This window comes from Chenopodium quinoa, unplaced genomic scaffold (assembly GCF_001683475.1).
Source record: "Chenopodium quinoa cultivar QQ74 unplaced genomic scaffold, ASM168347v1, whole genome shotgun sequence".
Taxonomy (NCBI): Eukaryota; Viridiplantae; Streptophyta; class Magnoliopsida; order Caryophyllales; family Amaranthaceae; genus Chenopodium; species Chenopodium quinoa.
Genome location: NW_018742733.1, coordinates 86088 through 147035, shown reverse-complemented (window position 1 = coordinate 147035; position 60948 = coordinate 86088). Strand labels below are relative to the sequence as shown.

At 31.8% G+C, this 60948-nt stretch overlaps 5 protein-coding genes, 1 non-coding gene and 1 pseudogene across 8 annotated transcripts; 4 read left to right on the top strand and 3 right to left on the bottom strand.

Annotated features, from left to right (window-relative positions):
- Nucleotides 1-1229: 1229 nt before the first annotated feature.
- On the top strand, nt 1230-11118 carry LOC110723543 (annotated as a pseudogene).
- A 4064-nt stretch (nt 11119-15182) lies between these two features.
- On the top strand, nt 15183-23391 carry LOC110723678 (cationic amino acid transporter 5). 2 transcript variants are annotated; one of them, XM_021903022.1, is made up of 3 exons: nt 15183-15386; nt 15914-16079; nt 21516-23391. In XM_021903022.1, the coding sequence occupies exon 3, from the start codon at nt 21590-21592 to the stop codon at nt 23189-23191; it is 1602 nt and encodes a 533-aa protein (XP_021758714.1). In that variant the 5' UTR covers nt 15183-15386; nt 15914-16079; nt 21516-21589; the 3' UTR covers nt 23192-23391. The 2 variants fall into 2 exon arrangements, with proteins under 2 accessions (XP_021758714.1, XP_021758713.1); XM_021903021.1 differs by lacking the exons at nt 15183-15386; nt 15914-16079 and having other exon boundaries at nt 20891-23391.
- Nucleotides 23392-25291: 1900 nt separating this feature from the next.
- On the bottom strand, nt 25292-33124 carry LOC110723679 (dynein light chain 2, cytoplasmic). 2 transcript variants are annotated; one of them, XR_002511745.1, is made up of 2 exons: nt 32677-32772; nt 25292-25588 (listed from the first exon to the last, which is right to left on the bottom strand). XR_002511745.1 is itself a non-coding variant. In XM_021903023.1 (2 exons), the coding sequence occupies exons 1-2, from the start codon at nt 32812-32814 to the stop codon at nt 25523-25525; spliced, it is 333 nt and encodes a 110-aa protein (XP_021758715.1). In that variant the 5' UTR covers nt 32815-33124; the 3' UTR covers nt 25292-25522. The 2 variants fall into 2 exon arrangements, 1 of the variants encoding a protein (XP_021758715.1); XM_021903023.1 differs by having other exon boundaries at nt 25292-25717; nt 32677-33124.
- A 1992-nt stretch (nt 33125-35116) lies between these two features.
- TRNAL-CAA lies at nt 35117-35200 on the bottom strand. The gene has a single exon. It is a non-coding gene; the product is annotated as a tRNA-Leu (tRNA).
- A 236-nt stretch (nt 35201-35436) lies between these two features.
- On the top strand, nt 35437-38990 carry LOC110723677. The gene is made up of 2 exons (XM_021903020.1): nt 35437-36530; nt 38293-38990. The coding sequence occupies exons 1-2, from the start codon at nt 36072-36074 to the stop codon at nt 38653-38655; spliced, it is 822 nt and encodes a 273-aa protein (XP_021758712.1). The 5' UTR covers nt 35437-36071; the 3' UTR covers nt 38656-38990.
- A 614-nt stretch (nt 38991-39604) lies between these two features.
- On the bottom strand, nt 39605-44288 carry LOC110723676 (vesicle-associated protein 4-1-like). Its single transcript, XM_021903019.1, has 7 exons — nt 43755-44288; nt 42595-42665; nt 42324-42405; nt 41601-41719; nt 40332-40409; nt 40109-40228; nt 39605-39951 (listed from the first exon to the last, which is right to left on the bottom strand). Exons 1-7 carry the CDS (start codon nt 44071-44073, stop codon nt 39889-39891), a joined length of 852 nt encoding a protein of 283 aa, XP_021758711.1. The 5' UTR covers nt 44074-44288; the 3' UTR covers nt 39605-39888.
- Nucleotides 44289-50027: 5739 nt separating this feature from the next.
- LOC110723471 lies at nt 50028-51568 on the top strand. The gene is made up of 2 exons (XM_021902827.1): nt 50028-50982; nt 51066-51568. Exons 1-2 carry the CDS (start codon nt 50028-50030, stop codon nt 51566-51568), a joined length of 1458 nt encoding a protein of 485 aa, XP_021758519.1.
- Nucleotides 51569-60948: the final 9380 nt, after the last annotated feature.

The following is a 60948-nucleotide window of genomic DNA, read 5'->3' as shown; positions in this document are numbered from 1 at the left end:
CGGTGAGTAGATTCTGGCCGAGAAGCTGAGCTGCTGCTCTTATGCATTTCTGGTCGGGAGGTTAAGGATCCTTTGAAAATTTGAGGGTTCTTTTTCCTCTCTTTTTCAGTTTTCCAGGTATCCTCTTCCCACTCTTCCAGTTCCCGGAAGGAAGGAAGCTTCCCACCATCATGGTCTAGCTTCCTCCGTTGATGCCGGGTATGCGGAGGAGTTCGATCACGAGGTGGTGGCATATTTTGTGCCCTCATTGCCTCCATGAGCACTGCCAGCGCTCTTGCCACCTCCTCCGAGCTGGGCCCCGTCAAAGGGGTCCTCGGCCGAGTATGGGAATGAGAGCGCACAGTCGATGGTTGGCTTTGGGGCACTGAATGTGTCCTATGATCGGACTCACCTCTGCTAGACCGAGAGTGACTCGGCCTATGATGAGAGTTATGAATTACGGGAGAAAGGGAATCCTCCCTGTATGATCCTCCCCCCGAGTTGGCACCCTTGGGAGAGTTCCGGTCCGGCGAGGGTGATGGTGTAGGGGTTTTAGGCTTTTCGCCTGCTCCTTGACGGAGGCCTTTGCTCTTGCGGTTCTTAGCCATTGCTACTAAGATAATTGCAAGATGATCTTGGTTAGAAATTTGGCTTAAAGATTTTTGAAAGTCCTCCCCACAGACGGCGCCAAATTATTTCGGGTGAAAACAATGGGACCTTGTCGAAGGTCCGATGAAGTGGAGAAGAATGGATTCGGTCCAAGTGATGTTGGGCCGAAGGTTTCCTGCACAGTAAACACACGTAAACTAGCCTCGGGGGTGTTGCCGAGGAAGGCCCCTCCGATGCTAAAGTCTGTACAGTGTGTAGAAAGAGAACACTATGCAAGAGAATTAATTGCTTGAGGCTTTGCTTGAATGAATGTACAAATGTAATATTGATGGCTTTTATACCTTTGCATATATGGAGAAGTTGGGCCTTAGCCCAATTGGCTTGCCTTGAGGACTGATCTTTGACTTTAGCACAATTGGAGAGATGAACCTTGACCTTGGGCTTTTAATTGGATCATTTAATGCCTAGGCCCAATTGGACTAAATTGGACCCAAACAGTACCTTTCATTATTCTCAAATTCAATAGTCCTATTTTTTTTTCTCTTCATCCATTCAAAAGGGATTATTATTCAAAACTAACCAAACCCTAGAAGAGAAGTTTGCATGTGTGTACGTGTGCGTGCGTCCGTGTCTTGTATAGAATGACGAGTTCTCAAGAAATTATCTTAGTCTCGCGGTTGCATGAGGCTAGGAGTGATGATACTTCGGAGGAAGATGAATTGGAAGAGGAGGAGGATGATGATGATACTGAATTCGGAGATAATATTTTTTATCAAGATGGTGGTGAAGAAGTTACAACTTCGAGCAATTTTGGGAAAATCATTCACAATTTATTATGGGGAGGGAAAGGGCACGGACGAGGACAAGGACATGGTAATTTATTTTCCCTTGGGTCAGTTTTGGACCCAAGGGCAACATGGGTGCAAGAATGGAATAGAATATTCCTTCTCGTCTGCGTCACTGGCCTTTTTGTGGACCCTCTATTCTTCTATGCACTCTCGATTAGTGAGGCCTACCTTTGCCTCTTCGTCGATGGGTGGTTCGCGATCATGGTCACCGTGTTGAGGTGCATGACCGATGTGATGCACGTATGGAACATGTGGCTTCAACTAAAGATGGCCAAGCAACCGCCTTATAGGGGAGGCAATGGTGACATGAGTTTTTCTCGTAGGGTGGCTCTTGGATATTTTAAAGCTAAATATGGATTCTTCTTTGATTTGTATGTGATCCTTCCTTTACCCCAGGTATGTAAAGCATAATATCTACCTTAATCTTCTTAATTAATTAGTATTCATCAATAAAGTAAGGCAAATGAAATAAACATGTGTATCTAAATTAGCTTTAATAATAGCTCATTCGGTTATAATGATTAAAGTGCGTCAAATTTTAAGTTAAACATAGTTTTTTAATACAACATGCTCAAAATATCCCTTTCTTATTTGGGTTTCGAAGAATTGATTTGTATAAAAAATTCATTTACCATAAAATATTATTTGTTCGGATGGTTTAATAGGTCATTTACCTTAAAACATTATTAGTCATCTATGATAAGGTAGTCTAGTTAATACTACATGATTCATTTTATCATTTTTAATCAAACCCTTAATTTTTGTAAGTAAAAAATTAATTTAGACATTCAAATTTTAGAGTGTTTGTTTGATAAGACAAGACGAAGAAGAAAACACATAATATGTACTCCATAACTTCCAATAATCCTTAAGAAAACTACAGTACATATACGACTGACTTAGTATTTTATGTTGCGAATTCAGATATTCCATGTGTCGTATGAACCAAAGGTACAATATGAATATGCAACACTAACAATAATTTGAAATTCAATCATGAATAATTTGAATGCAAACAATTTCAAGAGTAAATAGGAGATCCAATTTGAAAATAAAAGAAAAAAGTAAAATTGATTTTCAAAATAAGACAAAAAATTGAATGCCTAATTTGTTTGTATAACAAAAAAATGAATAAGTTTAAATTTGGGAATTCAGAGAAGAAGGCTTTTTAGGGGGAAACGCTATAAACTATCGGATATGAGAGGTTTGTAAGTTAGCACAATAATTCAGTAAGAGACGACACTTGCATGTTGGAGTTGTTTTATGCATGCAAATTATAGGACCTCATAAACTAGTTAGTATACACGTGAATGATTCATGTCTTTTACTTTCTTCGAAATATAAATCTCATAACTTCTCAAATCTCGAGTATTGTAGGAATAATATACATATCCTGTTCTTCTATCGAGTGTTTATGGCTACTTGTTAAATTAACTTGTATTTTTTGTTAATATGTTAATGTGATAATTATGTAAAGTATATTTTCATCATACTTAAAACATTTAATTTCGAATGTCAATAGACTAGATAGTTTTTCCTTTGGGATGATAATGAGTGCCAAAGATTGAAAAGTAATGGTTATTAATAATTGATTTTCTTTTGGGTTATTTATGAATTTATGAGTTCTTAAAATTGAAATGAAGAATAAGAAAAACTTAAGTTCAATTTGAGTACAAGATGATGTATAAGTTTCACATCATAAAGTAATGTTTTAAGTTTTTAAAGCAGTATTCATTCAAGAGCTACGGGGTATATATTAATACTACCTCCGTTTAATGTTTTTTGCAACTTTGGCCATTATATGAGAGATCTAAAATATCCCAAAGTTGCAAAAAACATGAAATGAAGGTAGTATATATTTATGAGATATATAACAACCAAAGAAGCATACAAAAGTTTCTCTATATTACTTTCTCCATCAAATTGTATTTTATAAAATAATGCAAAATCTTGAAAGTTCCACTAAAACTAAAAATTTGAATATATTTCAAACCTAATTTTTATATTATCTTACAATGTGACAATCAAATTTCAAAATCTGCCGTTTTTAACACTCTTTATTTGGCCTACATACCTTCAATTCATATTAATATCAAAATGTTCTTTTTCCGCCTTTACTACAAACTATATCCTATGCAAATTATTATTTGACAGTACAAAACAGAATTTTGAAATTCAATTATTGTTAATATAATTACATAAGAAAGTATTTAATGTATTGGAGATCCCTTTGAAATCCTCAAAGCATTACTTTGAGCAATATTATCTTTAATAATTATATTATATATATTATATGTAGCAAGAAGAATAATTGGAAACTAATATTTTAAAACTACTATTCTGGATTGCCCAAAGACTAATATAACAATATGTTTTTCTTATATAAAATAATAAATAATAGTCATGGTCAAAGTTTCTCAGATTACTTTATAAATGAAAGAGACCGAAGATAAACAGAACGAGGGGAATATTAGGGTTTTGCTAACATGAATATCAACCAATAACACATGGTGTTTAAAGTTTACAAATAGTATTTCGACCTTTTTCTTTACTTGCTTAGTTGCTTTGACAACGTGTAGCACGCAATGCCCTCAAAAAAGACAACTAGCTAGGTTGTGTTAAGATGAAGTGGAAGACAAAGAATATGATCAGTCACCAACAAATCTTCTTAATGAAGTGAATGATGGAATTATATGTTTGTCTTCACCTCTTTCATTCAATTCTCCATTTCAGTTCTTGTAAAAACATTCTATCTGTCCAAGTACGAACTAACAAAATTGTACAAAAAAAGCAGGAGAATAAACCAATTGTAGATATATATAACAAGCTAAAACATACGAAATAAAATTTTAAGATTTGTCCCTACTCATTTGCGCATTAAATGTATTTTTTGTATTACAACTGTCACAAATCACAAAGGTCAATGATATAATTTGTAGACTTTGAGCCAAAACTATTCCATTTAGGTTATCCAATATCCATTGATTTAAGTTGCGTATGTAATCAACAAATGCTTAGATCAGCTAACAATTGTTCCACCTTGAATTGATTTGAGGTCGATCTTAGGTTTGAGCGAACGCAACATATGTTGGGAGAGATTTCCTCCCAATCATAGCCTAACCTAGCTTGAATTCAGAATAGTTAGATTCTAGTAGGCTCTAAATTATCAGATGAGATGTTAGGCTGCCAATAAGATATTTGAAAATAGCTTAAAGTTAGGTTTATCATCTCATCAAACATATCATTAAAAGTACTAGTGCAATCGTGTGGTTTTTTCTCTTGGTTCTCGGGTTTTCACATAAAGTCTAAGTGTGTTGTGTCACTTTATTATTGTTTCTTGCCTTAAATGTACTACATATTTCCTTATAATGATTATTGCTTAATTATGATTAACATAATTAGGGAGCCACGATTCTAACATCGTTTACACCATTTATCCTTTGCAGATTGTATTATGGCTAGTAATCCCATTTTTGGTAAGAAGAGGATCAACAAATGAATAACAGTATTGTTGATCATGTTCCTATTCCAATATCTTCCAAAGATCTATCACTCAGTTTGCCTCCTTCGTCGAATGCAAAAATTCTCAGGCTATGTTTTTGGTACAATCTGGTGGGGATTTGCCCTTAACATGATTGTCTATTTCGTCGCATCACATGTAAGTTTTTCCTCCATTAGTTAGCTTCCTTTGTTGAAGCAATGCTATCTAACATCGATCATTCCTTTTTATGTACGTACTTTGTGTACAAGTCAGTTTTTGTCTAGAATAATTCATCTTTTGAACACATGAATGAACAAGTTGTATACCAATATACCATAGTTAACAGCGGTCCGAATTCGAGCAAGTGATGATCATAGACATAGTTAAAGGAAAACAGTACATTATTGCCTATAAGAAATACAGAAAATCCATGTTACATGTTGAAGAAATATTCATCATGTAACTTTGCATTATTAGGATAAATACTGTGAAAGTGATTCGAAAGTAATGCACGTAGGCCAAGTACCAAAAGTGTGCTAGCCTGCTAGGTTTAAATAGTGTTAAATTGTACGGATTTCATGAGTAAAAATTCGATCATATAATTGTAATTTTATGTTAAAAGTTCTATACTTTCGACATATTAGGCCCTGTTTGGTAATTATCTGGTAGCTGATTAATATAGCTGATTGTATTAGTTGATTTGACTAGCTGGTTATATTAGTTGGTTTGACTAGGGTAGCTGATTGATATAGTTGATTGTATTAGTTGATTTGACTAGCTGGTTATATTAGCTGGTTGGAAGTAAATAGTTGTTAAAGGTTAGCTGTTTTATTTTATTTAAGAGCCAAAAAGCTCAATGTTCAATAAGCTAATTTTAAAAAGCTCTTATAATGAGCTTTTTCTAAAATAGCTTTTTGAGCCCAAAAAGCTTTTTTAATAAGCTATTTACCAAGCACCCAAATAAGCTTTTTTTACTGGTCAAACATTTAATTGGACAAAATAAGCTAAAAGCTCTTTACCAAACTTTATCTCCTAGCTCAGAAAACTTGTCTCTAATTCAAGACCTTGGTAACTAGTGAAAGAAAACATACTTGTATAATGACTTTAAAAAGTATCATTTTAACTTTGGATTGTATTTTCTAAGTTGGAGCTCATAAGATCAAGCTTGGCTAATTATGAACCGAGCTTGATTTCTAATAGATAGGGCTAGCTAGATGTTGTTACGAGTCGTGTTATATAAGCATGCAATTCCTAGTTGAGGTTTACAGTCATCAAGACAAAGGGATCGGAGACTTAATTATGTTTGAATAACTTGACCATATTTCAGGCAGCAGGAGCATGTTGGTACTTGCTAGGGTTCCAAAGGGTAACCGAGTGTTTAAAAGACGAATGTAGTAAAATGCACGGGTGTAGCGCGAAAATGCTAGCTTCCCAAGAGCCTATCTACTATGGTTATAAAGCCTTGATCAAAGATCACGGTCGTAATTTTTGGGCTTCTAATAGAACAGCAAGGTCTAATTGCTTGGAGAGTTACAATAACTATGAATATGGAGCTTACAAATGGGTTATTTACCTTGTTAGCAATAACAATCGCTTTGAAAAGATACTTATGCCTATTTTTTGGGGGCTTATGACTATGAGGTAACTCTTCTTAATTATTTTCCTTCATCTTCCCTTATTATTTATGCAAATATCCTTATAATATATGCTCAATTAAAGTCTTAATATAAATTCATGTAAGTGTGAATTAATTGACTAAGGCATGTTCTCATTGAACTCAGCTGAATTGCTGAGCTGAACTTAACTGAACTGAACTGAAATGAATATTTTATAAGAGAAGAAAATAGCTGAACTGAAAATAAACGTATGAGAATAGGAAATTTGAGTGTTTGCACAATTAGTTTAACTTATTTTAAAAGGGTGTGATTTGATGTCTAAACTACATTCCAACAAAAAACATTTTATGCATGCCTCTAAGTATTGTGTGATAAAATGTGCTAGCTAGACATGAATTATTAAAGTCTAAACTATATACTAACATATAAAAACAGTATTATGTCACTAACTTAATTAGTTTGGCAACTAGTATAGAGTGAGTCACTCTTGAGTAATGTTTGACACCCTTAAACAATCCAATCCCAAAGTAGTTATGGACTTGTGATAGTATTTTTTCAGAAAAGTGTGAATAGCATCTCATCTCATGTGGTATGGTACGTATGTTGTCCATATATTCTATCATGCTATATATGGATAGTCTTCATGTCATTGTTCGATCCTATGGTACGGTGACACCTCAAATTAAGAGATTACATATTTTGTGAACTGAACTACTTAGAAACCAACTCGGCCTTTGATATGATTATTCAATCACAAAACAAATTTGGATTTAATTTTAATGATTCTAGTCTGATTTGATTTTGGACTGATAAACACCCTCCTAATTTGCAAAATAGTTACAAATTTACAATAATTAGGATATGCAAAATTAGGTTTTTCTCGAGAAGTGAGCTACCCTACTCCCTAGTAGATTAAATTACAAAATTCAATTTCTTTCAAAGTACATACTAACAAAATTCAATTTCTTTCAAAGTATATACTAACAAAATTCATTTTCTTTCAAACTACAAATCTTTTGACAATTAATCCACTTATTTGTCCACAAACTGTTTATGTCGAATTTTCATGAAGCCATTTATAGCTACAAATATACAAATTGCCTGAAATCAACAAAGCATTGGTAATATTTGGGTCCATGAAAAAAGATTTGAATTTGAAATTCTACCTTAAGCCAAAATAGGTTTTTTTAATAATTGAAAAAAATTCTTATGTGCTGATGAATTTTTTTTATGCTGTTCAAAAACATGCTACATGTTATAGTAGGACCATATTTAAAAAAAAATGTTTTGATCATAATATGACTGAATGGACTGCCATGAATGACTTTATAATATATGTTTAATTTTGTCATTTTGTTATTGTTTTTATGCAGCACATTTGGAAATTTAGAAAGCACAGCAGAATGGCTAGAATCTCTCTTTGTAATCATTGTCTTAACTACTGGACTTCTTCTAGTCACCATGTTAATTGGTAATATCAAGGTAACTTAATTTTTAATTACTTCTTATGATTTACTTCTTGAAAGTTAGATAAAAGTGGTTACTCACCAACAAGAAAAAGATAAAAGTTGTTGTTAAATGCATGTATGGATTATCTTACTCAGTTTTTCTTGTTAGCAATTGATTACAATTTTTGAAGTATAAGTGAATTATTTGAGTAGAAATCATTTGAAACTCTATTAGTAATGATTGTAGGTATGAAGTAATTTTAGAGAATTCTATCCTGAATTGCATTCAATTCACCTCATATAAGAAGTTATTTATTAGTCCTAAAAAGGAAAGTATTGATTTAGAAAAGTGAAAACAACACAAATTTATTAGAAACAGTTTTTTTTTTTTTTTTTTTTTTTTTTTTTTTTTTTTTTTGAGGCATAGTGAAATTTAGGTAAAATAGAACATATTCTTGATGAAAATAATGAAAAAGTAGGTTTTTTTTATTTATTAATTTATTGATTTAGTTTTTTTATTTTTTATTTTTTATTTTTTATGTATTTTGAGCTGATGAATAAAGCAAGTCATAAGCTCAATATTATACAGAGTACACTTTTATAATTGGTATTTATACACTACAGTACCCCCGTTCCATAATAATTGACACATTTAAGCTTGACACACTTGCATTTGTAAACATTTGTAAAACAAAGAAAAAAAATGATATTATTAAACATTATATCAATATCTATTTAGCAATATTTTACATGATAAATGACCATAGTCAAAGTTAATACTCCCTCCGTTTTAAATACTGGCTCTAGTTCTCTATGCGCGGAGTTTTAGGAGAAATTGGAGAAGTAATAAAATATAGAGATAGTGAGGTTAATCGGTAAGTTGGAGAAAAGAGAATCTAAAAGTAATAAATTGAGTCCACTAGTTGAGAGAAATGAATTAAATATTATAAAAACTTTCCAAATAAGGAAATAGAGCAAGCATTTAAAAACGGCCGTAAAAGAAAAGTGGAGCAAATATTTAAAAAGGATGAATCACATGAATAGTGAATAAAGTTTACATATACAATTATTTTATATGGAACAAATGAGGTAAATAAAAATTACAACAATTCATAGATGATGTGGAGCCAATCTATAATCTATAATTCAATACTAAAGCAAAACCTTTTTTTTTTTTTTTTTGGAATTTTCCCTCCTAAACTTTGCTTTATTTATTTATTTGATTATTTATTTATTTTAGATTTTTACATAATTATTAATTTTCGTAGGATCATTATTATTCAACACAAAGTTTCATATATTGTTGATCACACCGTATGATTGAGGTTACTTACTTAGGGTTAATTCAGTCGGTCAGGAGTTACTCGGTTAGGGGCTACTTAGTCATGGGTCACTCGTTCGGTCAGGGATTAATCGGTTGATTAGGGGTTACTCGATCGATCGAGTTTACCTCCTCAGTGTCTTGGTGTGTGTCATTCGCCCATTCGGCCACACATTGTGACCAAGCACACATTAAACACATTGATTATCATTATTTATAGTTATGCACATCTTTTTACGCACTTCAAATTAGTTAATTAACAAACTTCATTATTTATTTATTTATGGGTTGACAATTGACTTACATATATATAGAGACTTCTATACTTCAATTACTTTTCCATTTTAATTTTAGAAATCGAGCATGGCTCGGGCATTATCTAGTTATTAACATAAGTAAGCCCTATAATTAATTTGCTATTGTTAAATAAAATGTAGGTGTTCTTGCATGCAACAACATCAAAGAAGCAAGCAATGCAGCTTCGAATGAGAAACATAGAATGGTGGATGAAAAAGAGGAAATTGCCTTATAAATTGAAGCAAAGAGTCCGTAACTATGAATGGCAACGTTGGGCTGCCATGCGAGGGGTTGATGAATGTGAGATGATCCGAAACCTTCCTGAAGGCCTTAGGAGGGACATCAAGTACCATCTTTGCCTCGATTTAGTTAAACAGGTATAACTTTAAATAAAAAACATTTTCATGACTATGTACTTTGTAGAACTTTATTATCGTGTCATGTTTTTTTTACATAAATCGTCTATAATTCAATTTATTTTGGTTATCAGTGTTGAGACGAGATAATTTATTCCAACTTTAACTCAAAGTCTGAATTCCTGTCCACTTTTTAATTCAAGACTTGTTTAACTTGACTTATACTCTGTACTCCTTATATAGGTGCCGTTATTTCAGCATATGGACAACCTAGTTTTAGAGAACATATGTGACCGTGTCAAGTCCCTTGTGTTCACTAAGGGAGAAACGGTAAGTAAATATTCATTCATTTTGCGATTACAATCTTTTGCTTCATGTGCAAAGAAAAAACATGCATTAAGGTGTTTCACTAGTAGTTTCAAAAATATTATTGCAAATTACACGAATTATGGTCTATAACAACCAAGAAATGAAGGCCCAATTATGGTCCACTTTTATGAAAATTGAACTTCAAATTTGAATTTTTCTTCCTATAGATAACCAAAGAGGGTGATCCAGTACGAAGAATGTTATTTATAGTCCGAGGTCATCTTCAAAGCAGCCAATTTCTTAGAGACGGCGTAAAAAGTTGTTGTATGTTAGGCCCTGGTAACTTCAGCGGAGATGAATTATTGTCATGGTGTCTAAGAAGGCCATTTATCGAACGATTACCACCTTCATCATCGACACTAGTCACCCTTGAAACAACCGAAGCATTTGGACTAGAAGCCGAAGATGTTAAGTACGTAACACAACATTTTCGTTACACATTTGTTAACGAAAAGGTTAAGAGGAGTGCAAGGTATTACTCCCCTGGATGGAGGACTTGGGCTGCTGTCGCGATTCAGTTAGCTTGGAGAAGGTATAAGCATCGATTGACACTAACTTCGTTGTCTTTTATTAGGCCTAGAAGGCCATTGTCGCGGACTTCTTCTCTTGGAGAAGATAGGTTGAGGCTTTAAACTGCTCTTTTGACATCTCCTAAGCCAAATCAGGATGATTTTGAGTTCTAATTTGAGGATAAAAAATTGTTTTGTTAAGAACAATGATATATAATGGTGTATATGAATAAGTTTTATTGCCATTAGGAGGTTTGATTATTGTAGCAATGTAAATAAACTTTATATCCATGTTTTCATTCATTTTATATGATAAATCTCTTGTTTAGATTCATAAGCAAATTTCAATTTGTTAAAAGGGTGACGAGTTTCATAATATAAATCGATCAATGCCTACAAGGCTAAATATACATGGTTGAGTATATCATTATTTTTTTGTAATTACCTTTATGTAATACTTTGAGATAAACTTTTTTAGTCATGAATATTCAGTTCTATTATATTATATAATACATAAATTATTAGTTGCGCATGGAAGTATCTAACGTGATTTTCTTACAATACATGTTAGACATGATCAAGTGTGCAAGAGTAATATGCCGCTTTTATACGAGCAAGTGTCTTGAGTTTTCTCCGGTGATGGAGCACATTTTAAGTGCTCCTAGCCTAGTAGGTGCACCATATGAAAATTGACGTTAATGGACATAATGGAGCTATGGGGCTTTTTTGCTATCTTATATAGGTCTTACGGTGAGTACAATAATTATGGTAATATGTAAGATCAATTCTTATATGTCTTTTGGGCCTATATTTAAACCAAAAACGGTAGAATTATGAGATCTCTTGCCTACATAAGGAGTAGTTTCAAAAAAACATATTCATTGATGTACATAAACTACTTTCTAAGGGTTCGTTTGGCATTGTTGTGGTTTTCTGTTTTTTGGTTTCTAAAATATATGATATGTGTCCCATAATGAATCAAAAAATATATAAAATTATTAAAATTATAATTATTTGGAAAACTGAAAACAAAAAAGTGAAAACACCTTTTTCTTGTTTCCTGTTTTTGGTTTTTGGTTTTAAAAAAAAACAGAAAACTGAAAACCAAAACTGATGCCAAACAAGCCCTAATGTGTTTGACTTTTGCTTTAACTTTACAACTTTTCTTTTAGTAAATAATCATAAGATTATAAATAAAGGAGGCATTTTTGAAGAGCATTGAGAGCGTCACATAAGAAAAGGTATATTTTCGACCAATTAAAAATTAGATTTCTATTTTATTTTAGAATTAAATAAATCACTCGCCACAAAAAAAAAGTGACGAATGAAATTTTAAATTTTTGCCACGTAGGTAAAAACGACGAATAGTTATTTATTAGGATTTTAATTATTTAAGAACACTAAATTTTATCATTTTTATTTGTTACAAAACTAAAAATTATCTTTACACTAAATTTTATCATTTTTATTTGTTACAAAACTAAAAATTATCTTTAGATATTAGGATTTATATTATTTATAAAACTAAAAATTATATTTTGATATTTAAAAAATATAAATTATCATTTGATGTTAATGGTTTTATGTAAATATCTGATGATATGATACTTTCATACAAAATTTTAAAACTTATAATGCAAGAAAAAAATTAAGAGATCACCAAAAAAATATTTATATACAAAATGTATATATAAATTCGTGCATCGCACGCCACATAAACAAAATTAATATTTCGACCAATGAAAAATTAGATTTATATATTAATTTAGAATTTTAATTTTCAGTCGCCATTTAAGAAAAAATTAACAAATGAAATTTAAGAATTGAAAACAAAAAATAGTAATATAAGATTTAAATTATGAAAAAAACAAAATTATCTTTTATATTATCTTTTACATTAGGATTTATATTATTTTAACAAATAATTAGAAATTAAAAAATATATTTTGATTTAATGATTTTATCTAACTATCCGATGAATGAGATAATATTTATTTCAATTTATAAATTCAAGTTCTATGTACGTAAAATTTGAATAAGAATAATATAAAACTTAACAAAATATTTTACCTTAAATTAATGTTAAAATAATAGAATAGAAAATAAAAACAAAAAAATATTAAGAAATTACAAAAAAATATACAAATTGAAATATTTATAAACCGTGCATCGCACGGGCTTATATCTATGTTAATTTAAGTCTTTGTATGTATGTTATTTTACCTTTTTGCTACTTTTTTATTTAGCAAATAATGTATGTTTTATTTGTAAGAATTTTTTAATTATTAAAATTAATAATGAAAATATTATAAACATGTATACTATTTATCATTAATTTTGATTGTTTTTTTTGTTTTTTGTTTTTTTTTAAAAAAATTTCTATTTCATATCTGATTTCTCCCAATGTTACCAAAAAAAATCTCTTCGAGTTCCTCAGCAGCGATGCACGGGTTAGTTTATAGATTATTATTATTATTATTATTATTATTATTATTTTAGTATTTTTACTTTTTGTATTATTATTTTTAAGTATGAGATGCACGGGTTTATTTATAGCTTTTTATTTTTATTATTATTTCTTCAATATTTATTCATCAAATACATTAAAAATAATGAAGAGATGAATTATTAATTTAGTCGATATAATATTGCAATTCTTTACAAAGAAAAAATATAATTATTTCAACTTATTAAATACTACTTTTTATTAATAACATAATTAGAAATAAATTGCTAGTTTTAGACGGATTTTATCTTCATCTCCTCTATGGAGAGTATATTTTGCTTATGTAATTGTGGTGTATGAATCTTGGTCCTCCCGTGAATGATGCCGGCAAAATTACTCTATTCTCCTTTTCCATCTCAAGTGTGTAGTATGTAGTGTCTATTCTTTTTATATAATTCTGGTACATGTATCTTATGTCTCCGAAGAATGTTGGTGGCAAGATTTTTCTTTTCCCGTCTTCGGTCCTCGCAGTATCTTCGTTTTCCATTGCATCCCTCATCATGTTGAGTTGTGGTTGGCGTTGTTGGATATTCTCACCATATAGGTTTTGCGAAGGGTATTGTAAAGCCATGTAGGTTTGATATTAAACCAATGATTATTATTTTTACGTATTGTGTGGTTAATTGTTGATGCATGTATTATGAAATAGTTTTATGTCTATTTATAAGGAAATACAATAAATATTATCTTTTTTACATAAATTTTATCATATTTTTTATTGTTGATCTTATTTAATATTTTGTATTCCAATCCATATTTCCATGTACATCGGGTTAGTTTATATATTTTTTTTATTATTTTTTGAAATATTATTATGATTACTATTATTATTTTGTATTATTATTATTATTGTTAATTTGTTTGGATAATTTTTTTTGGATGGAAACACTTGTATTGATTATTTTAATTAATTGGTTACCCTAATTTTCGGAACGGTTACGGATCGGTTTTTCGGGTTTTCGGTTTTTCGGGTAGATTTGAAAAGGCTATCCCTTTCTTCTTTCAAAAAATATACTACCTCCAACCTCTGTTTCGCACTATCTGCAACATATTACAAAAACGGATGCTAAACTTTAAGTGCAACAAATCAAAAATTTTCCTCTTGTAAATTTTTTTGTATGATATTATTATATTACCCTTTCTTAAAGTTTCAAATCAAAATTAAAAGACTAAATGAGAATTGATTAGATTACATGCACGATCATATATATATTCTCATAAGAAATTCAAGTTTTACGGCCTGAATTATAATATGGTCACTATATTTTCTTGAAATAATACTACTATCTACTTCGTAACACTTAAGTGCTCTTTCAATAATAATAATACTAATAATAATAAAACACTAATAATTGGTTTTCCTTTGGAAAAAGGTAGGATACGTTGAAGAACTTATGATCATGACTTAATTTGTTTTTCAAAAAATAAAGTAAGAAATAAAATTAAACATAGCCAAAAGAAGCAATGTAGTCCCCTGTAACATTTGCCACTTGGGTGTATAATTTTTAAGTAAATACATGGACAGACAAAAAAGGCCTTGCACAATATTGGCTCGACCACCCACACACAATATTGATATCAGTTAAATTATCCCCTTCCATATATGCGAGAGATATTATAGTCTTAAACTTATAGAATACCATTGCAAAATAAGGCATTCAAAATACAAGTAAATGTCTTATGTAGATTGAGTATTTGCAATAAAATTAATACTCGTTTTTAATGTAGTACTTGTATCATCAATAAGTAAAAATTATACTCCGAACTTCATAACAACTCGATATTTATAAGGAAAATCAATTCTAAAAAAGTACCCATGATGAATAGTGTGAAAAGTGTGATTGTGAGGGCACTGAGGTTCGAACTCTCGACCTTATTGCCATGTTGAGTTGGTGTCATGAGTGATGAGTCTTCCTCCTGTATCTTCATTTGGATCTTTTCACTCACTGTTACGCTGCTCCTCTCTCTCTCTTCTCCATTGAAGCATATTCCCAGTTATCCCTCCAAGCGGCTTTTGATATATCTCTCCTCCATTGATTCATCTCAAGTAAGATTCATTTTTAATCATCAATTTTCAATTGCAAAATCTAGGGTTTATCGTTGATTTATTTGTCAGTATAGTCAATTTGGGGTTTTATATATTATGTTGGATTATTGAATTATTGATTGTGATTGCTGAAATTATGAAAGTTTAGAAAGGGTCATTTTGTTGATATTCTTATGCTAGAAGTTTTTTATGTGATTTTTGGAGCTTAATTTGACAATTGAGTTCAATTTGGTTGCCATTTTGTAGCAGCCTTTTGTTTATGACCATTCAATGTTTGATTAGTAGCATGAAATTGACCTATGATTTGAAGAGTTTAACTCAATGTGTGTAGTTTAGTCGATTAGTTTGTGAATGTATTGAGTTTTGATTAGTTGGCTGTTAATTTTGGCTTCATGGGTGTATCTAGATGAAGAAATTGATTGAAATTTGTATTTGTAATCGGTTTATTTGTTATTGTACTCACAAGAGTCACAACCCCATTGCTAATTTCTAAATGCTAACAAAGAAACTTGTGATTTCCTCTGTAGTTCATCAATGGCAATTTCCTCCCCTCATTGTATACGAAATTCCATTGTTCCTCGCGTTGCATTACCCAGGGGTTTGAATTATAGATGTGTGAATTTAAAGAAGACGCGGTTCCAAGTTTTGGCATGCTCTTCTGTGGCAGACAAAGGTCTTTCCTTTGACAAGAGAGTGAGTTCTCATTTCCTGCTTCTTGCTTGTTTTGGTACTGGTTTGCACTTGCTTTGGCTGCTTACATAGCCTTGTGGTATGCTTTTATAAAAATATTGTGTTTTGCTTATAATAAAAAATATTTGTAAAATTTGGGTTTTAAAAAAAGATATGACTATTACACAGAGGGTAAGTTTGAGAAAACTTCTTTGTAGACGATGTTCTTTGTGCTCCTTTTGTATGGACAAAAAAAAATTCAAAGTCGTGGAAGCTACAATACAGACCAAACATGATAACTTGCCACGATGTCCGAGGATTAAAACATTTATGCAGCGTTTATTTTTCCTTTCATTTGTCTCATGACTCTCATCTCTTTCAAACCTTGAGGAAAAAAATTTATTCAACTTCCTTTAATTTAAGGAACACAAACTATTAAAACTTTTTAAAAAATTATTTTAAAAAATTAGGAAAATATAGAATTGCACCATAAAACCCTAGCTACTATATTATAGAATTATTTACCCACTGCATTATAGAATTGCACCATTGAACCCTACTCCCTCCGTCTCATTCATAATAAAGTGTTCGCATATACTACCTCCGTTTCTTTTTAGTTAACACGTATTCCTTTTTAGGAAGTTTTTTTAGTTGACACGTTTTCTTTTAGGGTAACTTTTTTACCTTGCATTTACAAGTTACCCCACTTGCCTTTTCATTTTCACTCACTCTCTTTCCTCTCCTTAATATATGTGCCTAAATCAAACGCATCAACTAAATAGAAATGGAGGAATGAAGTATTATTTTAGAGAATTAAAGAAAGTGAAGTAAGTGTAAAATAATATGCCTTAGAAGTTTCTCCATAGAATACTCCATTTAGTCTCAATTGATGTATTAATTGGCGGTTTTTACACCATATGCCCCTGAGTTTTTTGTCTATCCATCATATAAACCTCTTAAATTTTCTTGTTAAATGTTGACTATTGATTGTTAACTTCGTCAATCATTAGATTTAATTATGACCCGAAATCACCCTAAATACATTTTCCCCACCCCTAAAACCACTCACATTCCTTTTTCCCACTCCCGAAACCACCTCAAATTTCCTTTTCTCATCCTCAAAATCAATCATATGGATATGGTTAATTGGTTATAGAGGTTTAGAGTGGTTTCGGGGGTTAGAGAAAAGAGATGAGTGATTTCGGGGATGGTGGGAGAGATCTAAGGTATGATTTTGATGCATAATTAACCAAATTTCACTCATCTTGTCATTAGAGGTGTATGGTGAATTTTTGTCAAAACACGGGATATAAGATGTGTACATTATCAGATCAAATATGTAACTTTCGACAAGTGCAATTTTCCAATAAGTAATAGGTTTTTTTTTTTTTTTTTTGGTGTGTATGTTTTTTGAAAACTTGATTAATGATTGCAAAAAACCCTAAAAACCCTATGGTTACTCTCAAATGTGAATGAGGTATATAGCGTTAATTATTAACCACTAAATGTAATGCGGTATCTTCTTCTACGTGGTGTAACAAAGACCCTTAATTAAACAAAATTAAAAAAACATAAGATTTTTTTTTTAAAAACCAAATACATACATAAGATTATACACATTATATTAGAAGTATAATTAATTAATTAGTCGATGATGAAAAATTACACTTGATGAAATTGCAGTGTTTCCACTCGATCTAGATTGATGATGGCCTTCCTCTCCCACCCTTCTTCCTCACCATAATTCTGCAATTGCCTGACGAATCTTTAGGAAAATTTTGGCCTGCTACTGCAAAACTTGACCTAAACGTGTTATACAAGTTGTACTGTTGTATTTTTCTTTTTTACACATACTTAGCCCTTTTATTTTCTAAATAAATGCTATTAGCCTACTTCCCTTTTTTATTTTTTATTTTTATTTTTATTTTTATGAGGTGCTCCATTAAATTTGACACACATGCAGTCATGCAGATATATATTTTTTTTATTTATAATAATAGTTTAAATTATCAATGACTATAAATTACAACCATTAAATTTTAATAATCTACTAAATTATAATTGAGACAATTTCAACAAATACCGCAATTTTTTTTTTTTTTTTTTTTTTTTATGAATAATTCACAAACATTGGTTAAAGTAAGTTAAATAAATACTGCAAATTGTCCCAATAAAGCACTTGAAAAAAATGGAAGGATTACTTGACCAATGTTATAGGGTTACTCGCTCAATTTTATAACTTAAAAGATTATTTGGCCAATGTTATATGTGTTACTTCGTCGGTATTATGAGCGGTCACACAACATGGTCAACCGCACAAAAAAATTATGCTACTAATCTAATATATATAAATAAAGTAGGCATTTTTGGAGAGCATTGGGAGCGCCACATAAGATAAGGTATATTTTTGACCAATTAAACATTAAATTTCTATTTTATTTAAGAATTAAAAAAATCACTCGCCAGCTAAACAAAAGTGACGAATGAAATTTTAAATTTTTGCCACGTAGGTAAAAACGACGAATAGTAATTTATTAAGATTTTAATTATTTAAGAACACTAAATTTTTTCATTTTTATTTGTTACAAAACTAACAATTATCTTTATATATAAGGATTTATATTATTTAAAAAAATAAAAATTATATTTTGATATTTAAAAAATATAAATTATCATTTGATGTTAATTGGTTAAAAGACATAATATTTTCATACAAAATTTTAAAATTATAATACAAGAAAAAAAATTAAGAGATCACCAAAAACATATTTATATAAAAAAAGAATATAAAAATTCGTGCATCGCACGCCACATAAGCAAAAAAAAATTTCAACCAATGAAAAATTAGAATTATATATTAATTTAGAATTTAAATTTTCATCGCTATTTAAGAAAAAATTAACAAATGAAATTTGAGAATTGAAAACAAAAAAAATTAGTAATTTAAGCTTTAAATTATGAAAAATAAATTATGAAAAAAAGAACAAAAATTATCTTTTTTATTATCTTTTACATTAGGATTTATATTATTTTAACAAATAATTAGAAATTAAAAAATATATTTTGATTTAATGATTTTATCTAACTATCCGATGATTGAGATAATATTTATTTCAATTTATAAATTCAAGTTCTATATACGTAAAATTTGAATAAGAATAATTTAAAACTTAACAAAATTTTTTACCATAAAAACAAAAAATATTAAGAATTACAAAAAAATATTTTATACAAAATGAAATATTTAAAAATCGTGCATCGCATGGGCATTTTTGGAGAGCATTGGGAGCGCCACATATGAAAGGTATATTTTCGACCAATTAAAAATTAGATTTCTATTTTATTTTAGAATTAAAAAATCACTCACCACTTAAACAAAAGTGACGAATGAAATTTTAAATTTTTGCCACGTAGGTAAAAACGACGAATAGTAATTTATTAGGATTTTAATTATTTAAGAACACTAAATTTTATCATTTTTATTTGTTACAAAACTAAAAATTATCTTTAGATATTAGGATTTATATTGTTTAAAAAACTAAAAATTATATTTTGATATTTAAAAAATATAAATTATCATTTGATGTTAATGGTTTTATGTAAATATCTAATGATATGATATTTTCATACAAAATTTTAAAACTTATAATGCAAGAAAAAAAATTAAGAGATCACCAAAAAAATTATTTATATACAAAGGTATATTTTCGACCAATTAAAAATTAGATTTCTACTTTATTTTAGAATTAAAAAAATCACTCGCCACTTAAACAAAATGACGAATGAAATTTTAAATTTTTTCCACGTAGGTAAAAATGACGAATAGTAATTTATTAGGATTTTAATTATTTAAGAACACTAAATTTTATCATTTTTATTTGTTACAAAACTAAAAATTATCTTTAGATATTAGGGTTTATATTATTTAAAAAACTAAAATTTATATTTTGATATTTAAAAAATATAAATTATCATTTGATGTTAATGGTTCTATATAAATATCTAATGATATGATATTTTCATACAAAATTTTAAAACTTATAATGCAAGAAAAAAATTAAGAGATCACCAAAAAAATTATTTATATACAAAATGTATATAAAAATTCGTGCATCGCACGCCACATAAGCAAAAGTAATATTTCGACCAATGAAAAATTAGATTTATATATTAATTTAGAATTTAAATTTTCAGTCGCCATTTAAGAAAAAATTAACAAATGAAATTTGAAAATTGAAAAAAAACAAAAGTTATCTTTTATATTATCTTTTACATTAGGATTTATATTATTTTAATAAATAATTAGAAATTAAAAAATATATTTTGATTTAATGATTTTATCTAAATAGCCGATGAATGAGATAATATTTATTTCAATTTATAAATTCAAGTTCTATATAAGTAAAATTTGAATAAGAATAATTTAAAACTTAACAAAATATTTTACCTTAAATTAATGTTAAAATAATAGAATAAAATATAAAAACAAAAAATATTAAGAAATTACAAAAAAAATATACAAAATAAAATATTTAAAAACCGTGCATCGCAAGGGCTTATATTTAGTATAAATTATAACTAGGTGATCATTAGTTAATTTAAAACTTTCAATATATGAAAGTGATGCAACTAAAAAGAAATAAAACCCTTAATATACAGAGATATTATTTTATTTAGGAAAAATTAGAAAAAATAATCTCAAATTAGAAAATGAAGACCCCCTAAAGTTCGGATTATTCCAAAATAATCCAAAATTGGGATTATTATAACAAAATTGATGAAAGTTGAGATTATTTTTTCTAATTTTTCCTTTTATTTATTAATTAATTAAAAAATTGGTTAAAAGTTGATAATATTTTTATTTTTTTTTGAAACAAAACTTGATGATAATATGATATCATTGCAACCCTCTATATGCTTCTAAAAATGTTGCCTTTTGTTGATTTAAAGCAGTATGGATTCAGAGTGATTTGGGAGGGAGTAATAAATTTTTTATTTATAGACTTGCTGATTAAAATTAATTCCTTGTAAAAGTAGGTGATGGAATTAACTTCCCCTTCCAAATTCTTATTGTACTGAAGCACATGGCAATGAATAAAAGGACCAAACAAATGAACAGTGCCAGAAATTGATTACACATACAGGACACAGACCTTAAGTCCTTAATTGACAATGTGATAATTTCTTAAATTCAAGAAAAGATTAACTTGATATGCAATCAAAGAAAAATATACCCTTATCTTGATATGATGTTGCTAAAATGCAAATGAATCTGGTTCACAAACTTATAGTCCAAAAACTTTAAAGTCAACAACTGCGTACTACTACTAATTCTACAACTCCTTATTTCATTGTTGCCAAAAGAACATTCTTACTTAGAAAAAGTGGCTAATCTAAGTGAATCTGACACTGCAAACCCACCAAGTTACTGGAAAATGAGTAAGACTGATTTTTTCCCAGGAGAGTCCTTTAAAAACTGGAGTGCCTACAGATCTGCAGTCTCGCAGACGTGCCACCGGTTCACAGACCGTCTTATGAGTCGTTCAAATGATGCGAATGAGCTTGGTGATATTCGACAGCAGAGTAAGAACGATATGAAGCGTTGCCTGAATTGGTGGGATTTAATCTGGTTCGGGTTTGGATCAGTGATCGGTGCAGGAATATTTGTTCTTACAGGCAAAGAAGCCCATGATGATGCTGGACCTGCTATTGTCATGTCTTATTTGGTTTCAGGTTTCTCAGCAATGCTTTCTGTGTTCTGCTATACAGAATTCGCGGTAGAGATTCCCGTCGCAGGTGGTTCATTTGCTTATCTGAGAATAGAATTGGGAGATTTTGCTGCATTCGTAGCAGCAGGTAACATTCTGTTAGAAGGAATTGTTGGGAGTGCAGCAGTTGCAAGAGGTTGGACCTCTTATTTCACAACTTTGTTGAATCTTCAGCCGAATTCTTTAAGGATTCATACTGATCTTTCTCAAGGGTTCAACATGTTGGATCCTATTGCAGTTGGAGTTCTTATAATTTCGTCTACAATCGCTATCATCAGTACTCGGAAAACTTCCATCTTTAACTGGATTGCATCAGCAATAAACACTGCTGTGATATTCTTTGTGATCATTGCAGGACTTTTACACGGAAAAACATCAAATATGACCCCATTTCTTCCCTATGGAGTAAAAGGGATCTTTCAGGCAGCTGCAATCATCTACTTTGCTTATGGTGGATTCGATACAATAGCCAACCTGGCCGAGGAAACAAGAAACCCAGCAGTAGATATACCAATAGGATTACTCGGGTCTATGTCCTGTATCATAGTGATATACTGCTTGATGGCTCTTTCACTGAGCATGATGCAGCCTTACTCAAGTATAGACCCTGATGCAGCATACTCACTGGCGTTCCAGAGTGTGGGATTGAAGTGGGCAAAGCCGCTGGTAGCTCTTGGTGCACTAAAGGGAATGACAACAGTACTACTGGTGGGATCACTAGGCCAAGCCCGATACATGACTCATATAGCACGAGCACACATGATCCCACCAGTATTTGCTTTTGTACACCCGAAAACAGGCACTCCTATAAATGCCACACTCTTAACAACCATATTAAGTGCCAGCTTTGCATTCTTCTCAAGCTTAGACACATTGTCAAGCTTGTTATCTATCAGCACTTTGTTTATCTTCATGATGATGGCGGTAGCACTCCTCGTGAGAAGGTACTACGTGAAAGGTGTCACCAGTCACAAAAATCTGAGAACACTAATTGGTTTATTGCTGATCATCATTGCTGCTTCGATAGGTAGTGCAGCTTATGGGAGTTCAAATCCTAAAGGTTGGTTAGCGTATACTATAACAGTCCCGTGTTGGTTATTGGCAACCATGGGTATAGCACTCAAGCTGCCTCAACAGCGTACATCAAAGGTCTGGGGTGTTCCTTTGGTCCCGTGGCTTCCATCCTTATCTATCGCCATCAATGTGTTTCTGATGGGTTCATTAAGGGCTGAAGCTTTCATTAGATTTGGCATTTGTACTGCTGTAATGTTGATCTACTATGTACTCTTTGGTCTCCATACAACTTACGACTTGGCACATCAGGAACACTTGGAAATTCAGAAGGTTCCTGACAACAGCACAGTTTGATCAGGATAGCAGGGTTTGGTTTATAGGAAGCCTAAAAATTGTGAGGCCAGTCGATGATTTAGAAGAATTATGTAAATAATCCTTCTATCTGATTATCACAAACATTGGAGTAGTTTAAATTACACTGTTATTGTGAGTTTGATGCAGGGAATATATACAAATCTAATAATAAGATTTTAATATACAAATAATATTTGCAATATTCTTATAAGTTTTTATGCCTCTTTATTTTCATTCGACTCAAAATAGGAGGGATGAGACCTTAAGAATAGGTAGTATGGATTGTCATGTGCGTTCTCTCAAGTCAAAACTGTAAGAAAATCCTTGTAAAGTAGGCATTTTTAGAGAGTATTGGGAGCGCCACATAAGAATAGGCATATTTTCGTCCAATTAAAAATTAGATTTCTATTTTATTTTAGAATTAAAAAAAGCACTCGCCACCTAAACAAAAGTGACGAATGAAATTTTAAATTTTTGCCACGTAGGTAAAAACGACGAATAGTAATTTATTAGGATTTTAATTATTTAAGAACACTAAATTTTATCATTTTTATTTGTTACAAAACTAAAAATTATCTTTAGATATTAGGATTTATAGTATTTAAAAAACTAAAAATTATATTTTGATATTTAAAAAAATATAAATTATCATTTGATGTTAATGGTTTTATGTAAATTATATAATACTTTCATACAAAATTTTAAAACTTATAATGCAAGAAAAAAAATTAGAGATCACCAAAAAAAATTTATATACAAAATGTATATAAAAATTCGTACATCGCACGCCGCATAATCAAAAGTAATATTTTGACCAATGAAAAATTAGATTTATATATTAGTTTTGAATTTTAATTTTCAGTCGTCATTTAACAAAAAATTAACAAATGAAATTTGAGAATTGAAAACAAAAAATAGTAATTTAAGATTTAAATTATGAATAATTTTTTTTTATAAGGTATATTTTCAACCAATTAAAAATTAGATTTTTATTTTATTTTGGAATTAAAAAAATCACTCGCCACCTAAACAAAAGTGACGAATGAAATTTTAAATTTTTGCGTAAAAACGACGAATAGTAATTTATTAGGATTTTAATTATTTAAGAACACTAAATTTTATCATTTTTATTTGTTACAAAACTAAAAATTATCTTTAGATATTAGGATTTATATTATTTAAAAACTAAAAATTATATTTTGATATTTAAAAAATATAAATTATTATTTGATGTTAATGGTTTTATGTAAATATCTGATGATATGATACTTTCATACAAAATTTTAAAACTTATAATGCAAGAAAAAAATTAAGAGATCACCAAAAAAAAATATTTATATACAAAATGTATATAAAAATTCGTGCACCGCACGCCACATAAGCAAAAGTAATATTTCGACCAATGAGAAATTAGATTTATATATTAATTTAGAATTTTAATTTTCAGTCGCCATTTAAGAAAAAATTAACAAATGAAATTTGAGAATTGAAAACAAAAAATAGTAATTGAATATTTAAATTATGAAAAAAACAAAAATTATCTTTTACATTAGGATTTATATTATTTTAACAAATAATTAGAAATTAAAAAATATATTTTGATTTAATGATTTTATCTAACTATCCGATGAATGAGATAATATTTATTTAAATTTATATATTCAAGTTCTATATACATAAAATTTGAATAAGAATAATTTAAAACTTAACAAAATATTTTACCTTAAATTAATGTTATGGGTTGAATGACCAATTCAAGTATGATCTTCTTTCTTTTATTTTGAATGGTTCCAGCTTTCTTTTATCCCTCCAGCTCGTAGTCTCCGCTAGTGCATTAAATAACTATCTCCGCTAGTGTAAGGTTCACCAAGAACTCTAATCTAAACAAAAACAAAAAATATTAAGAAATTACAAAAAAATATATAAAATGAAGTATTTAAAAACGTGCATCGCACAGGCTTACATCTAGTATTAGTATTATTATAGGACACACTCTTAAACAAGAGCTGATGATGGGCCGAACTTAAAATCAAATATTGGACCGTTTGAGGAATGAGAGTCAAGGCCCTCAAGGGAAAATCAATGCTTGGACCACAATCATTTCGGGCTAAAATGATTAACTTTATCTTAAACACCAAGTAATGCGTTACAAATGACAAACAATTTGTTTTCCTAAATTGATTGTACCAAATATACAACAAATTAAATGATTTACAATGATTACAAACAAATCGAAATTCCCTACACGAATTCACAAATTAAAAATATACAAACATTGACATATTGACAAAATTACATATAGAAAGAAAAGACTAAAAGAGTGAACAAGTTTCAAGCATTAGCGGTAGAATCAAAGGATGACAACTTGGTAGTCTCAGCTTGAGGAGCAGCCGAACCCTTGAAAAGCAAAAAAGCTAAGCTTCCGATGCAAAAGTAAATGAAACATCCATGACAATGTGTTACAAATGAACCAAAATCTGTCCCTACTATGCATTGCCACCCACTTCCATACACACTATCAAATTCCTGCGTGTCAATTACGTACTGTTGAAATATTTAGAGTATTGGTGACAAAATTCATGTTGTTTAATTAGATTGCTTAGGCAAAGGTGTTGCACTTAATTAATCAAATAATTAGAGCAAACCAAGGGAGTTGAGAACTCCATTAAAGCCGCCAGATCGAGCTATGGCAGCCCCATCGAACGCAAGAGTGAGGGTGAATCTCAATGAATCGCCGCCCGATCAGCCGCCAGATCGAGCCACAGCCGCTCGATCGGGCCCACACGCACATGTTTGTTGCTGGAATTCTTCCGCCCGATCTGGTGGTTGTTAGCCGGATCGGGCCCGGTCGTTTTCTGGGTTTGATGTTGTTTGCGTTTGACGGTTATTCACGTGTGTATGCTCTTGTATACTACGTATATATTATCTAATATGTGATGAAAGTTGGGGGTAATGAAAAGGTACGAACAGTAACTTCTTTCATTTTTCTCTTGTTTTGCAAAGACTCTCTAATGATCATCATCACAAATCACATACACTTATCTACATTGTATTGTAATCATCCTACTTGTAATTGCAATTGTTCTTCGTTATATCTCCTAAGTAAATTACCATAATACCCGGTTGTAGTATAGGGTCGGAATTATACTTTTGGAAAAATGATCCCGTTCACGCCTCAAAGATTTTACCAGTTTATTTTATTTGCTTTCTTTGTGACCCTTGTTAAACACAAAATCCCCAACAATCCAAAAGTATAATCTCTACAAAGATGGCAAATGTGAAGGAAGTGATGACAAATTTCCAGAAGTAGAGGGTGTAGATCTTGGTATGGAGATGGAAACGAAGATGGTGACATTTCTTGTGGGATTACAAGAAAAAAGGTTTGATGGAAGAGTTTCTCTAGTCATTTGTATGATCAAAGTCACTCCATTCAAGTAAGAGGTTTTCTATTTGTGATTAATATATATTTATATGTTTGATTATTTATCTCTATGGTTAATTCTTGACATGTTTAATTAATCTAAGTTTATTGATTGTGTTTTGGTTATTATTAGAGATATGCTGTCATGTAATTTTTATGCCATTAAAGATGATTGGTAAAAATCATGATGGTTGGTTAAAACCATGTAATTTAACATTGTTAATGGATGAACTAAGTATTATTATAGTTCATGAAATGGGTGTGAATTACTGTTTATTTTTACATTGATAATAAGATACTTAAGATGTTTTTCTGGGTATTGTTAATACATTTTCTATATAGACGGTTAATGCTTGTTGTGTATGGACGGTTTAATAGCCATGATTTGTTATACAAAATATGTGTTATTTCATCTTGTTACATGGGTTGTCAGTTGATAGTTTGTACTTTGTATGGCCTAAATGATGTCATTTCATGTATGGCAGTTATTTATAGCGGTTACTCATGTATGATGAATTATGTATGGTCTAATAATGTGTTACTCCATGGTACTTATTCATGAAAGGTTGAATGACCTTGTTTTGGTTTATTTGTGATTGTAAGTTTACATGCATGAATTAAATCAAGTAGTCATTTAATTATTGACAAAGGTATATGACACTTTGTGATGTGATGGTATTGTATATTATGGCAAGTATAATCTTGTGATTAATATGTTATAATTATTAGGTTTATTAATGTCTTGTTGTCTTCATATAAAAGTAATAATGACATATGTTGAATTGATGATTAATTTGATTCAAGTTTTTATTCTATGGTATAATAGAATAATGAAACTGCAATGATAAATTATGTTGTAGTTATAGTGAATTAATCATGAATATATAATTCCTTGGTGTAGAGGGTTATGAGTTATATGTCAAGAATGGTTGATTAATAATAATGAATATTTTATGGTGAAATAGAATAAAGGTATGGAATGAGTGTCATGGTCTATGACATGGATTTTGTATTGAAATTATTGTAATTGATTATATCAATGTTTAATTTAATTATTGATGTTATTTTATGCCTCTATGGTGATAGCAGTATAATGAAGTATTTGTTGATATTATTTGTGAAATTTATTCAAGTTATATGGATAATTATAATCTCTTTGTGATTATGAGTTTATACTCTTGGTTACAAAAGGGTATATATGCATGTATCAGACAAAAGCTATGTAAGTAGGCGAATATCGCTTATGTGATTGGTCAATTGAGTAGGTTCAATTCACTAGTAATTCTAGAATGCTATGTTGGCAAATGGTTATTATCTGTTGAAGTACTTGTTGAAATTCATGGATTATGGCTTGTGGTTTAGTGGGTATCCTTTAGTTATTGAAGGATATTCGGATGCAAGTTGGATCTCAAATAGAGATTGTTGTGGATGGGTATTCCCATATGGGGGAGGTGTCATGTAATGGGCATCAAAGAAGCAAATTAACTTGCATTGTGCGTTCTATAAGACATTGGAGGTCATTGCATTACATTCCACTGGTAAAGAAGCAGAATGGTTAAGGGTTTTAATGCATGATGAGATTTCTTTGTTGCAAAAGCCAATATCACTAATAGTGATGAATTATTGGGATAACAATGTAAATTTGGCTAAGGCATATAGCCAAGTGTAAAATTATAAAATGGTGAGTTAAGGTATATTGGTGTAAGGTATAGTTACATCCAAGGACTTAACAAGGATAGTGTTAAAAACTATTGTTTATTCTCGTACGAAGTTTAGTCTCGCCGATTGTTTAAAAAGCATGGGTTAGAGATATTAATAAAAGGATGGCAATCATTTTAGATTGGAGCCCCATTGTAATCACAATTAGGAGAATCTCAACTTAACGCCCAATGAGACGTTGGGTTTTAAGTTCAATGAGATCAATTCTCTTATTTGATGATTGGGAACTTGTTTATCATCCAAGATTAAGTTCCGGTTTTACTGTGATGAAAAGAGGTTGTTTTAACTTAATAGAATTTCTGATATACTGCTTGGTCACAGGAGCATGTTTGGAAAGTCTACCTATATGAGTACGAAGTTTAGCCGCTTTAAGAAGCTATTGGAGCATAGCTTTGATGTACTTATGAATGGATATGGACACATGACTTATAGTGTCAAATTAATATGTATTTAAGTAATTAATATTGTGTGTGTAACATCTTCAAGTACCCAATATGTGTCGCTTTTGGTTCAAACGTTTTACGATACCAAATGGATACTGATTCTTAAATTGTATGTTGCACTAAGTGGTAGTTTAAGTCTTTGTACACTTTCATTTATGCATGAGATTATTTTGTGATGATGATGTTATTTTGCAATGAGTCAATTTTAATACTCTAAATAGGGGAGGATTGTTGAAATATTTAGAGTATTGGTGACAAAATTCATGTTGTTTAATTAGATTAATTAGGCAAAGGTGTTGCAATTAGTTAATCAAATAATAAGAGCAAACCAAAGGAGTTGAGAACACCATTAAAGCCGCCAGATCGAGCTAATCGCCGCTCGATCGAGCCACCACCATTCAATCGGGCGCGTGTGCGAGGTGAAGAATTGACGATCAGCCGCCAGATCGAGCCACAGCCGCTCGATCGGGCCCGCACGCACATGTTTGTTGCTGGAATTCTTCCGCCCGATCGGGTGGTTGTTAACCCGATCGGGCCCGGACGTTTTTTGGGTTTGATGTTGTTTACGTTTGACGGTTATTCACGTGGGTATGCTCTTGTATACTACGTATATATTATCTAATATGTGATGAAAGTTGGGGGTAATGAAAATGTACGAACAGTAACTTCTTTCATTTTTCTCTTGTTTTGCAAAGATTCTCTGATGATCATCATCACAAATAACATACACTTATCCACATTGTATTGTAATCATCCTACTTGTGATTGCAATTGTTCTTCGTTGTATCTCCTAAGTAAAATTCCGTGATACCCGTTTGTAGTATAGGGTCGGAATTATACTTTTGGGAAAGTGATCCCCTTCACGCCTCGAAGATTTTACCAGTTTAATTTATTTGCTTTAATTGGTCATTATGTTTTGGTTCCAACATTATATATAATTGTTTGTTCACTTTGGTAGTTTGGTGACCAATGTTTTGTTGACACGTGTAGTTGTTATCTTCTAATAATATTGTTACATTATCTATTTTTATTATATTTTTTCATTATGCTAGTTAAATCAATTTAACGTAAAAAAACCTTGTGAAAAAAGAGCGGATTTTTTACCAAATGCCCTTAAGTTATTTTTTTACTCACCATATATCCATATTAATTTTCAAATTCACCAGATTTTCCTGAGTTTTACAAAAAATAATACAAAATGCCCAAATAACTAACGGATATTAACTGCGTTAGTCGTTACGGCTAAATTTGCCACGTGACAGCCTATGATTGATTGCCATTTATATTATTTAAATTTTAAAATAATAACTTAATTAATTATCAAAAAATAAAAATAAAAAACTAACCCACCAACCACAACCACAACCCAGCCCCAGCCCCAGCCACCACCCGTCGGCGTCGACGCCATCCTAAACCCGACGTAAACCACTGCCACCCTGAATCCGTCACCGCACCAGCCGTCACCAATGAACCACTCAACCACCATTCCACAATCCTAAAAACCCCTCATCTTTCCCTCGAAATCCTTGCTCCCCCCACCGCTAGTGTCGAAATTCCCATCCCCATGCCGACAAACCTAAACCGCACCTCCCCCAACCACCCCCGAACCATCACGCCAAACCCCAAAATGAAAAGAAAACCCAAAATCGAAACCTTAGATGTTGATGTTTGGGGTTTCAATTTTGGGTAGGGGTGAAAGTAATGCGGATTAAAACAAAACCGAATTAGTAATTTCGTTTGGATTTTTTTGTTTAATTTGGATTGAATCAGTTTGGAAAAATTAAAATATATGGATTACGGATTGGATTTGATTCGGGGTTTTAAAAAATCGTAAACCAAATTTCGACCCATTACTTTAAGCCCAATTTTCTTTTTCAAAGTATCCAACCACTTTCCTCTTTCATATATAAACTAAAAAAAACCCTAATTCTCAATTTTCCTCTCTCAATATCTTAATCTCTAACAAAGAATGTAGTTAACAAGAAAAGGTTGGTAATTGTAGGAATTTTCTGGGTGAAGTTCGGGTTTCGGGTTTGAATGTTGTAAAAGAAGAGAACAAATTTCACTTTGGATTGGATTCTAATTTGAAAAAACCGAAATAAATCGGTTTGGTTTGAATTGGATTGAATCTTAATTCGATTTGGATTCGGACTGAGATTTCCAAAACCGAATTAATCGAATTGGATTCAGTTTTGGCTATAATCCAAACCGCAAACCGAACTTTCACTCCTAATTTTGGGGTTTAAGGATTTTGGGGGTGGTGGTCTTTGGCTAAGGTGAGCGGCGGCGAGCCGGCGACGTGGGGGATGGAACGTGGCTGCCGGCAAAGGTTTTCGGCCCAGTTAAGTTAATTGACAAAGTTAGCCTAGCATTGGGTTTTTTCGAGTGTAGGCTAGGGTTTTAGGATAGGGGGAAGGTGTTTCTGGGAAGGATAGGGGAGGCAATGGAATGAAATAAGGGGAGGGAGAGTGGCTACCGGTGTTGGTGCCGTCAGTGGGGATAAGGGGCAAGGAAATAGGCTGCCGTGAGGGTGGTGGTGTGGGGAGGAGAGTGTCTGGGTTTGGGTTTTTTTTTTAATTTATTTTTTTTTAACTTTTTTTGTTAAATAAAATTGTTATAAAAATGAACCAATTAGAAGTCGCCACATGGCATAATTAGCCTTAACTCCTTCAGTCATTAAGTGCATTTGGTGACAATTTTGTGAAACTCAAGTGTATTTGGTGAACTTGAAAATTATTATAGGTATATGGTGATTGAATAAAAAAAATAACTCAAGAGCATTTGGTGAAAAATCCGAAAAAAAAAAGTATATCACAATACAACTATTTAATTCTGATTCAAATTGTAAAAATTAAGTTGTCCAAAATCTCATTAATGTTAGAAATTTATATACTACAATAAGTTAATTGATAAAAACCAAATATATATGATCCGAATTTGAACCACTCACATAGTCATAGTATTGTAACTCATTGTGTGACCAGATCAAATTGTTTAAAATTCCACTCAAATCAATAAAGTTCTTCAAAGTCTCATCAATTGAAATTTTCTTTGTGGAGGATTGAACCTATAGTTGTTTTTTTAAGGAACTTATAACTGTTTTGTAAAAAATATATATCTATTTTACAAAGAACATCATGTTATTATGTTTTTTTTTTGTATATCTAAAGAACATCCATAACATTAATAAAGAACATGATAATATTACGTAATGAACATTATTTATATTCATCCACCATAATATAAAGACAAAATTTAAAGAACATTTCACAGTACAATTAACAATGAATATTATGTCACAAATAAAAATACATTACATTTACAATCAAAGAACACGGAGATAAAAAAAATATTATTTAACAGTGTGTTCTTTATAAATAGTGTCATGTACTGTACATTGTTATTAATAGCTTTTTTTTTTAAAATATCTTATATGTTCTTTTATCAGGTTTATTACATTTTAACAATATGTTCTTTTCACTTTATATGTATATGTTCTTTACAATTCTATACCATGTTCCTTTTACTTTAACTAAATGTTCTTTACATTTATATACAAGATTCTTTCCTTTTTTTTTTTTTTGAATGGATGTACCATGCATGGTACATCCACCTCCATGAACCACTGATTGCTCATCAATTCGCAATAAACTAATTGACAATAAATTCAGATCCAAAGCTGAACCCTATATCTCATTGTCACTACTACACTTATAGCATCGCCACATTAATTACCTCTAATTAATGTTTGATATGGTATGAGACATTTGCCACCTCTAATCTTTAGGCTTATATCTATAACTTTGTATGAAGTATAATGATTGAGCAACATTTCCAATCATTATTCAAATTATTATGCATGTACCTTCAACTTTAAGGATATAGTAAAGTCATGGTTTTACCTTTTTGATGAAGCGAGCTATGTCAGTCGCCTCAGTGACATCATAGCAATCAAGGGCTTTTGCTGCCAATTTGAGGGCATCTTGTTGCATTGTTTGTAGCATATCTGTCTCTCCTACAACTGTCTTTCCTTCTAACATGTTTACCTTAATTAGGTTTATTAACTTGTTAAAAATATGCCTTAGAAAGCTAGAAAAGTAGTTAGAAAAATAACAAGAGGACTCTTTTTGAAGACCTTTTTTATGTCTAAAATTGAGTGTTTTTTGGGTGATGAAAGAGAGGATTAAATTGCTTCTAAGTGGGTCAACCGAAGGAGGGAGTAGGGTGTTTGGGACCCTTTTATCTTGTGGCCATTAAACACACAGAATTATGTACTTTGTTTAGGACAAATTTGTTTTGGGCCCTTTTTCTTTTTTATCATACAATCCAAAGTCATATATGGTTATGGATTAATGAGATACAATTTATCTAGGGTATATATGGCCTATTTCGATCAATGTGATTGCTCCCGGTATTTTCCTGATATTGGTTATGACGACTGTTTTTTAATTGACACGTTTGTATAGATAAAGTATAAAGCACGTAGTTAATTGCTATGGTATGTAATCAATAGTAATAACTTAAAATTGAAGTACATAGTATGTAGAAATGCATGTGCACGATACCAAATGAAGATTTATATAAACATATTTTAGCATGATTTAGGTTAAGAATTAGCTAGAAAATGACCTTACTCATACAATTACACTAAGGGTCTGTTCTCTTACGTTGAAATTCAGTTTAGTTCAGTTCAATTCAGCTCAGCTCAGCTCCTAATTTCCTTCTCTTATAAAATATTCATTTCATTTCAGTTCAGTTCAGCTCAGTTCAGTTCAGTTCAATTCAGTTCAGTTCAGTTCAGCTGAGTTCAGTCAATGAAAACAGGCCCTAATAATATGTCATGGTTCATTATGAAGTTGTCACTCAATCGATTAGTAGAAAATTAGAAATAAATAAATAAAAATAAATAAAAACTCCTAGAATAAAAATATTTTTTTTCTTGAGATTAGAATAATTAGGATAAATTTTTTTATTTCAGCAGGTTAAGATTATAATCCATATCAATTTTTTGTTTCTTAGGCATATTTGGAATGGATTTTTAGCCATGCACTTTTTATATTATTTAGTGTATATTCTTGTTGGACTAGTTTCGATATAATTACTTTCAAATGTTATATATTTACAATTTGTTAGAATAACTAAAGAACGAAGAAAGTATTTTTCATCTTAGCTAGGAGGAATGTCATATATTTATTACAATTTGTTAGAATTACTAAAGAACGAAGAAAGTGTGTTCTTCAATTCTTAGCTAGGAGGACACCACTAAACATAATAGTTAGTCTAGAATATTCAGATTCTATGGCAGGGAATGATTCAAAAGTCTCTTTACATGCACAATAGAGTAGGATATTAGGTTTGTCTTTTAATTTGTAATGAAAACGAATGAGAGTTGGATTATTATTGTTCTTTGGATTTGAGTGTTGCTTTCTTGTGGTTGCCAATTTACATAATAAGGTTTCTACAATTTTCATTTTCAAGAACTTCAATCATATACATTTTTTTATTTTTATAAAAAAAGAAGCCCTAATTTTAATAAGATATGTCATTTTCTAATTCATATGTAAATGGATATATTATCGCAATTTTCAATATATTACGCACTCTAACATATTTATGTGTATGTTGTGTGAGACAGTGAGAATGTAATTATGTGATGAAGATAAGTGTGTAATGGGCAACCCTAATTAACTAACACATCATGATCATCGGACTTTTAGGCTGGGCATTCATGATCCATATGGATTACGGAGTAGCTATATATGGTAATTGATATAGTGGTAGCTCAAGGTGGTGCAAATGTGCAATGATGTTGACCTGAATAAAGGTGGTTGTTTAGATCAGGTTGATATGGGTAAAAGTCATTTGATAAATGTTTATAATTATATTCTATATAAACGTCGATGATGTGGAGTAAAAGAACGAGTTTCCATTGAGATGTTTTAAACACCGATTGTTATTTTTTTGACAAAAAATTTAGTTTTGATGATTATGTTATAATAAAAGGCTATCGAAGTTAAGTAAATTTAAGGAAAAATAAGAGAGCAAGATAATGTTAATAGGTAAAGTGAACAAATTGTTAATTAACAAAATGATCAATGTTAGGTGAATTTGATAAAAATTTCAAATTCAAGAGAATGAGAAAATGTTTTTTTTTTAAGGTCTAAATTAATTGAATAAAATGTTAAAAATATGATTCTGGAAAAAAAAATCAAGACATTGAGAAAATTTTAAATAGGGTTTAAATGAATTGAATTAAATGTTTAAAATAATGTTTTTGGAAAAAAAAAAAAAAAAAAAAAAAAGATAGAAACAATTTGGGAAAAAATAAATATATGAAAAAAATGTCAGAAGTGGGATTTGAACCCACGCCCTCTTTCGAAGACCAGAACTTGAGTCTGGCGCCTTAGACCACTCGGCCATCCTGACTTTGCTGAACATTTTATCACAATTAATAATTTAACCTATAATTTATTCCATAATTTTAAAATACCCCAATCTCACCGTCTTCCATAATAAGAAAGTTGAAAAAACAAAGAAAATAACGCAACTTCGATGGTTGTTGCACCTTCCACTGCTTGGAACGTGTCACCGACTCTGTCCTGTCCCCAACAAATCTCTTACCCAACTTCATTTTTTCTAATTTTATTAATTATACTATACTTTTTTTTCATTTTTAATCAAGCTCAAACAAATTACACGTACAAAAACAAGAATCTCCAAAACAGAGCATCTAAACTTTATCAATTGTAGGTTGAGATCAAATCGCGTCTATGTTATTAACCTTTCAGCTTCCTAAAACATATGCGGCTCCAAAAAATATATACTACCTCCCCTCTTTTCTTTTTTTTTTTTTTTTTTTTTTCTTTTTTTTAACAACAACCTCAGTTTCTTCTTATACGCTATAAAGGAGTATTATTTATAACACACAAAATATTTCTTTATTAAACATAATAAAAAACGGAGATAGTACATATAATTATAAATAAAGTATAAATTTAAAAATAAGATTTAAAATATTTGAAGACCTTTATTCTCATATTCCATCTTTAAGCCCTCATTTCTCTCTTCTCCTCACAATTCATCCTCCACCCACATTTCACAGAATCCAAAACCCACTTTCTAAGAAAACCCAAGATTCTTTTTTTTCTTTTTTTTTTTTTAATATCATTTCTTACATTCCCATTTTTCATTTTAAAAAAAAAAAAAAAAAAAATCCATTGATTCTGATCAGATCATATTATTATTATCTTGCTCTCCTCTCTTTCACGAGCCAAAACGAGGTCGTTTTGAATTCGTGATGGCTCCTCGGCTAATCTCCTGCTTCGGAAAATCAGGAAGAGCATCAAAAGGCGGTAAAAACGACGTCGCAGCAACCGCGGACGAGGCGGCGGAGGAGCAAAGAAGAGGCGGAGACAGCCCTGTATTGGTGGAGCTATTTTCATCACAAGGATGTAAAACATCTCCTGAAGCTGAGCTTGTAATATCAAGATTGGGCCGAGGAGATTTTAGTTTGGGCCAGCCCATAATTATATTGGGCTTTCATGTGGATTATTGGGATTATATGGGCTGGAAAGATCCATTTGGGTCAAGTCAATGGACTGTTAGACAAAAGGCCTATGTTGAGTCTTTACAACTTGATACCATGTTTACCCCTCAAATTGTGGTACAAGGTGGGTCCCAATGTGTTGGTAATGAAGAGGATAAACTTCTTTCTAATATTGCTAATGCTCCTAGATTTCCTTCCCCTAATTTTCAGGTTAGTTGTTCATTTCATTTTTTAATTTATGTCTTTAATTTGCTAATTCTATTATTTCTTGCCTTTCAAATGATGGTTATAATCGTGCTTTTATGTATAGACATGGCCTTGTACGGTGAATAGATTAAAGCTGAAGCTGATTATATTATCTGATTTTGACTAGCTGGTTGTATTAACTGATTTGACTAACTTATTATATAAAAGTGTTTGGTAAATAGCTAATAGCTTAAAGTTGTTTGAGTATGTGAAATGACCAATAAACTAATTGTTGGGTAGGTAATTTAGGTAGGATTTTAAATTAAATAGGGGTATAAGTGTCATTTCACCATATATTAATATATAAGTTAATAAAAGGAGCTTTTTCAAAAAGAGCTTATTTAGTGGAATAAGCTCTTTAAATAAGTTTCTCACCAAACACCTTGAATTAGCTTATTTAATAGTCAGTAAGCTAATATATATATTGGTCAAATAAGCTAATTTTGCTCAAATAAGCTGTTTTACATGATATTGCATTAAATGTGTTGCATACAAGTTTTGATTTATCTGTCTGTATAGGTTCATGATTATTTATTCTTATTTTTAAGTTAGGTGTGGATTTATATATACATGCCTTTTATTGTTTGGTTTATGTTGTAATTTGGGTGAGTTAATATAATAGCCAGATATGTCAAATTTTGAACTTAGTGTACATAAATCATTGATTATAGGAGGTTTGTGGTGAACTACTGCTAGGTTGGTTATATTGTCCTTAAACGTAGAAACTAGAAACAAACAAATTAAATTACTTTCAACATAAATTACAAGTAATTAATTAAATGATTCTATTTTAGATAGAGGGCATTCTCTTGTTTATGCTGTGCATGTTATGTTTAAAGGCAATGTCAACTTTATGCAAAAAGAATTTTTTTTCCCTCTCTTTTAAAATCAGTATATAGCCAATATAGGCCAGTTAAGATTAAGTTGCATGCACGAATATTAGTTGATTATTTATTTATAAACTTTTATTAATATAATATTGCATACTTCAAATATAGAAGTTTACATGCAATTAAGTTGTACCTGTATCCATAAATCCGCCACTGTTGTTGAGTGTTACGTCCCTTAAGCGAATACACGAGACAAACATCATACAAAGCTAGGAATCCAAAATTACCGGGATGAGGTTGCCTTAATGAGTGAAATTGGACCATGGGAGGCCAGGGCCCTTGTCGAAACCCCTGGCTTCCTTCGCCTCTGTTATAGATGAAGCTAACTAGCCTATCGCGTATCCACACTCCACACAAAGTACTTATCAAGACATTAAGTTAACCTCAGCACATACATGAACATGAAAATTGAGATGAACATAATCATCATTCATCAGTAAGATAACCAAAATCGAAACCATTGGATCAAACTAACCAATACATGCAACTCCGAAAGAGGGTTAATTTGTTATGGAGTACATAACAAATTAATGTTTTGAATGTAGCTGAGATGACGTGACTCTTAGTGCTCACCTTACAAGTACATTTGACAAACTAACCAATGATACTCATTTGGCGACCTTTCTAAAAGTGATATGTATTGTGAGTCTGATTATAACTGTGTCATGATCGATTAGGTCCTTCACGTATAAACCATCATCTATGTGTTTGGAATCGATAGATCATAAAGTAATGTATAAACTATGAACTTACATTGGTCTTCCTTGAATAATGGTCAGTAACTTGATATTGTGCATAGATGCTTAGCTAAAGTATAATACGTTTATGTGGAGCAGGCAATCATCAAAAGACCAACACCTGAAACCTTAGAAGTTACATTCACAGGACAAATTCGGATGAAGATAGACAATCAGGGTGCTAACATTATGGTGGCATTGTACGAGAATGGATTGATGACTGATTGTCCAAAGGGGGAGAATAAAGGCAGACTCCTCTCCAATGATTTTGTCGTTAGGAGGCTTGAGAAGCTATGCTCCCTCAAAGACACCTCTGCCAAGAAGAATATCTCAGGGACTATTAACTTTGCTCTTTGGGAGCCATTCATCAGCCACAACTGTGGTATGGCTCTCTTTGTACAGCAGAACAGCTCCCATCATATCTTTGGCTCTCAGAAATTCGACGTTCCACCAGATCTGTGATTTCGGAAGAGAAGTTTAAGGTCATTTTTACTTCTAAAGAGATGGAACAAATTCACTGATAATGTGAATGAGAAATGGCTTCTTTTTTTGTTTCGGATTTGAAACATGATCCTAAGCCACACTATATGGCTTTGTACAGAGTTTCATTTGGGTTAGATCGATGTATTTTTGTATCATTTATGTTGGTTTTTGTATCTTTGATTTGAGCTAGGGTCTGGAAGAGAGGATTGGCATTTGATGATATGATGCTATGTTTAGTACACATACTGATTTGAATATTTATCTTTGTTTATTTTGCGATCTTCTAGTAACTCGTGGACGGTTTGATGTTTAAATTATCGTGTTCGTGTTATGTTAAAGGCCGAAACCATTGCTTATTAGGATACCCTTTGCATGAGAAAAACACCAAAGAGTTTACTTAAGAGCGGAATATTTACGAAGTATCATTTTCAGAATATATGGCATGTTACCTCGCAAAAATATGTACAGACTACCATGGATCATTGTATATTGAGGCAGAGATGAACATATTCAGCAGAGATGGCAAAGGAGATCCTATGAGTCAATTAGATCAGTCGACAGGCACGGGATGATGCTGAATTGATTATAGCTAGGCTGTGCTTGAGCAGATATTCCATATCAGATTCTGGCATAGTTTCTAACTTTCTAAGAGCTTGTTATGGAAATCGTCTGCTCAGTTCAATTTGATGTTTTTCAAAATCCATTCCATGAACTTGTTCGAATCAAATGCTCCAACTCCATCCCACCTTGTACATTACATCGCCTCTCTGACCCTAATCAAACTACTCTAATAGCTATCAACCATTAGCTGGGAACTATGGGACTGTAAAAGACCAACCTCAGAAAAGAAACTTCATCTGAACTAGAAACCGAGATACCCTTAAAGGCCTTAAGCCCTTAAGTTAATGAAAATGGATAGAGTTTGATATCTACAATGAAGCCCCACCAGGCCACCACAATATAGCAATTATATTTCATAAAGCAAAATTCAATATCTACAATGAGAAGAATAGGTGCCCTGATAACCATCGCAAGTGATGCTTTCAGTTTCAACTAAAAAAAGGAAATGAAGCTGCCAAATTATTGTCGACTTTACACAATGATGCTTTGCATACGTCGTAAAAGCCATACCACTATCCACAAGTATTTAATTGCAAAACATTGTCATACTAAAAGATGACACTTTACCCACAAAAGTACACACTTCACAGTTCACACTGATAGATCCACTGCGTCACCCTGCTGCTGAGCTAGATATTTCTCTCTGCGCTCTTTCTGGAGTTCAAAATAATAAAGCAACAATAATCCTTGTTAGATAACATAGAAAGGATAAGAATATAACAATTATTTCATTCTTGGTACGGATTTGTGTGTGTGTGTGTGAGTAGCGGGGAAGGGAACATCAAACAAATTTGAGGAGACATGAACGCACCCATTCATCTATGACAAGACCTTCACCAACCACCTTTGGACCATTATCTGTTGGAGGTTTCTTCCGTGTTTCAACAGCAGCATCAGCTTCAGCCAATTGGCGTTTCAGCTTATCAAGTGCCTAGCATGAGCATGAGCATGAGCATGAGATTCATTCCAAAAAAAAACTCTAAATATTTATGCAAGGATCATAAGAAATGAGGGAACTGAATATGGAAACTCACTGAGTTAGGACGATCAGGATCCAAGAAAATAGCGCGTAATACCCGTTCTACTGTAGCCTGCTCCCTTTGTTCATCAAACTGCAGGAATGGAGAAGTGGTGAGGAGTTGGGAAAATGATTCTGAAATTCACTTTGTTTCTCACATTTATCTAATATAATACTTGTATTAAGAAGATCGATTGCAGATCTTCCAATAACCTTCTAAAATTCCCACTCAACTAATTCTACACTACCATATCTTCCTATGCAAACAATGGTAAATGATGGATAATAAAAAACAGAAGAAAAAAAGAGAGTACTAATTGGTAATTCCTCTGCAAGTATGTTACATGGACTCTGCCCCATGTGTATAGATCAAGTGTACAGGGCTTGACTTGATGTACGTGTATTAAAGTAATAGACTAATTTTCAATAATTCAGCACAGATTTTGCTTATATTCTAATAACCAAGGATCCATATGAATGAAAAAAGTAAAATCAAGAAACTATGTCCAAACGAGTATTCGGCTACATCAAAACCTTGGGAGAATGGGAGGGCCATAGCATCTCCAAAAACCTCTGAACACCCCCCCCAACCCCCAGGGGAAAACCTCCCATATAGACTATGGTAGTAAAGAATTCATTTTGACAATAAAAATAAAAAATAAAAAAAATAAAAAAAAAAGAAATGGCACATGATTATCATAGGTAATAAGTTCCAAGGTATGAACTACTTACGGCAACTAATGAATTCAGACATCTATTTCCTGAAGGCAAATACTTACGGCAATACTGTAGAACATGAACCAGTCCATAATATGAGTTGCTGGACCCAATAAGCAACATTGCATTGCGGCAACCATTTCAAACCTCCCACCAATATAGATATGGCATCCTAAGTTCCAAACTCAGATCCGTTAAATATCTATTCTACATACCTACATCAAAAGTCTACAACACTTGTCCCTTATAGTTAGCATTCTAACTCAAATCAGTCAGGTACCCTAAATGGATAATGTCAATTGGAATTAAGCTTCAGAAATCCCAAATTTATAGCTTTAGTTTGATTGTTGACTCTTATTTGCTGACGAAATCAAAGAAAGTCCAATTCAAGAACTTCTACTCCACAAAGTGAGAGGCTTTAGAATGTCTTATTAAGTCATAAGCTATAGCAAGAACAACTAGTCTATAAATACTCAATTAATCAAGGAGAGTAGAACTCAAGCAATAAGAGAAGCAATTTAAAGGCCAGGTAAAAGTTCCATTGCTAATGGAAGAGCAATATCCTCACCAGCTCAGGTGCATATTCTGTTTCTTCTTTCACCTTTAAACTCATAATCTTAAATTTAACCTTCTTCTTGAGGTCTTGCATTTTCTCGTTATTCTCTGGTTGCTCCATGAACTTAAAGACTGCCAAATTCAAAACAAACAATTAGGGTTTTCTTATATGCACTGTCCCAATGTAAAGCGAAATTAAATATCATAACCTCGCTTTCAGACAATTCTATACAATACCCTTATGGTTTTACAACTACATAAGCTTATTGCTGCCAACTTTGTAATAAATTGTATTTCTAGTGAAAGATTAAAAGCAATCTCAATATAAATAAGCTTATATGATCACTTTAATTTGACTGTTGTGAGGTGATGGAAAATTTCCTTCCATAGAAGGACTGCAACAGGTAATTAATATGTATTACATGGTAAGAAAATCCCATCGCCTCAAAACAATCCTGAAAAGGTAAGTAGATAAGCTTACTTATGTTTAAAAAGCTTCGAATCATTCACTAACGGAACTTGTCAATGGAGAGTAGACCTCAAGCATAAAGCTTATGCAATCCTAAAACCATAGTGGTAGAATAGTCTAAAAGCAAGGGGAAAATGTTGAATTTAATACATACACAAGATCATTACAAAGAAAATCCCCATCAAAAAGAGCCACAAAGTAAGAAAAGATGCCATGGAAAAAAGATTGTTGTCAATGAATATAAGGAGAAGATCATGGCAATATTACCAGTTGCTATAATACTTTCTCCAGGGGCAAGAATACCACCAGGTGGGCGCATGTAGCAACTTTTTGGTGCAGTTGTTTGAAACTGAGACAAAATGGCAATGCAAAAAAAACCATTTTAGTGGTAGTTAAAATAGTTAGAGATAAAAATTGCCAACGAAAAGGCTGTTCGGGTATTCATCCAACTTAATACTTGCTTAAAAAAAACCAATTAGAAATTGCAATTACAGATTTGTAACCGCCATGATCCATGGAAGCTGAAAAGAAGTGATACCTTGAAAGCTGCATGGGATTTGCTAGTGTTCTTGATTCTCACTGCACTCTTAACTTGTTTTCCTGGTTCATCTTCAAACATTCACAAAACAAGCATCACATTAGACGAAAGAGAACACAAGGAGAAAAAACCCTAAATTGCATAAACATCACTACATCAGTGTTTTTTTAACTTGCCAAATTCCAAACTAGCACTTAAATGAGCTTTTTCCCAGCACAAGTATACTTATAGAAACCGCTTTCAAACCCATAACAGTAATGTAAGCTGAAAAAATTCTCTCCAATTTTCAACGCAACCATTTTCCAGTTACTAACAACGCATAAACTTTATGCAACAAATTTAATTAGGAATTAACATAACAACCAGCTCCTCCTGTATTAAAAAGGTTAATCATGACTATAGATGTAAATTCAGTTAAGGAGAGCAATCAAGATGAACAAATTCATCTTCTAAACAAAGAAACCGAAATGACAAGCTTCATCATGAAAATCACAACTAATCCAAGGCTACAACTAAATCACCAACCTAATACAATACGCTGATACATCAAACCTAAAACCAAATCTTATCCACGAAACTCCAGCATAAAATTCTCTTCAAAGTACATTATAAACAAAGGTCTAAACAGCTTTAAATTAAAGCAACCACATAATCAAATCCCCGAATTGTACTTTGATACCTCCTAAACACCAGTCTACAATCATTCAAGCATAGCACAAGCTCTTTTTATAACTATGTCATTCCTTTATTCGGCAACTTTTAACACAACACTTAAATTCAAAATAACATTCATTCTTAAATACCTACCATATAAAACTAAACATTAATTTAACTTCAATTAATTTAACAAACCAAATATCACAAATTCACAAATAATATTCAAAATAGCATCATCCTTAAATACCTACCATATAAAACTAAACATTAATTTAACAAACCAAATATCACAAATTCACAAATAATATTCAAAATAGATCATCCTTAAATACCTACCATATAAAACTGAAAAATTAACTTCAATTAAGCTCAAATTCTCATTCAACATTACACTAACAAACCTAAAATCACAAATTCACAAATAAAATTCCAAAATTACAAACAACAAACAAAAAATCAACCTCAACAAATTCAAATCAACTTCAAAAAACAAAGAAACTCACAAGGAAAATACAAATTATTCGGAGGATCAAGGCGAAGCCGACGTTTCGCCGGAAGTAAAGAACGAGCAACAGAAGAAACCGACGGTTTCGGCCTCGCACCAGCAGCACCGCCACTACCACCGCCGCCAATTCCGTGATGGTTACCGTCATAATTATTGCGATAATTATGACTACTCTGGTGAAGTTGTTGAGTAGAAGAAGACGAAGAAGATGTATGATTAGTAGCAGAAGTACTACTAGTAGACTGCCAGAAATTACAGAGCTTCCATAGCTTAACTTCTGAGGTATGGTTACTTCCGCCGGAAGTTGCCGACGCCATTTTCGCCGCCGATTGGAGGAATTAGGGTTCCGATGATCAGAGAATCCGGTGAAATTGGGTTGATTTTTTTGGTTTTTGAGATTTTCTCTCTCCTCTGAATAATAATTTGGCCGTGTAGAAAGGATTGACAAGTTGAAGAGAGAGAAAGAGAAGGAAATGGAACAGTTCAGACTTCAGAGTTGGTTACTTCCTTTTTCTTATTTTTTTTTTGTTTTTATTTATTTAATAATTAATTGTAATCGCGTTGGAAAAGGGGGTTGAAGTTAATATTGACTTTTAATCTAGTCAAAAAATAAAGGAAATAAATAAATGATGGCTTTTGGTATAGTTCGTGTGAAATTCAAGCACTAGAGAAGTAGACAAGTCAAAAAAAAAAAAAAAAAAGTAGATAAGTCACAAATCCTTTTAGTTATTCCATCCGTTCTTTGTTGATAGTTCTTTATGGGTAATTTTCACGGAAATAAATAAATATAATAAGAGTAAAAATACATTGAAAAAAGTAAAAATTACATTAGGTATGCAAAAAAGTAAAGAGAGAAAGTAATAAAAAGTACATTAAAAAACAAAATTTATATGGAAAAGTTAAATTTGCATATATATTGTTGCAAATTGGAGAGAATTTTGATTAAAAAAAATAATATTAATGGTACTAGAAAAAGGAAATAGGACGATCATTTTGGGATTTAAAAGTAGCCGGACTATCAATAAAGGACCGAGGGAGTATCTTGTACCATATGAATAATGAATTGTATCAATGTACCATTTATTCATTTGTACTATGCTTTTGGTAAAGTTAAATTATGTTGAAACACTCGTGAGAGGTACTAAGGTAGTAATCGGGTCAATGATTTTCAGCGTGGTTTAGTCAATTTTTAAACACGTAGTTATGAAGCACGTACGCCTCTAGATTCAGATTGGATTTGGTTTAATGTTAGAAACTACAGTATATTTTTACAAGACAAAGTCTTTTTCACAAATTTTTGGGGTAATTAGTAGTTCATTTCTTTCTCAAATATCTCTTCCTTTTTTTTTTTGCCCCATATGACTTTTTACGTTTTTTGAAATGCGTGCTAAAACTTATATATCTTCGTTTCTATAAGCATACAAATTATAAAAAGTTAATATTAATAAAATGTTCAATTAAATGAGTTCAACAAGATCTCAAATGCCTATATTATCTCTTATAAATTAAGAAGAATTTATGGTCAAAGTTATTAAAAATTGACCCATATATTGGCTATGGGGCAAAAAAGAAGAAAAGTGACCAAGGAAGTACATGCTTCTTTTATAACACCTTTTTTTTTTTAAAAAAAAAAAAAAAAAAAAAAAAAAAAGGGAAGTTTTGAATTGATCAAACATTCTCTTATTTGTTAGGTTATTAGTTACCTCTAGCTCCAAGTTTGAATTGATAAGGAAATCCACCTCTTTAACTACACCTAGTTAATCTTTAGTCAAGGTGTGAAAAATATACATAAGGAATCTCTCTTTACGAGAAATCTTAATGAAAAAGAACTATTTTCGTTATAAAATATTATACAAGTATTCGATTACACTTGTACAATTTGCTATTAGTCCGTTTAGTATCACTGTGTTTTTCAGTTAATTATTTATTTTTAGTTTTTTAGGTCATGTGTTATATATTTCATTTTAAGAAAAATAATACAAAGTAATTAGTTAAACCTTTCAATATAATCATGATTTTATAAGGTGACAACTGACAAGTGCACTATTTTTTTATTTTTTTTCCAAAGAAAAGCAGCTAACAAAAATCAAAAAGTACTCCATAAATGAACGAGCTGGTTCAAGACTACAAACCAAAGGCCCAAAGCACTGTGGCCCAGTAGCCAAAAACAAAAATTAGCACTACTTCTTTACATGTGGTATACTTGGAACTTTGACAACATTCACTATTTCATTACATAATTTCTTCCAAATCATAACATATAATCCGTAATGCAATTCCCGAAGAAAAAAAAAACCATAATGCAACACTTTCTACATGTAGATCAAGACTAACATTATACTATCAACCGTGTAACTTAAACGAGTAATGCGACAACTAAGTTCATACTATACTAAGAATATATAACGACAGTAGCACACACAGGTAGAGTACTCCTCAGTCGTCCTCAATCAGGACCCCAAAAAATCAATTGGAGAATAGCGTAGGCCTTCTCTTCTTCCTTCGTTCGCCATCCGTTTCTCAAATTACCCGAGCTTGTAACATTAGTAGCATGATCATCACCAACATGGCAATCTTTACTACCAATATTAGCAGTATTTTTCAATTCACTATTAGGGTTGGCAATATTCTTCTGCATAGCCTTAAACGCTGCCTCAAATTTGCACTTTCTTCCATTATTCAAATCACCCATCTCCAAATAATTAAAAGAGTAAATTAAATTTCTCTAAAAATGACCCAAAATTTTGATATATGAGTTGGTAATATATATGGGTCCAAAGTGGTATATATAATAAGGTAGGGTACATTATGAAATTAATAAAAGTAACGATGTTCTAGTTGGTTCTTATTAAAGAAAAAAGGTGAGACATGGTTTGACGATAATTCTGTGGTCATTGTTAAATTATTAAGGTGTATTTTTTGACTTTTAAGTTGCTTAATTATTGCATTGGGTCCTAGCTTAGTCTCAAATCCCCGGATTTATGGATAATGGTTTTCGATTGCAGCTGAATTTCGTTGGTTTTGTTATAGAAGTGTTAAAAAATATATATATAGATGACTCAAATTCTTTTTGTCTCTACTTTGGTGTTTTTGTCTCTTACGGAGTACAAATAATTCACGTAAAATGAACAATATATAATTCTCCGTGATAAAATAAAGAGAATTTCTAACGTATATATGAGTACACAATAAGACTTATTATATGACCGTTTTAAAATCATTTTGCACTTTGAGAAAAAATAAATTTGAGAATTTTTAAATTAGTGGAGTTTGAAAATTTTTCTTTAGGGCTCAGGGTTTCCCTATTTACATTTTTTTGATGGATAATAAATTTGGTAGCAAATGGGTTGAATAATATGTATGATTGTAGTTTAACTTGTGTTCATTAACATGCATTTGATGAATTCAATTTTAAAATATACAAGTATTTGTGTTTTATACATCTTTATTATTGTAGATGTGGTATGATTATTATTTAATAATATTATTTTTTCGTTCAAAAAAATAAACATTTGTTATTTAGGACAAGGGGAAACGCAAGGCCCGTTCTATTCAGGTTAATTTCAATTCAGTTCATTTCATCTCCAATCAGTTCAGTTCAGTTTAGTTTAGCTCCAATTAGTTCAGCTCAATTTAGATCAGTTCTTAATTTTCTTCTCTCTTAAACAATTCATTTCACCTCTATCCAGTTTAATTCAACCCCAATTAGTTCAGTTCATTCTCAATCAGTTTAGTTCAATTGTTTTCAATGAATCGGAATAGACCTTCAAATAGTTGGTTATATGGTAAAACATTTGTAAAAATATTTCATATTAACCATTCGGGCCTTGTTTTCTTGATTGGGCTTTATTTGTTTGCCACTTGCAAATTGAACATTGTCCATTTGAACATATCAGCAGATCACTTTATTCAATACCAACAAGGCAACAACTACCCTTCAACATGTACGATGTAATTTTTAATTAGTGCATTAATAGTTTTGTCACATAAACTACACCAGTATTATCATTTTTTCCAACTCTGTAGTTATTATGATTGTTAATTAGGATTAATCCATAAAGTTTCAAGTTTCTCAGTAATTAGCTCCTTGGATCCCTTAAACTCGGTTTACAAAATACTCCACGTCTCACTGGCCGTTGTTGCAGCCATAATACCTAGCAAAGATTGTCATGTTAACTCCTTGGTGGATCAAAGTTAAGGCAGCAACAACTTAACGTATGGTTTTGTTGTACACTTTTCTCATCAAGAATTGAGATTGAAATTGATGGATTAAGAGTGGCCACTGGCCAGGTAGCTAGAAAGGAGTGAATAAGGCATATTTGATGCCATGTCTAGTACAATCTTGTGTCAGTGAATATTTTTTGAGGTTTATTAATGAAATAAAGGTTATAAAAGAACAAAGTAACCATCATAGTTGTATAATAAGTAGGCAATCAAGCGCGACGCACTCTCTAGAATTATCTAGGCCTTTTCCTTTAATATCTTATTGACAAGTTCATGTGTTCGTCTCAATTTTAGTATTTTCATGTCTTAACTAAATTTTTTGGGTTTTTGTTGTGTAATCGTGTGCTAATCATCCTATTTCCTTGGAAGTCTCTGAATATATGAATGTTTATGTTTTTAAATAAGTACGGATTAATAAAAAATTATTCTAACCGATCAAATCAATCTAGCCAAATCCAATGCAGTCCGATTGTCCAATTATCAGGAATTTAATTTATTTTTTTGTCTCAATCTTTTGTTATCCATCTAATTCGATCCAGTCCAATCTGATTTTGGACTTGGACTGATATACATCCTATTATTCATATGAATCATATCTATGATATTAATAGGTACAATTCGTACAAAATAGATATTTGAACAATATTCCTTACAAATTAACACAGTCAATAGTTGCATAAAACATAATAAGTGTTGGTGCATAAAGTAGGAGACTACCGCAAAAATTTAGATTCTTGAATCCCACTTGATAAAAATTGTGGCATAAAAAAATGTTGCCAAAATAATAAGAAACAGAGTATAAAAAGAAAAACAGTGGAAATGCAACACGTAAATCTTCAAGAACAGAAATTTATTAATGGAAACTTGTTTTTTCATACAGTATACATAAATTTATAAAACCAAACATAACTCGGACTTTATTTCAAAACCCGAGTATGACTTGGGTATTAACATTTCTTTTCCGGGAGAATGACCTTGATCAGAACTCAACAATCACGGTTCCTTAAACCACTATTTGCAAGCGAGGCACTTTGAGACTGATTAAGACATAAGGGGATACCATCCCAGACACCCTCACTTGGTGAGATTCGAACTTCATAAGAAACGTACCAGGTGAGTCAAGCCATGCTTTGTATGACTCGATGTAGTATATACAAAAATACTACAACAACAACAACAAAAAAAAAAAAAAAAAAAAAAAAAAGAAACTAATTAGGACCCCAACAACTCAAGTACATAACAGTCCTAAGAGACTCTTCAGATTGTTTCAACTTGTCATCTTTCATCTTCTTAGAAACCATTGCAGAAGAATTAGAAGATAACTTCTTAGCTTGAGAATAAGATCTAATATTACTCTTCAAATGTTGATGAATACATCTAATTGGGTAATTCCATCTTGCAATTCCTTGATCTTTCAATGCTTCTACTGCTGCAATACTTGCTGCTACTGCCCACTTCATTCCTGATGATGAACTCATCTTTTTGTTTTGAGAATTTGATGAAATAAAAACAGAGATTTTTGTGTATGAGTTTGCTTGTAACTTTGTATGATGTTTTTGTTTGTGATTTGGTTGAATGATTTAAGAAATGAAGACTGAAGAGTGGTATTTATATAGTTGAGAGAAAATAAGGCGGTTGGAAATTCAGTGGGAAAAAGTTGATGGTTTTTTGTGAAATACCAGAGGAATTTTCACATGGTTTGTGGGAGTTAAAGTTTATTGCAAAAAAAAGCCTAAAAAATGGGGAAACGGACAAAAAATGCCGCAAATTTTTGTGTGGTTTGTTGCAAAAGGATAAATTAGCTTATATTATTATTGCGGGATATATTTAGGGAATATTTTAGGATATATTTTGTATTATAATTTATGCCTAGAATATCTCTATGATATATTTTTGGTAGTTTTCTAATCCTATCATAATAGGGTTAAGCTTGTATTATATATGGCGTGAAGAGTAATCAATACAATCAAGTCATTGAGTTTTATTCAATTTAGCATGGTATCAAGAGCAAGGTTTATTTTTTGAGTTTTTTTTTATCCCGTAAACAATGGCTGGGGATGATGTTCCACCTCCACCGCCACCTCCTTTCACAGAAATTAAACCAAATTCACCATTTTACCTTGGGTCGCAAGATCGACCTGGGGATTTTATTACCCCTACACGACTCAAAACTGATAACTATGACGATTGGGCTGCGGATATGCAGACTGCGTTGGAGGCTCGACGAAAATTCGGCTTCTTGGATGGCTCGATCTTAGCCCCTGTACATCCGTGCACTCAATCAGATTGGACGGCCATCAACGCAATGTTAATTTCTTGGATTACCAATACCATCGATCCAGAGGTAAGGTCGTCCCTTTCTAAATTTCGTGAGGCTAGACTTTTATGGCAGCACCTCAAGCAACGTTTTGCTCAAACCAATGGCCCTAGAATTCAACAATTAAAATCATCGATTGCTAAGTGTGAACAAACTAGATCGATGTATGTTTCTGTTTATTATAGTAAATTGCATGCTTTATGGCAAGAATTAGATCACCATGAACCTTTAATTTCTTGTTCTTGCTGTTCGAAGTGTACGGCTGGGCAATTGCATGAAGCTAGGCGTGAACAAGCTAAATTACATGATTTTTTAATGGGTCTTTATTCTGATTTTTATGCCTCTTTGCGTACAAATATTTTGTCTCAAGATCCCCTCCCTAGTCTAGATAGAGCATATCAATTGGTGGTACAAGATGAAAGAGTGCGTACGGCAAAGCTAGAGCATGAACAAAAGCCTCCTGATGCTCTCGGCTTTGCTATACGAACAGGGGCAGGCAGGGGAGCTTCAGACCGTGGCCGTGATGGTGGTACAGTGTGTGGTAAATGCAAGAAAATTGGTCATGAGACTTCTAATTGTTGGTCTGACAAGACTTGCAATTATTGTAAGAAGAAGGGTCACATTGAGAGCAAGTGTTATGATCTTCATGGTCGGCCCTCATCGATTGATAATGGTCAGGGGGGAGGTACACCGCTGGCCGGGGTCAAAGTACGGTGCGGGCAAATGCAGTTTCGGGTGCTTCAACTGACAGCTCTTCTCATGGTCAAGTGTTTTCAAGTGAACAGTGGAAGGCTATTACGGGTTTGTTCAGTAATGCTAATGTTCCCGAACATCGCTTGAATGGTAAGTTTGATGTTACCTCTTGGATTATTGACATAAGGGCAACACATCATGTGACCGGAGATGAATCTTGGTTGTTTGATACAAAGAGTTTTGAATGTCCCGTTGGTCTACCCAACGGGGACACTGTTCTGGCTTCTTTGGTTGGTTCTGTTCGTTTGTCGGACAAGCTCACTTTAACTGGAGTTCTTTTTGTTCCTAATTTGAGTTGTAATCTGCTTTCTGTTTCACAAATAACAGATGAACTTAATTGCATTGTCCAATTTAACCCTTATATGTGTGCTATACAGGACCAAACGAAGGAGCTGATTGGAACGGGAGCTAGGAGAGACGGACTATACTATTTTAGCAAATCGGATTCGGTGCATCATGTCGGTGTTGACAAAGAAATTTCAAGCTTGGAGTTGTGGCATCGTCGCATGGGTCACTAGTAGAAAAATACAAAAAGGCAACCCCCAAATGGCACCGGTTCAGGCCAAACCGGTGCCAAAAATAGGCTAAAAAAAGCGCGGGTTAATGAACCAAGACATAAGGCACCGGTTCACTTCAAACCGGTGCCAAATACTTAAAGGCCACCGGTTTGAACCGGTGCCTTTTGAACCGGATCCATAAAAAAAAAGAAAAAAACCGAACCACTCTCTTTAAATCCCCTAACCCTAATATTCTCTCCTCTCATCAGATCAATACCCTTCTCTCTCCTCTCATCCTCGCTCTTTCTCTCTCCTCTCCTCCTCTTTCTCCCTTAGAACTCGATCTCCTTCTCCTCCTCCTCTTTCAATTATCTTTCTCGATCTCCTTCTTCTCCTTCTAAAGCTATCTAGGTTTATGAAGATAACATGCAAGACCGATGACTTTGCGAATTTATGGGATTTGTTTTAATTTTCTAGGTTTTTGTTGTGATTGATTTTTTTTATCGATTTTTTTAAAATTGTAATCTGTTTAAATTCTTTTTTTTTTCTGGGTTATTGTTTTGATCGATTTCAATCGAATTTCTGGGTTATTGTTTTGATTTCAATCGAATTTTGGGTTTTTTTAAAAATTTTAATCGATTTTAATTAGAATCGAATTTTTAATCTTTTTTTTTTATTTTAATCAATTTTGATTTTTTTTTTTTAGATTTTAATCGAATTTTTTTTCGATTTAAATTTTTTTTGTTTTCTGGGTTTTTCGATTTTAATTTCATTTTTTTCTGGGTTTTTTCGATTTAAATTTTTTTCAATTTCTTGGTTTATTCGAATACTGGATTAAAATGGATTTCAATTATTTTTTCGTTTTCTGGGTCTAATTTATTTTCATGGGTTTTTTTTCGAGTTCAAATTTTTTTTTCTGGGTTTTTTTTCGAGTTCAAGTTTTTTTTGGCTTTTTTTTTCGATCTCAAATTCTTTTTCGTTTTCTGGGTTTAATTTTTTTTTCTGGGTTTTTTTTTCGATTTGAAGTTTTTTTTCTGGGTTTTCTTTCGAGTTCAAGTTTTTTTGTTTCTGGGTTTTTTTTCGATTTCAAATTTTTTTTCTTTTTCTGGGTTTAATTTTTTTTTTTCTGGGTTTTTTTTTCGATTTAAAGTTTTTTTCCCTGGGTTTTTTTTCGAGTTCATATTTTTTTTTCCTGGGTTTTTTTTTTCGATTTCAAGTTTTTTTTTTTCTGGGTTATTGTTTTGATCGATTTCGAAGTTTAATTATACTAATCGATTTTTTTTTGGTTTTAATTGGTGCTGGTATGAATTCTAGATCTGAAATTGAAGAAGCAAGATACAAGAATGAATGGGTTTTTTTTTTTGATTTATATTTTAATTTGGAATGTTAATTTATATTGTAATTTTTTTTTATTTATATTCTAGTCGAAGTTTTTATATGTTGTAATATTTTTTTGATCATATATTGCAAATTTTGATGATGATTGATATTGGTTTTATGTTTTGCTGTTGTTATTTATTTTAGGCTATTTAAATTTTAGATGGAAAAAACAAAAAAAAAAGAAAAAAAAAAATATATATTTTTGGGCAATTTTGGCACCGGTTAACCGGTGCCAAAAACAACAAAAAACCATTTTTGGCACCGGTTAACCGGTGCCATTGCCAAGTTTTGGCACCGGTTTGAACCGGTGCCTTATTAAACCACTTTTGGCACCCCCCACATAGGCACCGGTTCAAACAAGTTCCTTAGGCCAGGTTTGAACCGGTGCCAATTACATTTTTTCACGTAGTGGGTCATCTTTCCGAGAAAGTAGTTAAGTTGCTTCCTCATGTTAGTAGTAATAAAAGTTGTCTTGTTAAGGGGTGAGAAGTATGTATGCGTGCTAAGCATCCTAGAGAATAATTTTCGTTAAGTGATAGTAGGGCTTCTAGAGTTTTTGAGAAAATACATTGTGATTTGTGGGGTCCATATAGACATGCTTTGTCATGTGGAGCTCGTTATTTTTTGACTATTGTTGATGATTATTCTAGAGCAGTCTGGATTTATTTGTTGGTTGATAAAACAGAAGTTTTTAGAATGTTTATGGCATTTATTGCAATGGTTGATAGACAATTTTCTCAAACAATTAAAATTGTGCAGAGTGATAATGGTACTGAATCGTCTTCTTGATTATTTTTCTACTACGGGCATTATTTTCCAAACTTCTTGTGTGGGTACCCCACAACAAAATGGGAGGGTTGAGCGAAAACATAAACACATTCTCAATGTCGGGAGAGCTTTGAGGTTTCAAGCAAATTTGCCAATTTATTTTTGGGGGGAGTGTGTTCTGGCCGCCGCTCATTTAATTAATCATACTCCAACACCTTTGCTACAAAATAAAACACCCTTTGAAATCCTATTCAATAAACCTCCTTCTTTTGATGCTATTCGTACTTTTGGGTGTTTGTGTTTTGCTCATAATCAAAAAACGAATGGTGACAAGTTTGCTAGTAGGAGTAGAAAATGTGTTTTTGTGGGATATCCTTTTGGAAAGAAAGGGTGGAAGTTGTATGATCTTGAGTCTAAGGTGTTTTTGGTGTCTCGTGATGTGAAATTTATTGAGGGAGTTTTCCCATATGCAAGCCTGGAAGCTGTCAATATAGTGCCTACAATGTGTGCTAATGACCATGATATTCATGAGGATTTCTTAGAAAATGTGACATGGGGTGATGTTGGTGAATATGAAATTATTTTTGATGGGGAAGAGCAGCATGTTCCGTACACAGAGCAAACAGCCCAGCATACAGAACAGGCTGCGGGTGCTGAGAGCACAACAAGCACCGCTGCTGGCCAGCCCGAGGAAATTCCAGCGGGCGCTGGTTCTGGCAGCAGCACCAGCAGCACTGCCGTGTCTGGCAGCAGCCCCGAGCAGAGTGGCAGCGACACTCTAGCAGCGCCACACGATCAGCAGCCTCAACCCGAGGTCTTGGGTAGGGGGCACTGTGAGAAATACCGATCCGTGAAGCTTCGTGATCATGTGACATACTCCGTTTTTGCTAATAGTCTGTCTCCGTCCCCTCCGTCTCCGATCCCTCCTTCAGGTACGCCTTATCCTTTAGCACACTATATAAATTGTGACATGTTTTCTGTGAATTATCGCAAGTTTCTTGCAGCAGTTGTTCAGGGTAAAGATCCCAAATCTTTCAGAGAAGCAATGAAATCTGATGGTTGGCGTCGTTCAATGCAAGAAGAAATCATGGCATTAGAGGACAGTGGAACATGGACCTTAGAGCATCTTCCTCCCGGCAAGAAAGCTCTAGGGAGTCAGTGGGTTTACAAGACAAAATATTTGTCGAATGGTGATATTGAACGTCTTAAGTCACGTTTGGTCGTTTTTGGTAATCATCAGCAGGAAGGTATAGATTATGGTGAAACTTTTGCTCCAGTCGCAAAAATGACAACAGTTCGGGCTTTCCTTGCTATAGCCACTTCTAAAAATTGGGAGCTTCATCAAATGGATGTTCAGAATGCCTTTCTGCACGGTGATTTGGAAGAGGAGGTGTATATGAAATTACCTCCAGGTTTTGAGAGTTCAGATCCAACTTTGGTGTGTCGTCTGCGAAAATCTTTGTATGGGTTGAAACAGGCTCCAAGGTGTTGGTTTGCAAAATTGACTGCGGCTTTGAAAGGGTATGGTTTTCTACAATCTTACTCTGATTACTCTCTGTTTACATACACTAGGGGTACTGTTCAGATTAATGTGTTGATTTATGTTGATGATCTTATTGTTTCTGGGAATGATTGCGCTGCATTATCTGTGTTCAAGGCTTATCTCTCTGATTGTTTTAAGATGAAGGATCTTGGTCCTTTGAAATATTTTTTGGGCATAGAGGTTGCTCGTAGTAAGTCCGGTTTGTTTTTATGTCAACGGAAATACACCTTGGATATTATTTCTGAAGCAGGATTGTTAGGGGCAAAACCAAGTGGATTTCCGATTGAACAAAATCATAAGCTTGGTCTTGCCAATGGTGATGTTCTGGAAAATCCCGAGTCATATCGCAGATTAGTAGGGAGGCTCATTTATCTTTCAGTTACGAGACCTGATTTGGCTTATTCTGTTCATATTCTCTCCCAATTTATGCAAGAGCCGCGTGTTGAGCATTGGGAAGCAGCTCTTAGGGTCGTTCGGTATTTGAAAGGCACCCTAGGACAAGGTATTTTGTTGAGTGCAGATAGTGATCTGACTTTGCAGGGATGGTGTGACTCGGATTGGGCGGCGTGTCCTCTAACGCGTCGTTCTTTGACAGGTTGGCTTGTGTTTCTTGGTCATTCTCCTATTTCTTGGAAAACCAAGAAACAACCAACAGTTTCTTTTTCTTCCTCCGAGTCTGAGTATAGATCAATGGCGTCGTGTACTCATGAGTTGAAATGGTTAAAAGCTTTACTTTTGAGTTTGGGGGTTCAACACCTTAAAGCGATCAAATTGTTTTGTGACAGTCAATCTGCACTTCATATAGCCAGAAATCCAGTTTTTCATGAACGGACGAAGCACATTGAGATAGATTGTCACATTGTTCGTGACGCCATTACGGAAGGCCTAATTGCACCGTCTTATGTTTCCACTAAGGAACAATTGGCGGATATTTTCACTAAGGCGCTTGGGAAGAACCAGTTTCATCATCTTCTTTCCAAGTTGGGCATTTTTGACCCACATGCTCCAACTTGAGGGGGGGTATTGCGGGATATATTTAGGGAATATTTTAGGATATATTTTGTATCATAATTTATGCCTAGAATATCTCTATGATATATTTTTGGTAGTTTCCTAATCCTATCATAATAGGGTTAAGCTTGTATTATATATGGCGTGAAGAGTAATCAATACAATCAAGTCATTGAGTTTTATTCAATTTAGCAATTATACAGTACAGTACATTTATACGAGTTGTACTATTATAGTAGTACTTGGACTGACTAATAAAACTCATAGTTTAAAGTACGAGTAGTTGATGCAGTTCCTGGAAATTGCGTGTAATAAAGTACGAGTATTAGTAGATTTTCTTCAAATTGCGTGTAATAAAAGTGCTAGTGTATCATGATCTAAGATTTTATGATTGGCCACTGCCCAGTAGGCATGTGTATAGTTTATAGTGTATAGTTTATTGTGTAATTAAGCAATGAGATAAACTTCAAAGAGTTAAATATATATTAAGGGGAAAAATAAGTAAAAATGCATCTTATAATACCTTGTACCAGGTGTATTTCTTTGTTCTTGTAATCTTGATGATCAACTCTCGATTTTATTTAGAGGGGTATGAGCATAACTATCCAAACATCTAAATAGTCGAAGATCTATTCACAATCAATTAGATATTAATTTTGGATATTAGATAGCTATTCTGATATTAATTTTCGGATTTTTGAAATCTCCAATTCAAATATCTGATTATATTCGGATATCCAAATATTGTGTCGCAGTTCATGTGTTTAAACCCCTTGATAGGGTGACCCTTAAAGTTGTGTACATTAAAAAAAAAAAAAAAAAAAAAAAATTAATCTAAAAATTTCTCATTTGTTGTAGAATTGTTAACAATTACATGTAAATGATTTCCTCAATATCATTTAGCTTTTAATACATTCAAGCTCTCTTTGCTACTACAACTTATTTTGTAAAAATCAATTTCACTAATAATTGGAATAATATTGAATTAACCGATGGTCAAATACACCTAAAAAAATTAACTCGAACTTATCAAATAAATTAATTCAACATCTTGTAAAAAAAATAAAATTAATTCAACATGAATCAAGTCGATCTTATATGAATGACCAATTTGTGAAATGCTCTATTGAACTTATAATTAAGATGAATCATGATTCAAGACATATTTTATTTACCTTATTTTCACTTATTTCAGGTCTAGTAAGTTTAAATAAGTAAAAATCAGGTGAATTGAACACACCCTTCAGAGAATCGTGATTCAATCCAAAGTTAATATTCACCAAAATACATTTAACAATAATAAAATAATAACTACAACTATATTTAGTTTATCTAATTTTAACTTATTTTAGATCAGATCTGAAAAAATAAATTCCTATTAGATTAAAAAAAAAATTAGATACATTTCTCATTTTATGTTTGGGGTTTTTTTTTATCGCTAAATATCTTTAATTTAGTAAAAAAATAAAATTGTTTATTCATCAAATACATATTATTATTACAAATCTAACAAAATCAAACTTGATACATATTTTGTTGTCGACTTACTTATTAAGTCAAAATTTAGTCAAATCTGACAAATTACTTTAGAAAGTCAAAGTTTAGTCAAATATGACAAATTACTTTAGAAAAAATAATTTCAAATCAAAAAAATATAAGTTTAGATCAAATTTATAAGCAAAAATAAGGTGAATTAAACATGCCCTATGTCATAATGATTTCAAGGGTAAATTATGTACTACCTTCGTTTTGACTTGATACATATTAGTTAACACGTTATGAAATGTTAGTTGACACGTTATGACATGTTAGTTGACATGTTTTGACTTTAGCACTATTCACACACTCCCCTTCGACCGTGTTTTGTGCTTTATACGTAATGAAAAATATAGTAATATGAGTATATGACTCATATGGGTTCTTGTTAGATTCATCACAATATATATTTATAAAATATCAACTTTTTATAATTTTTGCTTATTGGTAATTAAATATATTAATGGTTGAATTTGTGCATTGATAAACGTAACAAAGAAAACGTGTCGACTAAAAAGAAACGGGGGAAGTGTGATGCAAGTTAAACCCACTAATCCACTATCATTGTCAAGGTGCAAAAGGATGATACTAGTAGAATTTTTATTGTGTAATGACAACATATTAGTGTTAACACAAATTATTAAAAAGGTGGACTTTCTAACAAGTAACAATAAGCTTGTTATACCATTGCTTAATTCTATATGCAACCTTTGTACGTAGTATTATTGAATCGGACCTACTATTGAATTACTTTATTGATTTAACCCTATTTACTTTATAATTTCTCTAATAAAACTTTGTAAAGTTAATATATCAATGTGACAAATTGGTAATAGGAGCTAAGATGATTAAAACCAAATTTTCATCTCATCTTTGAATTATAAATCAATGTAGAATAACAAATTCATTCAAAAATTGAATTAGCATTACTCCATGATATAAATCGACTACATTTACATACTCTCTACGAGGCTAAATTGTGGTAAAGAACAATACTATAAATTTCTTGTATAAATATTCCCCAAATTGAAGTCCAACATTTTTTATTTTTTTGACTTCAAACATAATCCAAACCAAAAAAAACAGGGGAAATAATCCAACAAATGCATTGATTATATATCCGTCTTAAAATCTAACAGTAGAAGGACCAAAACAATCAATCTCCATAACTTTCTTGATCTTCATTTCTGTCTGCATCATCTTCGCTTTCTTACTAATCTCCGAAGCGGCCGACGAAGACGCGGCCGCTTTGGAGGAATGCGGGATCGAAGATCGGAGATTGGTTTTAAGACGATTATGAATTAATCGTAAAGGGTAATTCCATCGCGCAAAGCCTTGATCTTTGAGTGCTTCTACTGTTGCGATGCTTGCTGCTACGACGTATGTTCTGCACGCGCTAGTTGCACTCATATTTGATCGTTTTTATTTTGGGGTTTGAAAATTTGATTAAAATGAGTAGTGAATTGAAGAATATGGTGTTTAAATGGTGGAAAATATATGAGTTGTGTTTGATGATTGTTGGTTGGAAAAAATTGGTTTGATTTATATAAGTAGATAAAGTAAGAAAAATGTGAGGAAAGAGAACGGAAATATTGGGGAAAACAGGGGATGTAACTATGTATGAAGTAAAACTATGGGCTAAAGTGGCGAGTAGCAAAAGTAGTACCAACGGTTTCGGATGTCACGTTCTAGTTAAGTCTACCGCCTACCGGTTTAGTAGGTTCGTTTTATTTAAGAAAATGATATTTGTGGTTCTTAGGGTGGCGTGTAAGGATTAAAAATGACGATATTGAGTTAAAGTGGAGATTAATGACTTTTTTTAACGTGTGATTTTGATATTCATTCTTAAATATTTTTAATTCAAGGAGAATAGATTTAATGATATTTCCAACTAATTTAATTATACAAAGCATGATTCAATTAGTCTCAATATATACTTTTATATAATTTGTATAGATTTTTTTGGTAAATTATTATAAATCGATATTATGGAGTATGAGTATTAGTTAGAGTAATACTTTGTAAATACGACAATTAAACACAATGCATTTATCTAAAAATAATGAAGTATAAATTCAAGTTGAGTTTTGAGTGATGACTTATGTTAAAGATACCAAATAAGTATAGACATACATTTTTTATGGAATAACATTTATCTTATTCAAATTTTAATCAATTCATTTCATTCTCATTTCAACTTACTCATATATATTACAGAGTCCCGTTTAAATGAATTCAACAACAATCTACTTTGATAGTTTTTTTTTTTTAAAAAAAATTTATTAGTGTATGTGTATAGAATATACTATAGAGATGCAATCAAAGAAGCAGATCTCAATAGACTAGCCTGTAAACCAAGCTAAGCTTGATCTAGTGGTAAGTATTGTACCTTTCAATTAACCTTGAGGTTCCCCTATTAGAGACACTTTAAGGGTGGAGATCTCTTACTCTTCTCCTTCACTCTCAAAGTGTCTGACCCACAAATACCGAACCAAAATAATCGTGAGGGTTACAAAGTAATTAAACTAGAACACGTCCTTGATATACATCTTTAAAAAAATAAAATAAAAAATAATAAAAAAACCATTGTGTGTATATATTACATTATTTCTATTTAATATATACACACAATGGTTTTTACGTCCTTGATATACATCTTTAAAAAAATAAAATAAAAAAATAATAAAAAGTAATTAAACTAGAACACGTCCTTGATATATATATATATATATATATAACATTATTTCTATTTAATTTAAGAATAAACACTATTTAAATTAAAGATGATTCATATAAAAATTAAGAATAAAATAAGTTTGGTATAATTTATACTGCGTAAAAATCAGTGAAAAAAATTACTACCTCTGGTCCAATTTACTCGCAACAAAGAAGTATTATTTGTGAGACATAAAATATTCCTTTGTTGCGAGTAAATTGGACCGGAGGTAGTATATTAAATTATTTAAATAAACGAGAAATTAAAATATTTCAAATTATTCTTTACACATTAATAAAAACTACCTATTACAATCATTTATTCATTAAGTTGACAATATTTATAGACACTTTGATTGTGGCCTGTAATTTTTTAATTTATTCACAAAAACTAATGTTCTTTGGTCTACAATTGAAATTGGAAAGATAAAAAAATATCAACTTATTA

Bases quoted from the DNA above. Each gene is read 5' to 3' on its own strand.
- LOC110723678 (XM_021903021.1), top strand. From the start codon at position 21,491: ATGAGTAAGACTGATTTTTTCCCAGGAGAGTCCTTTAAAAACTGGAGT.
- LOC110723679 (XM_021903023.1), bottom strand. From the start codon at position 32,814: ATGTTAGAAGGAAAGACAGTTGTAGGAGAGACAGATATGCTACAAACA. The intron at 25,718-32,676 runs GTAAAACCATGA...ATTGACACGCAG, and splicing joins TAGCTCGCTTCATCAAAAAG to GAATTTGATAGTGTGTATGG.
- LOC110723677 (XM_021903020.1), top strand. From the start codon at position 36,072: ATGGCTCCTCGGCTAATCTCCTGCTTCGGAAAATCAGGAAGAGCATCA. The intron at 36,531-38,292 runs GTTAGTTGTTCA...TATGTGGAGCAG, and splicing joins TTCCTTCCCCTAATTTTCAG to GCAATCATCAAAAGACCAAC.
- LOC110723676 (XM_021903019.1), bottom strand. From the start codon at position 44,073: ATGGCGTCGGCAACTTCCGGCGGAAGTAACCATACCTCAGAAGTTAAG. The intron at 41,720-42,323 runs GTAATATTGCCA...TGAATTTGGCAG, and splicing joins AGAAAGTATTATAGCAACTG to TCTTTAAGTTCATGGAGCAA. The intron at 39,952-40,108 runs GTGCGTTCATGT...TTTGAACTCCAG, and splicing joins GTCTTGTCATAGATGAATGG to AAAGAGCGCAGAGAGAAATA.
- LOC110723471 (XM_021902827.1), top strand. From the start codon at position 50,028: ATGGCTGGGGATGATGTTCCACCTCCACCGCCACCTCCTTTCACAGAA. The intron at 50,983-51,065 runs GTACACCGCTGG...CTCATGGTCAAG, and splicing joins TGATAATGGTCAGGGGGGAG to TGTTTTCAAGTGAACAGTGG.